This window comes from Emydura macquarii, unplaced genomic scaffold, assembly GCF_026122565.2.
Source record: "Emydura macquarii macquarii isolate MOO-44397 ecotype Brisbane River unplaced genomic scaffold, CSIRO-AGI_Emac_v2 contig_3345, whole genome shotgun sequence".
Taxonomy (NCBI): domain Eukaryota; kingdom Metazoa; phylum Chordata; order Testudines; family Chelidae; genus Emydura; species Emydura macquarii.
Genome location: NW_027133482.1, coordinates 3,700,621 through 3,761,321, shown reverse-complemented (window position 1 = coordinate 3,761,321; position 60,701 = coordinate 3,700,621). Strand labels below are relative to the sequence as shown.

Here is a 60,701-nt window from a genome sequence, read left to right as displayed (position 1 = left end):
AAGGCATGATAACACTAATTAACTTACATTTATGTCCCGTTAGAAAAGTGTTAAGTGGCTTACAAGTTTAGAAGATGGAGTGACCTTGTAGAGAGGAAGGCTGGACTATTGGTTAGGGCACTAGCCTGAGATGCAGGAGATCTGGGTTTGATTCCCTGCTCTGCTGCAAAGTTTGAGACAGCCTGGGCAAGTCATGTAGCTTCTTCGGACCTCAGTTGCCCATCTGTACAATGGAGACAGCACTGTCCACCTCAAAGGGGGTGTTGTCAGGATAAATCTGTTAAAGATTGTGAGGTGTTCAGATACTACAGTGATATGGGGCTTTATGTAGATAAAGAGCAAAATTCACACCTGTTTCAATCTTCAAAGCCGTTCAGGTGCCTTAAACCACATCTTGCGTTAATGTCCTTTCTTTGGGCTGGTATCCAGGCCTTCGTGAGCTGCAGATTAGGCCATGGCAATGAGTTCTATATGGGGCTACATCTTAAAACCATTCGGGAAGGGAAGCTGGTACAAAACAGAGCAACCTGCTTAGTGATCTGGGCATGGTGCTGGGAGTATCATTACACATGCTTTGGGGCCTGCACTGGTTTTCCATTGGTCACCAAGGAGTTTAAGGTGTTGGCTATGCCCTGTAAAGCCCTACATGACCTTGGACCGGCCTACCTAAGGGCTCACCACTCTCTGGGCTGTGATGCCGCAGCTGAAGCCAACAAAACTGTTGGCCCTCGATCCCCCATATGAGAGAGACAGCAGCTGGCAGGGTGTTCTCTATGAGGGGCCTGACTCTTGAACTTGCTTTCTCCCAGCTCCAAAATCGCCTCAACTTGGTGAGCTGGGCACATGCCGGCAGACACCTGTTCTGTAGAGGCTTAGGATGGGTCTCCTTTCCAGAAGTGAAGGAATGAGGTTTTATTTTTGTAGGTGTCTTTCTGGCAGAGCTCCGGTTTGCAGGACGATTTGAATGCTGCTGGGATTATGTTGTCATATTGATGGGGTGTGAGGTAGCTTGAGCCTCCTCTTGGTGTCTATCATTTAAATCTAAATAGTGATAAATTACTGGAAGATGTGTCCATCCCCTGGCTGCTTTGACAAGCTCACCCCATGCCCTTGCACACCTATTAAACATGTCCTTGCCCCTGAGCATTTACACTCGAAGTGACAACAGCTGGATACAGACAGAGGGGAGCAGGAGGAAACAATGAGGTTATTGATCAGTGTGACAGAAGTGATCTCAGCGCACCAGCTGCCTATTTTTAAGGTGTGTGTGTGTGTGTTCTGCAGTAGTCATCATGGCAAAGGAGAGTTTAAAGGAGGAATCTGCAGGACCAAGCGGAGCCATTCCTACTCCTGTTAGCACACTTCTGCAAAGCCGCTTATGGAGTCCGGCGGCCTTCCTTCCGAGTCAAGCTGTAGCTACTTGTGTAAAGCCATCCAAAAATGGAAGGCTGACCCACAGCCTCCGTCTCATGTAGCTGTACCCAGATGGGGATTGAAGGAGACTGTCAGGCTGTCCCTCATGACTGCTACAACCCAGAGCACTGGAACAGTACTGTGGCTGTGGCTGAGAGAGGTCTGCCCTGTGGCAGGAAGAAGCTGGGCTGAACAATGCCAGCCTCTGCCTTTCTTCCTGCCGTGGGTTAATGCACCTCAAGAACGGGGACATTTGACAAAAAGAAAAGGTGGCAAATTCAGAACTGATAAAGGGAAATACTGTTGCACACAATGCCTAATTAGACTGTGGAACTCCCTGCCACAGGATCTTGCTGAGGCAAAGAACTTCACAAGATTCAAAAAGCAACTGATCATTTCTATGGATTATAAAACTCCAGCTATAATAATTATTGTGAACAAACGTTGTGGAAGGGGTATTAAACTTCATGCTTCAGGGATTAAGCCAATCTCTAGTTTTTAGCAATCAGGATGCGATCTAACGTCAGGGTCAGATTATCTCAGGACTACCTCCTGCAGGATTCTTACACCTGTCTCCAACGCATTTGTTGCAGACTGCTGCCAGTGGTCTGCTGCTGGGCGAGGTGGGTGTCAGGTCTGCACCACAACAGCAATACCTGTGTTCTTCGCACAGACTCAAAGGGGCCACTGGGGACATGTGACTGTAAGAAAAACAGGAGTCCTGAAACATGGGTGAGACTTAACAAGGCTGAAGAGCCAAGTGGGGCCTCTTGATTCTAGAGTCAAAGCCTCAGTCAAATGGGTGCTGCAGGCCAGTCTGGTACCTGAGATGTAGGGCTATGAGATCGGGGTTCTGCCCTTGACTACTAACCCTAGGAGGGTCCCTTAACCGCTCTGCCTCATTTTCTCCAGCTACAAAATGGTGGTTGTGGCCAGTGTTACAACCCCACGCAGTATCTTTGGGGACTAGGTTGTATGATGTTGATGAATGCCTTTTGTATCATTGTGGACCAGGGACTGTATGCAATGCCCTGGGGGAAGGCTGGTGGTTAACCACCACTCCATCAAGAGCCAAAACCAAGGGAGGGATCCCTGAACCTGTAAATCATGCTGGAGAGTGCCACCCCCTCACATGGTTTGCATACACCGGCTCAGACTGGGTTTTGCAGAGACACAGGAAACACAGTAAGGGCTTTTGGTATATCGAGGCTGAGTTTGAGGAGGCCTCTTCCTTTTGCCTGGGGCAGGAGGGATGGGGGGTGTCACAGTGCTGGGTGTGGGGCTGCCTGGGGCAGGAGGGATGGGGGGTGTCACAGTGCTGGGTGTGGACTGCCTGGGGCAGGAGAGCGGGGAGGGGGTGGTGACAATGTTGTGCCTGGGGGCTAAGTGAGATGAATGAGGACAATTACTGCAGGCATTATAGAGGTGCAGCACAACAAAACTGGCAGCCCAGGGGAAAAGGGATACGGTGGCTTTAAGTCATTTTGTATCCTCCCGTGGCTGGGCTGATCTGGGAGCCAGAGCCACCCATGGCAAAACTGAGACGCTCCGGGGCAGAGCCTACATGACAGCTGTCTGTCGCTGGATACCTGTTCACAGCAGCAGTGCCGGGAATCTCTGCAGTGCGCCCTCTTCCCACACGTTAAGTCTCAATTTAGCAACTGTGAAATCTCGGGCTGTTTAACAGTGTGACGGCACAGTAAATATAGCCCACGGTCACAGCAACAGTAATACATGCCAGATCAATGGATTTATGCGCTATTTTAGGCTTTGTATTCATTGTTGTATTTTTATTTTTAAAAAGTTTAAATGACAAATATAAATACCACAAGCTCTGCAATGCCCTGACTTGTCTGCTGGGGGTGCCACAAATGTTCAGTGTTTAAATGGGGTCCCGCTGAGACCGAGTGAAAGGTTGGGAACCCCTGTCCTAGACCTGCTCCAACCTGATCTTTACCTGCACTGAGGTGGACTGACCGCAGACTGTACTGACCTGCTCCTGGACCCATCTTAGCACCCACCGGGATGGAAGCATGGCCCTGAAAGCAGCTTAACGTTCAATCAACCAGCGCTGTCCTTGAAATCTAGCAGCCCAGAGGCATAACGAGAGCCCAGCAGCTTGACAAATTCCAATGGGAAATAAGGGGCACCAAGGTCCTTGCTTAGACCTGGACTTTTTAAGCTCTGGCCCATCACACCGGCCATTCTAGTCTCATCTGACTGTAACTTTGGTGAAGAGCGTACCCCTTCCATAGTATGCGTGTGCTCCACAGCCTTTCATGCACTCCTACTCCCAGCGTCCTGGGGGCAGGGCAGGGCTATTAGCGCCACTGTACAGAGGGGGAACTAAAGCACAGAGAGAGAGAGAGGCAGGGACTCACCCAAGGTCACACGGAAGTCTCTGGAGAAGCAGGAGAATCAAAGCTGGGTCTCCTGCGTCCCAGCTTAGCACCCCAGCTGCTGGCTCCTCCAGCCTCTCCAAAGCAGCTCCCCACTCGGAAATCTGAGCCCTGTAAGTCTCCACTGGTGCAGCTCTCGAAGGGCCTCATGGTCACAGGAGAACCCAAGGAATGGCCCAGCACTGGCCTCTGAGAAAGAAAGGAGCAAAGTCACTCCAGGGCATCTCTGTCCACTCCCGCTAGCATCCACAAGCGTGTATAAGACCACATCCATTTAAAGGTACTTATCTCTCCCCCCTTGTCATAGTGTGCTCCACCGTGTATTTATCCTCACAGCACCCCCCCCGGGACAGCAGAGCTACGGTCTCCATCGGTACTATGGGGAGCTGAGAGGCCAGGCATGCCCACCCAAGCTCACACTATAGAAGTCTGTGACAGAGCAGGGACTTGAACTCACATCTTCAGCTAGTTCTCTCTCCACTGGACCAACCTTCCTCTCCAGCTGCTCTGTGGTCAACAGTATCCAAGGATGCGGCTGGCTCCAGAAAAGGGACCATCACCCGTACTTGCTTTCATGTGCAAATTAGCACCATAATCAGGCCTAAAACTGCACTGACTGGGGCCAAGGAATCCAGCCGGGGCTAGAATTGCTTCATCACGACTTCCTTGATAATCTCCCCCCACAGAGAGACATTCTAGGCAGCCCAGACATTCGTGAGACCAGGCGCAAGAACGCTTCCTCACAAGACACGGGCATGTCGGCCTGCTGCGGGGAGCTAATCTCCGGTAATAGCAGGCTCCATACCACAACTCCCAGGCCGTAGCTCACCTTGTGAGGAAGGATTCTGCAAGGCTAAGCAGGGATAATGTACATCTCTTCAGCCACCTTTAACTCCCACACAGCTCCACAACTTAATTCAACTGATCTACGAACCACTCACCTGTCACTGAAATGCTGCCCCCGCTGGGGTGGAGGGTGGCAGCTTTTTAACAGCGCTCAGCAATACCACACACCAATAAGTGCAGGAGAATGCTGTGCCCAGTTGAAACTTCCAGTAAAAAACCAAACCAAACCATTAGACAGTAGTTTGGCGGAGAAAAGCGATGAGGAAATTGTGGCTCACACGTTTGACTATGGCAAAAAATAAAACAACATGGGATCAAACCTTTAATGCCCAGGCCCTCTGATTTAAGCTGCGTCCGAAGGACAATGATGCACCCATTCGTTTAGCCGCTGGTGTAAAATATCTAGCATATCACCCTTGGAGGTGCCTGGCTTCCTAGGGTTCAATCAGATGGTTTCGCTCTGCATCAGTTTCTCTCTGTAGCGTGGGCTGTGCTGGCATCTGAGCTCCATCAGTGAAGCCAGGTGAACCAGCCTGTGCCTTGTGATTGGCAGGTCTTTATAGACCTATCACAGAGTCGCGGGCACACGCGGAGACTTTAGCTAGGCAGGCTGGCTGTTTATCACAACCTCCGCTTCCCCGACCCACACGGAGCCGTGCAGTGAGCCTAGCGTGCACAGAGCACAGCTGCTGTAACCATGCAGCTGGTGAGCGGAGGCCGACTGCCATTGATCTGTCATTAGCCCTGTCAGCTGACCTGGCTATTAGCAGGATGGAGAGAGGCATGGACCCCAAAAGGAATCAATCAGAGGTAACGATGATTCACGGTCACTGCCGGCCTCTGAGCCGGAGACGGTTGACACAGACTGAGCGGAGATGGAGCATTTGCCTTTCAATCCTCCCCTGGCTGGGCCTTCCATGGAGCCCCCCCCACCCCCTGCTCTTCCTGCATCTGCCCACGGGGATTTTAGATGACATGATTCAAGCAAACTCTTGGAGAGACTCGCTAATCAGGCCTTCCAGGGTGCTCGTTAGCATTTAATTGCTTGCACCTGACATCTTGCAGGATTCCCTAGCTGGTGAACACACTGTGATGTGACCTCTATATAGGAATCACACTCCCCCCACCACCGCCATGCAGCCCCCTCTGGGGTGGAACATGGCAGCAGTTTACTAGCACACAGGGCCAATAAACAGGAGCACGGAGTAAAGAACGGTGATGGGGCAGGGTGAATCAGGCAGGTAGCACGTGGCGACTCAAGGATGCATTTAGCTGCACTTGACGGGTTAGTGCAGTTCTGTTCTGGTCTGGTAGAATGAGCCTTAGGATTGCTAATGAACCCAAAGGGTCAGGGTGAGGTAAAGAGGATCTCTGCAGAGGCTAGGACTGGGCAGCTGAATGGTTGGGTGCCATGGTGTGTTATGCTGATCACGTGCTGTTTCCAAGGAAGGGTGCTCTCTGGAGGAGAAAGCAAAGGCCGGCAGGCTGCGAACTCGCATCGCGCAGAGCGGCAGCAACATCCCAAGCTCCCCGGGGAGTCCATGGCCAGGCTCAGTCGTCCCTCCCGGCCAATGAAAGGCGGTGGGGCTGGCCTGCGTGAACTGCCGAGGGGCAGCGTCTCCCAAGCGCCAGTCCAGGGTTAGGAAAAGGTTAATGGCTGTAGCGTTGTGTTACTCCGGCACTCTGCCGGAGCTGCTGGCCCCGGGGAGATATTTATTTTTGCTGCTGCCGTTTGTTTGTCAAGCCTGTCTCGGTTTCCCTTTTCCTGTTTCTAAATCCCCGTAACAGCGTTAGACACCAGCTTAACACAGGGAAGGCTGTGTGTGTGAGAGAGAGAGACACTTACATACCAAGGGGATAGACACACAGCTAAGTTTTTAGATGATACAAAGCTGGGGGGAGTGGTAGATACGCTGGAGGGTAGGGTTAGGATACAGAGTGACCTAGACAAATTGGAGGATTGGGCCAAAAGAAATCTGATGAGGTTCAACAAGGACTTGAGGTACTCAGTGCCTTTTTTGCCTCTGTCTTCACAGACAAGATCAGCTCCCAGACTGCTGCACTGGACGGCACAGAATGGGAAGGAGGTGAACATCCCGCAGTGCTGAAGGAACAGGTCCAAGACTATTTAGAAGGATTGGACATGCACAGGTCCATGGGGCCGGATGCAATGCACCCGAGGGTGCTGAGGGAGTTAGCTGATGTGATTTCAGAGCCATTGGCTATTATCTTTGAAAGCTCGTAGCAATTGGGGGAGGTCCCTGATGACTGGAAAAAAGCAAATCTAGTGCCCATCTTCAAGAAAGGGAGGAAAGAGGATCCGGGGAACTACAGACCGGTCAGCCTCACCTCAATCCCTGGAAAAATCATGGAGCAGGTCCTTAAGGAATCCATTTTAAGGCACTTGGAAGAGAGGAAAGTGATCAGGAACAATCAACACAGATTCACCAAGGGAAAGTCATGCCTGACCAACCTGATCACCTTCTATGAAGAGGTGACTGGCTCTGTGGATGTGGGGAAAGCGGTGGACGTGATATACCTTGACTTTAGCAAAGCTTTTGATACGGTCTCTCACAGTATTCTGATCAGCAAGTTAAAGAAATATGGGTTGGATGAATGGACTATAAAATGGATAGAGAACTGGCTAGAGCATAGGGCTCAACGAGTAGTGACCAATGGCTCCATGTCTAGCTGGCAACCGGTCACAAGCGGAGTGCCCCAGGGGTCGGTCCTGGGGCCAGTTTTGTTCAACATCTTCATTAATGATCTGGAGGATGGGGTAGATTGCACCCTCAGCAAGTTTGCAGATGACACTAAGCTGGGGGGAGTGGTAGATACCCTGGAAGGTAGGGATAGGATACAGAGTGACCTAAACAAACTGGAGGATTGAGCCAAAAGAAATCTGATGAGGTTCAACAAGGACAAGTGAAGAGTCCTGCACTGAGGACAGAAAAATCCCATGCACAGCTATAGACTGGGGACCAACGAGCTAGGCAGCAGTTCTGCAGAAAAGGACCTGGGGGTAACAGTGGATAAGAAGCTGGATATGAGTCAGCAGTGTGCCCTGGTTGCCAAGAAGGCTAATAGCATATTGGGCTGCATTAGTAGGGGCATTGCCAGCAGGTCACGGGAAGTGATTATTCCCCTCTATTCGGCATTGGTGAGGCCACATTTGGAGTATTGTGTCCAGTTTTGGCCCCTCCCCACTACAAAAAGGATGTGGAGAAGTTGGAGAGAGTCCAGCGGAGGGCAACAAAAATGATGAGGGGGCTGGAGCACATGACTTATGAGGAGAGGCTGAGGGAACTAGGCTTGTTTAGTCTGCAAAAGAGAAGAGTGAGGGGGGATTTGATAGCAGCCTTTAACTACCAGAAAGGGGGTTCCAGGGAGGATGGAGCTAGGCTGTTCTCAGTGGTGGCAGATGACAGAACTAGGAGCAATGGTCTCAAGTTGCAGTGGGGGAGGTCTAGGTTGGACATTAGGGAAAAGCTTTTCCCTAGGAGGGTGGGAAGCACTGGAATGGGTTACCTGGGGAGGTGGTGGAATCTCTGTCTTTAGAGGTTTTTGAGGTGCAGCTTGACAAAGCCCTGGCTGGGATGGTTTAGTTGGGGTTGGTCCTGCTGTGAGCAGGGGGTGGGACTAGATGTCCACTTGAGGTCCATTCCAACCCTCATCTGCTAGGATTCTATGAACGGTAGGGTGTCTGTGAGTCACTTACATACCCAGGGGATAGACACTGGCAGGTTGCACAGTGGAGGTGAGGGAGACACTTCTGCTCTGTTGACGTCTCCCAGAACATGGGGTCCCAGCATTTGTGCATTGTCACTGCTGATCTCCCACGATTCCTTGGGGGGGGGGCTGATCCAAGTCTCACCAACGTCCATGGAAGTTAGGAGTCGCAATGCCTCTGAGGATCGGGGCCCACATCCCCAGTCTGCTCCTGTGCTCAGCTGTGCAGCAAGGGGTCTTGGCTAAAACAAAGGCTGAGATTCTAGGCCAAGTCGATGCCGAGATATGACATGAACAAAAGGGGCTTGTCCGCTCCTTGGGGCAGGGACCATCTTTTTGCTCCACGTTTGCGCAGCACCTAACAGAATGGGGCCCTGGTCCATGACAGGGGCTCGTAGGCCCTACCACAATACAAATATGTGAATAATAACAATACCCCTATTTTAATTCATCTCTCTGAAACCGTTTATTTGAGTGCCCTGGAAATTTCCACTGAAATTCTCCTCTGGACAAAGACCAACCTTTTTTATCACCTTTCTCTTGAGCATGTCAAGGAATTAACCGGCTGATGGATCTCGCACAGCGTATACTCACCTGCAGTCAGCGGCAGTTTTACTGGCCAGCTGGTGCTTTGCCATCTAGATGCCCAGCAAGAGAGTCTGTATCTCAAGGGCATTAGCCTGGGCGTCAGCTATTGAAGACAAGAGCATATGATCCTTTCCTAGAAACATGCCATGGGCTGTCGTTGCCCCGCTGGGCTGCTGCTTTTTGACCCACAGGGTGGAAATCAAGAGCTCCTCCCTGCCCTGACTGGAGCGTCAGACACAGAGGCTCAGAGTTCGCTTTGTGGACCCAGCTCATGGCCCTTTCTTAGAGGAAATCCGAGCACTTTGTTCAGGTCCCCGCCCCCTTTTCTTAGCCTTTCCTTCCTTCAGTCCCCGGCTCTTGGTAGTTCTTTAAATTAATCTAGTTCTCCGGCCTGGCACAGACTGAGATTTAGGGTGGTTGAAGTGCTCTGCAGAGCCACAGAATATGTTCATCAGGGGCCGCGGCAAAATCAGCTGCTCCATCCCACCTCACCCACCTGCCTCAACCTCAGTGAGGAAGAGATGTCCCTGGAAATCAGGAGCCCAAGGTCTGCCCTCTGTTATGTGCATGGAGCCTCACCGGTGTCAATGACAACCTGCCTGGGCTTCGATCAGGCCACAATCCGGTCCAGCCAGTCAAACACGTTGTTGTGAATTTCACCCCTTCACTAGTCAGCAGCTCGCGCGTGTTGTTTGTAAAGACCTGCTGGAGCATTCTGCTGCATCGCTGGGGTGTTTGCCAGTGCTTTGCTCTGACCAGTCATTCTTCCTGGCACACGATTGGTCACTTAAAGCACAGGGCCTGGCCGCTGCGCCCCAGACAGGAGCTTAGTCTACAGCATGTGGGTGGGTGTGACTTTTTGGATGCATAATGCCTTGTGTTCAAATTTATGTGCGATTCAGATGTATTTTCATGCGCTCATCCAAGTACATCCAGTAAGGAAAAGCATCTCCCCCCACAAATCAGGGCAGCCTCCCACGTGGTGCGTTTAGTTGCTAAACTAGAGCTGGCCAGTATGTTACGATCTAAGTGCTCTGTCTGTATGGCCCCATCGCTATAGACACTGAGCATCTCCAGCCAGCCGGCTCGCCCCAGCAGGCTGCTGTTAGGTTTTTTTTCATCTCTGGCGTCTTGGCACTTGCTTGCTACTGATCGGTTCAGCTGATCAGTGTAATTCTAGCCCACCCTCCCCATTTATCATGGTGTGTCGTTTAACCACGTTTCTTCTTCTATATCGTCCTTCTTGGGGCTGGAGGAGTCACGGCAGCGTGGCGTCACGGCTTTGGACTTTGCAGGGGCCTGGTTGCTCTTGGAAACCATGCTTTATGCCATGTGACTGCTGACATATCTAGTGCTCAAGGGTTTGTCATAATTCTCAATGACACGTAGCGGTGAGGGCAACTTTGGGCTGAGCGAGTGTCTCGTGCCGCTGGCCAACAAGCCATGGCTTACTCAGTGAGCTGAGCTCGCCAGACCCGCCTGGAATCTGGTGGATTCGTTTCATTGCCCCTTGGCCTTTTGCAGCATAACGAGGCTTTGTCCTGATGGGCTGTACACAATAAGGAATGACCTTAGTCAATGACACTTCCTGGGCGCTGGGTCTCCACACCGCCCCCCCCCCCACCCCTGCTCGTGTTGCAGGTGGAGAAATGAAGCACGGAAGGGCGATGATCCAGATTCTCAAAGGAATTTAGGCACCTAAGGCCTCTTGGTTTGAATGTGGAGCAGGTGCCTAAATCCCTTTGAGGGTCCAGGCTTCAGTCACTTAGCCAAGCTCACCCAGCGAGCCCTGTCTGCATAGGTGGTGAGACCAGCACACCTCGCCCGACCATCCCCGTCCTGTGTCTTAATGGCCAGGCCATCCAGCCTCCTCATTGCCCCGTGCCACCATTTCAAGGCTCTTAATGCTGCTGATAACACGGTAGCCTGGTTTGCCAGACCCAAGCGTAGATCTGGGACGGACTGGAACGCTCCTGCAGGCTGGTGGCTGGGTGTAAAGGGGATGTGCTTCTGGGGGGGGGCGTGTGTCGGGTAGTGAGTTTCAGCTGGCCTGACCAGTTCAGTGTGCCCCAATTCACATACCTCACGGTCTGTATCCAATAGATGCTGCGTAAGGTATCGTTGGAAACCCAATAACACGCTGCGCATAAATAGGCTTGCATGATGTGTGTGTATTCTTGCATGTATGATCAATGCCCAAAGGACTGACCAGATGTGAAGCTATGGGACTAAAAAAAAATGTGTTTGAACTAGACAAATCTGGGATGCGGGTGAACAGGTTTTATTGCAGACAAAGAAAAGGCCAACGCCGCTCTCAAGGTGCAATCACAGAAACTGGCAGTCAGCAGCACGTGGCCGTTCACTGGCGTATCGGAGGCCGCAGAGCCGGCACAATTTGCGCTGTAGACAGCACCAATGGGGAAGAAACCATCATGGAAGCGTCCACATGGCACCTGTCCCCTCAGCGGGCACACGGGACTTGGAGGTCACCTTTCTACCGCTCCCTGGACTCTAAAAGAGAGACACAAACTCAGAACTCCAACTCGTCCTTCACCTACGACGCCCAAGCGACTGTGAGCACCTTGGCCATTGTTGGAGAACCTCGCCCAGTGGGTGGTCGACTGTCACGCTGGACAGAGGTCTTGAACCAAGGCTGTTCATTACAAAACACTGGTCACTTGGAGTTCTGACTTTATCCCTGACACCTGAACTCACGTCAGATCGTGTCTCTTGTTGTTAATAAACTCGTTTGACTTTGAATCTAAACCAACCCAGGGTTTGCCCTGACATGATTAACTCCAGGTAAAGCAACCGGCTGCTGTGTTTTTGTCTCGTCAAAGGGGCCAGGGAACTTAGTGCTCCTCTGAATGGTCCAGGCGAGGGCTGGTTTGGGGGCAATGTGGCTCTGGGGGTGCGTTGGGGTCACGGCTAGTAGTAACTGAGGCTGGTGGCACTCAGCATGTGGCTGTGGAGTGACAAGCAGGCTGCGGGCGTCAGAGCAATTGAAGCAAGGCTGCTTAACACACCGACACTCAGTGCATGCGTCTCTGCTGGCTGGCCACTGAGCGTTTTAAGGCACGCAGGGTTACAGGCTCAGCAGATACCCCGCCTCTCCCTGGTCTGAATCGCACCCCACATCGTGACAGTGCGTAACTGAGTGGAGGGCGCTGAACTACATACAGGCCTGCTGCTGGCATCCGTGCTACAGGCTCTCACCCCAGGTGTCCGCATCAAATTGCTCTTTGGGTAATTACATTTGGCTTGTCTAAAATCCACCCCCCCTGCACGTTCCCGTTTTCACTGCCTGCCCTACACAGCTGTGAGGCTGTAACCCCCTGGGGAGGGTGGGGCAGGGGCCCCACTGTGCCTAAGTTACAGAGGCGCTACGTCTGTTACAGCCCCAGCTAGGGAGCCTTAAATTGTCAGCTCGCGGTGTGACCACCTGTGCTTTCAGCTCCGCAGGCGCCCACTTCAATCCCAGCTTTGTTGGTCAAGACGGTGGCCGTCACGCATTGCTACAACACAGCTTCTGAGCTTGGCCCGCCAGGGGGGCCGCCTTCGCAGGGTGAGCAAAGCGAGCTCTTGGCCGGGTCTCTCCTTTTCGACTCTCAAAGCACTTTGCAAGGGGCCCTGTCTGTTAGCCAGGCAGTAAACTGCCTCGCTGGCTCGTCAGCAGACGGCTGTTGACAATCTAGCAGGGAGATGGACGGGCGCAGGGGAAAAGAAGACAGCTCAGTTTGCAGAATCTTTATTCGACACGGAATCATAAAATAGCTCTTTTACACACATCTTTATTCTTAAAGACACATTGTTTACATTTGGCAAAGTTTAAAAGCAACACCATCAAAGTGCATCTACAGGTGCTAATACTGACCAAAGTGCTATAAACGAGGCTTGCCAGCGGCGCTGGGACAGCCGCTGGGCTAACGGAAAGATGATATGTGCTCAGCTCGTCTGCAACGGGCCGAAACGCAGCCCTCCCCTGGACCTTTCACCTTTCCTGCTTCACCGTTCCCAGGCTCGCAGCTGAGGAAAGGAAACATCCTGGACGCGCTGTGAGCGGGTTTCCCATCTCACCCCCCGTTGCAGGTGCCTGCCCTCTAACCCCGTGGTTCTCCAACTTTTACCTTCTGGAGAATGTTTCATCACATAGATCCTGGTGTGGACCTAACCCTGTACTCCGTGCTCTGTTGGTTCTCCAAAATCTTGGACAGGAACCCAGACCGAAGGTCCAGCTTGCTGTCTCCAGCCGTGACCAGCACCAGCCCCGTCAGAGACGGGCAAGAAACTCTGCAACAGGCCATCGTGGAGTGACCTGTCCATAGAGAAATTTCTTCCTGACCCCCATAGGCTGGGTTAGACTCTGACGCATTCTGCAGAGCATCACAGCGAAGTCTCCACTGACCATAGCTGGAGAACGGAACGCCCTTCCCTTTGTAACCTGCTGACTACCGGTTCATTTCATTTCCCCCTTCTCTTCCTCCCCAAACCCTGTGCTTTCTTCATTTAGAGTTTTTGGGGAATCAGGTTCAGGACCTGAGGAAGGGACATTTGGTTTTCCGAACACTGGCCCATTTCTGCTAAAAATGAAAATATACATATATTTATATAGTTAAAAAAATAGCTTCCAGGATGAACTTCTACTTTGGGAAGGGGGGCACATGGAAGTACAGAATGTGTTTTAAGTCATTTACAATGATTGATTTTTTTCCCCGCAGAAGCACTATAAAGAATTACGTGCTTTAGCGAAATGAATACACTATATATATTTTTTTTTGTGGGGCACATGCCTTCTGATTATCGTAACGTAGGTGGCTGGTGTGACACCTCCCTTTCCTGGATACAGCCTGGCTTCTAGGTAGGGCTGGGAGCACCATCTGCTGAAGGAAACACCTGCCTGTCCAAACACAGCTCTGCCATTCTCTCCTCCCCCCTTGACCAGCTGGACTTGGTTCCACTAACTCCCATCCTGCCACTGGTCTCTGGCTCAGAAAGTTCGGGCCTATTGTTTTCAAATGGACTTTGATTTTCTCGGCGCTCAGCTTCTGTTAGAGGTGGAAAAAATGCACTCGAGCCAGTCCCCTTGCAAGGGCCTCATCCGACAATAAATGGACATGAGACACCCCAGCGACGGGTCTCATCTAAAAACCCAGCTTGGAACACGCTCGGGCTCCAGGGGCAGTTTGGATCCAGCTTTGAACTTCCTGGACATAAACATCATAGTGGGCCACACCCACATGCTTCCGCCTCTTCGGGGAAGTCTGGTGCTAGCGCTACTTTTGCCAGCCTGTGCCCGCCTTTCTGATCTTAGCCACCAGCCCGAGACCTCACAACCCCCAGCAGCTGGGTGCAGAGAGCCATCTCTGGCACCTCTTGCAAGGGGACTGGATCCCAGGGGTGTGTGGCACACGCATGGGCGGGCAGCTCACAAGTGACTGAAGGTTGGATTGTGGGAAAAGCCTGGGATTCCCGCCTGCCAACGGCTCACCCAGCCCCAGGTCTAAGGCGTCCTTTCCCCGCAGGCCTTTGTGAAGTCATCACCTCCTCTGCCAGACCTCCTTCCTCGCTCCCTGCTCCCCGTCAGCATCCGGATTTGGCTCTGTTTCAGAAGCCAGCCCCACCCCTGCCCTAGCCCGTCTGCCCCAGGTTACACGGGATTGGACAGCTGAAGCAGCAGTGAGCCCGGGCCCCGATCCTGCCCCCCTTGCATGGTTCTGAATTTGACCCCGGAATCCTTAACACCCCCCCACGCATGTGGGCCTCGAGCTAAGCAGGACATCAGACGCTGGCCAGAAGCCTGCCCCGCACCCCTCCACCCCCCACCGCTGCCATACAGTTTAAACCCGAATAGAATTTGTCCCCCTCTGTTTAAAACTGCTACCCTGCTTCTCCCCGCCCCCCATAGCCAACCCTCTAAGAAATTGCCTCTTCTAACATGTCCCAACCACACCAGACAACTGGCTGCCTGGGACCCTTGATGGAAGAAGAGCACTGAACAGAGACGTGACCATCTAAGGGACCTGCCGCCTTAGATAATCTCAGCGTCATCCGAAGCAGACAAGCCTCAGCTCAAATAAGGGAACCAAAGTCGAGAAAGCTGGGAACCAGTGGCGGGGGAAAGCTTCTCCTGAAAGCTCCAAAGCAGAGGCACTTGCCGGCTCTGGGTTTTGTCACATGCCTAGAATTCAGCCAGGGTAACAGAAGAGTTCACCAAGATTTCCTTTTAGATGCTCAAAGGCGGGAGCTGACCAGGATCAGGCCGACTGGTCCCCCTTACTGGCCTGCTTCCCTGCTAACTTCCCTGCCGGACAACTAATGGGCCTGGTGCTGCATGATCAGTTGCAGAAGCCTGGCTTATGGTTTTGGGAGGAAACTGGCTGCAATTGTGTTCATACGGATCTGTCCATCCTGTCCGTTTGCTCAAACAGGAGCTTCAGGACAAAACAGGAGCTGTGACGTGCGTAAAGGTCCGGCAATCACCTGCAAACCAAGCCTCAGCTTTCACCACAGCCTCCAGCTAGGAAACCAGATGGATGCTTCTGTGAGATGATCTGTCAGTAGGGGCTTGATTCTTCATCACAGAAGTCAATGTGAGTCTTACCCTGGTCTTCACTGGGAGCCGTATCAGGCCCTAGATTCCTGGGATTGGCCAGGCCACAGATAATTTATCTGGGTGCATCAGACCAGTTGAACATTTTTTTGAACCTGAAAATCAGTTTGGGTTTTGGCTGATGGTTCAGGTTGATTAGCGCATCTCTAAACTGCCATGCACCCAGATACGACTGGACAACAAAATGGCAGGTGACGTTCAATGTTGATAAATGCAAAGTAATGCGCATTGGAAAACATCATCCCAACTATACATGTGAAATGATGGGGTCTAAGTTAGCTGTTACCACTCAAGAAAGAGTTCTTGGAGTCAGTGTGGACAGTTCTCTGAAAACAGCCACTCAATGTGCATTGGCAGTCAAAAAAGCTAACAGGACGTTGGGAATCGATAGGAAAGGGATAGATAATAAGACAGAAAATATCACGTTGTCTCTTTATAAATCCATAGTACGCCCACATCTTGAATCCTGCGTGCAGATCTGGTCACCCCATCTCAAAAAAGGTATATCAGAATCGGAAAAGGTACAGAAAAGGGCAACAAAAATGATTAGGGGTATGGAAAAGCTTCCATATGAGGAGAGATTAATAAGACTGGGACTTTTCAGCTTGGAAAAGAGACGAGTAAGGGGAAGGATATGATAGAGGGCTGTGCGGAGAAAGTAAATAAGGAAGTGTTATTTACTCCTTCTCATAACACAAAAATTAGGGGGCACCAAATGAAATGAATAGGCAGCAGGTGTAACACAAATAAAAGGAAGTATTTCTTCACACAACACACAGTCAACCTGTGGAACTCCTTGCTAGAGGATGTTGTGAAGGCCAAGACTCTAATGGGTTTCAAAAAAGAACTAGAGAAGTTCATGGAGGATCAGTCCATCAATGGCTATTAGCCAGGATGGGCAGGGATTGCTGTTTGTCAGAGGCTGGGAATGGCTGACAGGATGGATCACTGGATGAGCACCTGTTCTACTCATTCTTTCTGAAGCACCTGGCATTGGCCACTGTTGGAAGACCGGATACTAGGCTAGATGGACACTTGGTCTGATACCAGTATGGCCATTTTTATGTTCTTATGATGGAACCTATCAGGAATGAACAATAAATAAAATATAGCCCCATTGTTCAAATGAACAGCTAATACCTGCACGATGCTGAGAAAAACAAAGAAACACAGCTACGAGATCTTTGGGGTAGAGGCCATCTTTTTGTTGTTTGTACAGCACCTAGCACAATGGGATCTTGTTCCATGACACGGGTGCCTAGTAATATAAATAACAGGCTCTGTCAATTGAACAGGCACGCAGGCTAGAAGATTAAGTTTAAAAAGGTGTTATAAAATCTTAAAAACTTTTATCAAATCTGACACCAATAAACCATTTTATGATTTTTTTTTTACATTGTTAAATTGGGACATTAAAATAATCTGTTAAAAACGAGTCCTTGCTTACTTTACTGACGACACCCAAGCGCATTACAAATGAGAAAACGTCCACAACATTTGCCTTTTACCCTTTGCTGGGTTTGTTCACTCAGCTGAAAACCAGAGTGGTCTATTTCTATCAGTTTCATTGACTGGTTCTTTCACACCCTAGCACCGCGTTGCCAGCTGTGGGTCGCCAATGTAGTGGAAGGGGCTGCAGGGGCTGCATCCGCTCAGATCCCAACAAAGCCCTGTTTGCAGCGGAATTCACAAAAACTAACAATAATCATGCAAACATGGCGATTGGTCTGAAATTTTGGACCCAAATCGACCGGGTATGGGGTCCTGGAACAAGCTGGTTGGTTTTAGTTGCTGACTCACCCTGTCAGCTGACGTGGCTCAGTAACATCAGCCTAGAGTTGGGAATGGCTCTCTAGACAAGGACGGTCTACTCCCCCACCAAGTTTGTACAGGGCCTAGCGCAGTGGGGCCTGGGTCATCTTCAGACCCCCTAGGCACTACGTTAATACAAATAATAAATAAAACAACAACAACAGGGAAAAGGAAATAAGACGAAGGCGGTCCGGCAGGAAACCCTGTTTGTGAGCTGCCACACAACTCACGCAGGGGGTGAGTGTGGACACAATGGGGTCTGGGAGGAGAGAGTGAGGTCTCACACCATTTACAGCTTCCTTTAAATCCTCCCCTGCAGGAGCGGGAGCCCAGACCCAACCACAGGGGATAGTGCCGGAAAACAGGACGTGAGCCTGTCTGCAAGAAAGTGGCTTGTCCCGACGAGCTGGAGGTCCCAGGGCCAGCCAACCCCGATTAGTAAAGAGCTACACCTGTGCTGTGCTCACAGCCTGACGGAGGACAGCCGATTCCCCTACAAAGGGCAGCAGGAAGCTGCAGAAGGGGGAATGTTTAGTGATCCAAGATGGCAAGGAGTGAGCAGGTTCTAGCAGAGTCTCCTGCCAGCTGGGACTCAGCCTCCAGCCAGGCAGGGGCCTGGGGGTGGCCAGCAAAGCAGGAAAGGCCCCGGGCAGGGAGGCCTGGAAGGAGGAAGAGAAACCTTTGTTTTGTGTGCACTTACGGCTGGCGTTCTATTTGGCCTTGGTATTTCGGACATCAAAAAGCCTATGTAACGTTTTGTTTGAACAGTCCGAGTGGGGAAACTGAGGCAGGCTGCCTGTAGCGTGACGGTCGGACAGGAGGGAAGCAGACGACGCTGTTACACTTACTATAAATGCAAAGTGAAACGGACCAACCCTGCTTCACTGTTCAGACTGAAGGAACTGCAAAAGGCAAACAGCCCAGACGGCGGAAAAGCCAACGAGGTTTGCACAACGGCACTGTCGCAAATTGAGGAGGGTCTATCAGTAACACAGGCAGGGAATGGGTCAAGTACTGAGTTTTCGTCCGTTTACACTGTATTTCCATCCAACACGCCTCCTTTGTCTTTGGTGCCGAAAGCCGAGTAGTTATTGGAGGACGGGGAGCGGCAAAATTCAGCATGCGCTGAAAACTTAGCACCGACCAAGTGGCCTCTCCAGTTACAGCTTTATTTCCGTCTTGATAAACATGCTGCACGAAAGGAGGAATGTGACTGGCCAAAAGCGTGCGGGTGAGCAGAGGTTATCATCACACAAGGCTGGGTGCGGCTCTCAGCAGGCACGTTGTCCTCATGCCGGACTGAAAGGAAAAGGCTGGACAGCAGGAAACCTTGGGGAGACAAGTTTACAAGCAATCCCCTGCCCTTCTCTAGTGCTCGGAGCGCAGCCCGAGTGGACGGGCCTCCTGACACACCCCACCTTCCCACCACTACCACCTCTCCCTAGGATACCCTGAAAATGGATCTGGACCGCACAGCTTGGGATGGTCTCAGGGCAAAATCATGACTTAAGAAAAGCAGCTTCCTCCACGCCCAGTATGAGTCATACAGTGAGCCTGCGGGCTCCCCAGTTCTTGAGGCTTCTCTGGTTTCATGCCCTGAGTGGATAAGCCACTAGGCTCTGATGAACACTACGGACCATCTGACCTGCCGCCACTTCAATGGATTTGCAGCTGCTGAAATCCTGCCTGCATTTAGCCTTCTATAGCTTAGCTCAGACCCAGGAAACAGAACTCCTCAGCCAGCCGAGAGAACTCCTCTGATTGTCTCAACAGCCAAACGTTTCAGAGTGAAAGAAGCTTGAAATCGAAGGCTGGCTCATGGTGCCACCTTCTCCCGCCCCCTGGAGATCATTCCCACTGCCCCAAAACAATACGATGCTCCGGCTAACCCTAAATGTACAGTTTCCTAATCACCAACCTACCAAATGTCAGAATTAAAAAGATAACGTTGCTTAAACTTGGCTTAAATTAAAAAAGCCCAAAAAACCAAATCACCAAACTTCAGTCATAGTCTCAGAAAAGAATAGTCAACATAAACCTGTCCGATGGGGCAGAGGTGGGTCTGACATAGCTCCGGGGTGAATATTAGCTATAAATTACTCTCTCCGAGACAAAAATATGCCTTTAGATTTTTTTTTAGCAAGCAAAGACCAAGATCTCCTGGAAACCAAAATGAAAAAACTACAGAGCTAATGGCTATAGTAAAGGGACCACGGAAATAAGAAATAGAAGAAAGTCACCCCAGAATCTCACCGGTCTACTGTCCATAAAGTGCTGCTGTAATGTGAATACAGTGTGAGTATCAATTGATGCTCTGTACTCAGATCCCCAGCCCCCACTGCGCAAGGAAATTTAAGAAAGGCAAATGCATCGCCCAATATAGACACCACATGGGGACAAGCAGACGGGAATGGAGGGGGCTGCTCTTTTCCCAAGGGTCTCTGTTTTCACTGGGTCTTCTGACATGGCTCCTGCATGTTAAAATGAAGAGCACAGTGGCAGCTGGTCTGCAAGAGCTTCGTTGGGAAGACATTCGGAGGAGATGGAGGACAAGACTGGTTGGCTCTGCTCACAGACTACGGGCTTTGACCAGATTAAATCCAAATTGTGGGGCTTGATCCAAGATCACTGGAGTCAATGGCATTCCTTCCCCTGACTGAGTTGGGCTTTGGATCAGGTCCGTGGCTGGGAGGGATGAAAGGCCCTGGCTATCTGATGGCGGTTTGCCAACACAACATGGAGTGAGTTTGCTGAGCCTCATCCAGCTCCTGGAGGGACACATGGCCATCTCACATAGACTTACTGCCATCGGCCCCCTGGCTGGAGGTCTCAGCGGAGAGACTGTACAAGGAACTGACCCCAAACTTGGCCCCGAGGTGGGTCCCGCTGGCAGCAGGGTTGTGGCACTCTGCCCCCCCGGCACTATGCCAATCTTGCATGACTGCTGCCTACGCAGTGCCTGTCCTGGGCACAGGACTACACGCTGACAATCGGGCACTTAACTCACTTAAACAAACCAAAACAAAAAATGTAGAACACAGCCGCCGGGGCCATGTCCCGCACCCAGCAAAAGCTCATACGTCTCAGAGCAATGCCATAATGTGTCGTAGGAAGACAGGATCCCAACACAGCAACACCTGGCCTATTAGATTCTGGCCTGCGACCTCTGAGCGTCATTCAAAGAACGAGCTTGGAAAATGAGAATACTGCCCGGCACTTCTGTACAACAGCAGCGTGGAAGTGCACAGAGTAACTGATCGCACGTTGATTAAGCTGATCTTCAGCTCAGCGGCTGGGGTTGGAAGAGAGTTTAAGGGCAGAAGAGGCCTTTAGCTCATCAAGTCTGACCTCCTGAATAACACAGGTCATAGGGTTCCGCCTCATTACCCCTGTATTAGCCAGACAAGATATTGGGCTCATCATCTCTCTGACAGAAAGCCAGCCAATCTTGATTTGAAGACCTCAAGAGATGTAGAAACCACTGCTTTCCTTGGCAGTCTTTCCCAGTGGCTAATCGCCCTCACTGTTAAAGATCTGGGCCTTGTTTCTAATTTGATTTTGTCTGGTTTTATCTTGCAGCCGCTGTTCCGGTTACACCTTTCTCTGTCGACTGAAGAGCCCTTTAGCAATGATGTGCTTTTCGCTTTCATTCCCGTCCTCTACTGTGTAGGGTCTTGTGCATTTTAAGACTTCTGTGCCACTGAAGATTATTCCCCAAACTCATCTACTCATCAAGGGAAAAAAAAAAAAAAGACGATTGCTTTTCTATGGTCTACACATAATTCGGGAGCGCAGCTGGTCTAACGACGGTCTCTGTGCAATTCAGAGCCGGGCCTGATTTTCATGTTAAATATCACGGCACAAAACCAAGGACCAGGGCTAGCTACTGGTGGCAGAATTGGGAACCTCAGGAAGATGTTTAACCCCTTTGCAGAACAGATTGTTCTTGGGGGGGAGGGGAGAGGAAGGGCCTTTTTAGGAAGCGCTATGGCAGAAGTTGAGGAGGGTTTCTGGCAGCTAGAATAACAGGCAGCTCAGGGTTGTAACCCAGTGTAATGATATTTTGTTCCTCAATAGCACTTTTCATCCAGAGATCTCAAAGCGTCATTATCCCCCATTTATGTACGGGGAAACCAAGGCACAGTGTCTTGTATAGCAGTGAAATGCAGGTGCTCAGGAAGGCTGAAGATCGGCAGATTGGCGATTCGCAGTAGCCGCTCCATGTCAAATGGAAAAGATCAGCAAGGAGGATGCTCGTGGCTGAAGCCAGCAACTGCCTCCATCAGCACTGGGCCGGTTTCAGAGGCTTGCTTGGTGCAGACATTATTAGGGAGGAAGATCAATGAACTATGAGGCGCGTGTACCAAGGAATGCCGCTACCTGACTGGTGGCCACAAGGGAGACACCAAATGCTTCAATGGCACGGTAAGATTGCCAGTGACGGATACAGGCTGAATATCTACCCAGACCGCCTTAAAGACCTCGCTAGAGATCATGCTAGGCGGGCTTGATCTGCACTGGGGCCACCTTCCTTTCGGATCTGCCTTGATGATGATACTAAAGCACAGAAGAGTTCAGTGACTTGTCCAAGGCCAACTGCAGAGGAGGGGCCGAGAACCGTCTGATTCCTGGGCCTGCGTGCCCACAGAGCCACATCGCCTCCTTGAGCTTATCCCAATCCCCCTCTGCTGCCTGGACCAGGAACCCGTCCTCGATCCCTGCCCGGCACGGCTTCCAGGCACAAGGCTCAGCAGACGGCCTGCGTGTTGCTGAAGAAAAGGCTGCTTCCCTCTTTGGAGAACGTCGCGGCAGGTTTGCTTCACTTGGCGTCACAGAGGAAATCTCCGGCATTGCAGCGCCGCATTGCCACGCGGGTGTTGGCGGTTCTCTCTGCAGCCAGGCACTGAGATCCTGAGTCTCAGCAGACCGCCCGCCTCAGCCCATTGTGCTGATCTCCCGGCGACCTTCCCCCGAAGCAGGAGGTGGGGTGCAGAGCCCGGGGAAGGAGACATGATGGGGCTGGGTTCCGATGCTCCCGCAAGCGCCTGGACTGAATGGACAGCAGCTGCATGGCCCGAGTCCTTTCCACGAGAAATACGCGACAGGCAGACAGAGCCGGACCCAAACCGCCCTTCCGGCTCAGACATGAACTCCTCAAAAGCGCAGATGGTTTGGCTGGGGCGGCCTAGCTCAGTCTAGACTCGGGTGCTTGTGTGGGCCTGCACCAGAGTTCGGGTGGGTATTTGCATCTGGCATTTTGGGCAGGCCCAGTTCTACACAGAAGCAACCCACGGGGTCCCTCGCGCCACTGACTCCTAGAGCCATCCGTGCCACTGCAGCCAGACCCGGAACGCACCTGTGCGCCCTGGGATGCGGTTTGTGTAGCTCTCCGTGGCACCCTCACCTTCAACAGAGATCTGAGAAGAGATTTACCTTCTCCCCCGTCTTACCACCTCTCACAAACTGCCTCCGATGGAGCTGACAGGGGGACACCTGAACATTGCTCTAAGCCCACGGTAGATCTGACAACGTGCAATAGCTGATCTCCTGGTTGATGAGATCTCAAGAGTTACACGTGTTTTCATGAGAGCATCACGGGATTGAGCATTACTCTGAAAACCCAGCCCATTTCCTCCCAAGAAAAGAGCACGTCTACCCCACCCGTTAGTAAAAGCTACCCATTTCCTGCCAGCTTTCCCCACAGCAGCCCTCCAGAGGATGGAGATTTAATGCTCAACTTTTATTTAATCTATAGTTGCCTGTTACATTAACTATTTGGTGGGTGTATCTAGAATTACAGATGGAGAGGAAGAGACAAAGCAGAGTTCTGAGGGGGAAAAAAGCTATGAAATTTGACCGCAGGGCAGCAGCAGACAGCAGAAAAAGGAAAGAGATGGAGATCACATGGGAAAGGAGTCAGATTTTGCAACAGAAGTCGATAAGAGTCAGCTATTAGCAAGGGAGCAGGAGAGGAGCAGGACATTTAAGTGAGAAATTGCCAAGAGCTAAAGTGAAGATGGTGGGAATAAAAGAAAAAGAAAATTTGCAGGCCTCCAAATCAATCAAATTCACCTTCATTTGGAGTCTTGCCGGCACTGAAGCCATCTCATGACTCAGTTCTGAGCTGGCCATTAACAGCTTTCACTGCCAGATAATAGAACAGCAACAGCGAGACACACATACTCCTCCAGAGTACGTGGGAAATGAGTGCTCCTGCAATAATCCAGAAATGAGATAAACCTGCAGATTTCCCAGAGTTGCCTTCTGTCACCCTGCCCCTTTCAGTATCTGAGGGCAGGGCCAGCCCTAGACCAAATCATGTCCCAGGCAAAGAGCAACTTCAGCCCCTCCCTCCAGTTGTTAAACTTGTGGATACCTTATTTTTTATTGCACTTGTAGCCCATTTCACGACAACTTTGATGCATGATTTGCACGCGTGATTTATTCCTGTCAGATAAGATGAGAACTTTTCTACAAAGGTCCAAAACATTCTAGGAGGTTAGTGAAAAACGAATCCGTAAACGAATCACCCGATTTTCCCTTTACTTCAAACATTCGATTGTCCCTTTCGTCGCTAACAACAAAAACAGCCGCCTAAGCCCGGCGCCCCCCATGCCTGGCACCCCAGGCTGTTGCCTGCCCCTAAATCTGGCCCTATTTGAGGGGCAGGGAGAAGAGAGGAAGGACAGCTGTAAATCCCAGTTTGATTGTTACAGTTTAGGGCAATTGACAAGGATCTGGGTATTGCACAAACCAAGTCTCCCTGTCCCAGTCCTTTAGCTCATTGGCCTCATATTCCTATTCCTCAGCCTCCTTGCATTTCCCAGTCTCAGAGGGTGTTTTTTGCAGGTCCATTTTTAGGGCTGGATTGCAAAAAAATAAAAATAAAAATAGCACATACGCACACGCACACACGCGTGTATACTCCCTTCGTTCCTTTGACCCAGTGGCATCTGCCCCCCATGTGCTTTGACCTCCCTGGCTGTCTGAGCTCTTTGCTACACAAGTTTGGCTACCCTCAGACTTACAGGATTAGGCCACGTCTACACTAGCGAGCTCACAGTGGCACAGCTGAAGCGATGCTGCTGCGCCATTGTCAGATCGCTCGTGCAGCCGCTCTGTGCCGGCGGGAGAGAGCTCCACCCGTTGGCAAAATAAAACCACCTCCGTAAGTGGGGGTGGGAGAAGCTCTCCCGCTGACATAGCGCTGTCCGCACCGGCGTGTCTGTCAGCGTAACTTATGTCACTCGGGGGGTGTTTTTTCACACCCCTGAGCGACACAGGTTATACCAACAGGAGCGGTAGTGCACACGTGGCCTTAGGTATTAACCTCTTACCCACTGCCAGGGAGCTGCTTTAAACCAGTCGATTCCACAGTCCCCCCACGCCTTATTGCTGAAGCTGCAGGTGTCGGGCGTGGAGGAGACACAGCTTTTAGCCAAGCCCGAGATGGCCAGTCTCAGCACTCCGGCACCTGCTTTTCACCTTGGGAACCGGACGTGAATTTCAAATTCCCAGCAACCAGAGACTTGATCCTTAGCAGGAAACTGGAAATCACGTTCCTTGCAGCATCCCCGCTGCTTCTCCGCCCTTCGTCCCAACTGTGTCCCCTCCGTCGAGGGAGCAGGGTGGGCCACATGTTTAGGGAGAAACAAACCAAAACAAAACACAACCATCTGCAGCAGCAGGACACAACCTGCCTTGTACCTTTCCTGCCTTCCTGTAAGTGAAGCCTTGATGTAAGAAGCCAGGCGGCAGGCCCTGCCGTCAGAGAAGTAGGCCCTGCCCCTGTAAATAAGACCCTGTCCCTCACTACAAACAGTCCAGTGCCTGACGACCTGCAGGAATCACAGACTAACCAGGAATCCTCCCTTGGGATATGCGGCCAGAAGGGACTCCCTGCTGCAGGATTGCACCAAGTGGCTTCAAGCTACCTCATGTTACGGGTGTCTGGGCCTCCGCTCCTGGCCCTGCACAACCTGAGAGGCAAGGAAGATGCTGCTTGTGACCAATTTCGCCTGGGGCACGCGGGGGCTGTTTAGCACTTACAGACAGAGCAGGTCTGCCCTGTCCTTCCTGGAACCTTTGCCATGGGAACGTTCCTCAGAGTCCGTGGCACCAGCTGGCAGGCTGCGGGGCAAAGCGTCCCCTCTTCCGCAGCCCCAGGGATTTTGCAGCTGGTGCCAGGTGCCAACGATGGTGGGCAATAAGCCCTGCCTGAAGCTGACTGAGCAGAGACAACTGCCAGCGGGAGTCGAGAGAGTTCATACGAAGGGGTCTGGCTGGCCCGGAGCGGGGCAGAGCCCAGGCAAACAACTAGCCCCCTGCGCACTGCAGGTGGGGAGAGCAGCACGCAAGTACTCTTCCCTAGCAGCACATCGAACCCTGAGTGCATGTGTAATGCCGGCAGACCCCGGCTGTCAGCTGTGGCAGACTCATCAAGCTCTTAGCTGGTCTAGGTGCCACCAGAAGGGGACAGATCACCCCCCCCCCCAAGCAAGCATGGGTTACACATGGAGCCACGCGCCCCCCCAGCTCTCCCCTAGTTCTCAATCCATCAGTGATGCACTGCTCTGCACCCCCCCCCCACACGCGGCTTGTCCGCACAGGGGAGCGAGGAAGAGGGAAGCCAGGGCGTGAATTCGGTCAGTTTGCATCAGCCCCCAAGTTCTGGGCGGTGAAAGTTCCCCTGCCCGCACCTCACGGCTTCCCAAGCCCTTTTATGCTACACGCGGACCCTGCGGCGCCGTGGGCCCATGACCCGACACTCAGATCTGGACTTTCCCAAAGGGGCTCAGCCCCCTTCTTTAGCCACAAGGGAATTTACAGTGCACGGCCCAAAGGGGTACCCACGTCTTTCCAATCCAGCAGCCCTTAGTCCTCGCAGTCAGTGGGGCTTTAACCTGAGGAAGGACTGAAGGGAGGGGCTCACAGTCATTTCTCCTACGCCCCAGTGCAAGCTGCTGGGGAATCACACTTCTGGGACCAGACACAGCCAAGGATAAATACAGAGAGTTGATTACCCGTTGCCTCTAGTCACACTGTACAGGCAACAGTCCCGCGTTATCCACCAGGGTGTAGCAGTCTGCAAATCACTTCCGCATGGCAGGGGCCCGGCAGCGGCCGCACCGACATCTCATTACGCCTGCTGAGTGCTGGGAGGGAGGATCGCCAAGGAAAGGGACGGGAGAGGAGCCCGTTTACTGGTTAGCTGGAGAGTCGGCGGATGGGCGAGCACCGGGACGTTTTACATAGGGAAAAACAAATCAGTTGATGTGATCACTGGCTTTAACAGCCCTGCCCGTGAAGACCGGGCACATCCCATCACTTTACTACGCCCTGCGCCGTTAGCCTGCCATTACACACCCGGATTGCCATGTTGGCCCAGAACATTGCTCTGCTTAGCGCAATACCCTCTTTCTGGCCTGATAAACCTACCCCGAACGCTTCCGAGGAGGAGGGGACCCCCCAGCCCTGGGCCTCCCGCAAACACCCCTGACTGCTTGTGCAATACTGCCCTATGGCGGTGGGGGGAGGAGGGATTTCTTACAGACGCCTGTGGGGGAGTCGGCTTCTTTCCTGACCTAACAACTGGTTTGTGAAATCCCCCAGGGGGGAGCCCTCACAGCGGCAGACTGTGCATGGCAAATAGACTTAGCAAATGATCCTGTAAACCACAGGGAAACAGAGAGCCATGAAGAAAAAATGCATTCCCAGGCTAGGCGGTGAGTAAGGTTAAAACCCGGGGTCGCTTGGCACCTCTGACTGTATCAGGCCACTGACGTAGCTGCCGACAGTCCCCTCCTATGAGCACTTCGGCCGGTGAGTAAAGCTTGGTTTGTGTGTTAAGTCTTGCAAGACCAGGGCTCGTTTTCCTACCCATGCAAATTCACCACGGCACTGGAGCATTAGGACGGACAATGACTGGCAGAGATCGGCCCGAGCACAGCAGTTCACAGCTAAAACTGGGCCGTGTTCTCTTCCCTGGTTTGGGGTGCTCAGATTTGATTCCAGCTGGGGCCCTGTGTAACAACGTAATGGCAGCATCATGTACAGCAAAGTCCCGTTCTTTGACTCTTTCCCAACAGCCTGCCTCTGTGGCAGAGAGTCCCTCAGGTTAACTACAAACCCAGTATCTCTTTAAAGTATTTGTACCAGGCAACTCGGCACGGGACCAGTAATGGTGCTTAGGAACTTAGCTAGAGCGCTTTTCCTCTTCAAAGCACTGCAGACGTCCCTGTAGCCGATCAGAAGTTTTATAACAAGGGTAGCTTAAATTTAATTTTCTATGCTTAAAAGATTGGCTTGTTTTGGGGCGTGGGTTTTTTATTAAAGGATTTCCACAGACCATGAAGGCAGAAGTCTGAAGACAGACTTGAGCCCGTGACCCGCTAGTTCTCTAGGTGGGGGAAGATGGCATACCAAAGTAACAAATTCAAACTACATTGCACTGCCATGACTCACAAAACCCAAGGAGGGGCGGGAGGGAAGAGATGTGTGTCACACACGGACTAACCACACTCCACTGCACCATGATGCACAAGCAGAACATACCAGAAAAAAGGCTGGCCTTTCCAAATCAATACATCACTTTTAAAGAGAATTTTCGACTTTTCCCCCAACTCCACCCAAACCAGAAAGGGAACTTGTCCCAGAACATACCTAACTCTCCAGACACCAGATTAGCAGGCTTCCCAGGTGCTACTGGAAACAGCTTTGAATAGTATTGGAGACTGAAAAATAATTGTGCTAGCAGCAAAAGCCTGGACTAGATACCTTCCGTCTTCAGACATGACTCTCAAATACGATAGTCTTTAAGCATAGTGTGTAGAAACATGCTGAGTATATAATTTTTCTTTAAAATCTTTTTTTTTTTGTTTACAGAAATAAATACTTACTTTGTTTCTTTTAAGGTCATTCCATAGTCTCTGCACAATGTCAGAAGGTGACATCTCAGTTTAAAGTACCTGAAGCCACTGGATTGATGTGTTAAAAGGTAGAAAAATGTGGCTTTTAGAAGGCTGTGTTGTTTTCCTTTCCACTGTATTGTAGCTTCTCTCTTTGTGCTGGTTGTGGCATCCTTTTCCCTCTCAGCCTTGCTTAGAAGTCCTTGCTCGTTTCCCTGTATTCCTTTCCAACCAGAGAAGGCAGTGATAGAACAACAGAGTTCAGCAGTATGGCCAATGTTATCTTTCACGCGAACCGCAGGGACTACAAATCCCAGGATGCAACGGTTCCAATTTGGTGCCCCTAAGGGGCAGGCTGGCACACTGCATGCTGGGATTGGTAATCTCCTCTTGTCACCTGCCTCCCTGGCTCCATTTTATGCACATTAAGGGCAGCTCCCATGCTCCTGGAAAGCTGCCATCAGCATGCAGAGTTTGGGTGTCCCTGATCTAGGGCTATGGGTTACAAAACCAAACCTTAAATAACCCACCCTGCTTTTGGAGAAGACAAATCCAATCCAACGGTGGGCCCCAGCCCCCTAAAAACTGGATCTGGATTTCAAACATCCTTAGTTAATGGGCGCTTCGATTGAGGAGTTAGATTCAGCCCGTTATAAAGGGAGAGCCTATTTGCAAAATGCAGAGCCGGATCTGGTTTTGGATTTCGAAAGCCTGCCTCTGAAGGGCAGGATGTTTGTGTCAGCGTTACCGGGGTGAGGTGGTGTGGGTTTGTCTGGGATTAACTCCTAGATTCCTCCCTCCCAACCCAATTTTCTTCTCACTTGGGAACTTCTGAGATGGAGACCTGGGACTCTCATGACACATCAGTGTGTAGGAAGCTGTCCTGGACCACCCACTGAAAGACAGCCAGTTTGTCCTGCTGGCTCAGAAGGTCTCCGGCCATCTCTTCGTTCCTATGGAGGGGAACCAGAGAAGGTGTCTCTATGGACACCCACGCCGATTGGTCACCTGGCGAAGGGCGGATGGAGAGGGAAGTGCATCTGACGTTTGGAAACGCCAGCACACGCCCCTCCTCCTGAGAGGGGTCCCGCTTCCAGCCGTGCTGTGGGTCACAGTCAGGGATGTCAATCTCAGCGGCTCCGTTTTGCCAATTTGCTCCAAGATCTGGATGGCTACAGCTAAGCCCGGACTGGCCGATCACTTCAGATAACCGGCATCTTGGCACCGTCCATCACGTCCGGCTGGCTATGATCTAGTGCATGCTGGGTGGCTGATTTCTTCTTGATACAGAGTCCCACCTCCACCCCCCAACTCAGCTAGTTTCACTGCTTCCAGAAGGCAGGACAGGGGGAGAGCACCATGGGCATGCGATGGTGCTTTAACCACTGGCTACCCCACACCCTCTCTCGCTGGAGCAGGGAAGCAGGCGTCTGGATCACGGCTCACGCGTTGATTGCAGTTGCGGGGGGTTGTTGCTTTTTAAAGATCAGCGCTGTTGCATCTCCCCGGTGATGGCAGTCCCCCTACATAGGTTTATCCTGTGGCATGGAAACCTGCTGGCTGCTTCCCTCTGGAGGTGGAAGGTAAAGAGTCGTAGACCCTCAAAGAGCCATTTCCTTTGGAGGGAGAGGAGGAGCACGCTCTCCTCCCCAACTTTTGCAAACAAAGAGAATGGGTGTAGCACAAACTGGTGCCCGTGTGTAAAGAACACATGTAGGGCAGCTGTCGCTGTTCAGAGCAGGGGGTTTGTGACCTACAGAACTGTCGGTCTTTGGAGATCACAATTTCAGCCAAAGGGTTTTACTTAAAGCTGGCTGGGGAGAGGTGTGCCGTGGCAGACATCCGTCCGTCCGTCTTATGAGTGGCAACGCTGACTCGTCTCCCACGCACCGGTCCACCTCTCTGCCAATAGCGGGCAATTTACCCCGGAACAGGCGACCATGCGGAAGATGGACACCCTCCCCTGGGGACTAGCCAGGGAACACTTGTGGCATTTGTGGTGGCACAGCTGTTGCCACGTGATTCCCCTGATGAAATGGTTTATTGCCTTTGCAGGAAGGGAGTTTGGATCCCTCCTGGGTGAAGAGGAGACGAGGCTGGATTGGTGTCCTTGGCGAAGGAGTTAGCATCCGTGTTGCCAGCTAGCTTCGCAGAGCGCCCCAAGGGTCACAAGAAGAAGGATCTTTGCATTTTGTGGCTGCGGTGGTTGTGCTGTTGTGGCTGCTGGCTTGAGGGAGGCACTTACCCAGGTTGGAGAAATTAAAAAACAGTGTGAAATATACAGTCATGCTGGGTTTTGGTTCACCTCCGGGGAGCACTGAGCGTGCCCCTCTCCCTAAAATGGAGCTGGGATGGGAGCTGGGATTCAGCCGCATGTCAAGAAAGGCTGGGCAGGGAGCTCCGACTTCCCCGGCACTGCTTGCAGATCCCAGCGGCACGGCCGTCAGTGAATCGCCGGCTTGGGGCCTGGCTTTCCATCGGTCGGAGACTCATCCACTCAGGTGGCAAGGAGGGGGAAGCTGTGCTTGGTTGAGTCTCACGCCACGTCACTGAGACCCCCCCAGCTCCACCTAAAAGAAAGTGGAGCTCAAAGAAAGAAACATTCCCCAGCACAAAGCTCCTTGCCAACGGGGTTCCTCGGTCAGAAAGAGCAGCCAGGCCCTCTCTGGCACGCCAAGAAGCTACCTCTGTAGCACCGGCACGTCCGCGACACACGTCCGCCCCAGTGAGGGAACACGTCACTTCCAGTCACGAAGGCCTGCCTGAGTGGGCGTGTGCTGGCTGGCTCTTCTGTGGCTGTGGGCTCCAATGGGTTTGGTTTCATGGTGTCTGTTGTGCAGGCGGACGCGTGCCCCCGTTCCCTTCGGGGCTAACAACCTCCTTCCACCTTAACGTGTAAAATCTTTGAGAAGCCGGGTCTTTTCCGCAGGGCCTGGAAAAGAAGGGCGGGGAGGGTTAAATGCACAGACAGCAGAGCAAATACATGCATTTGGCTAGAACTAAAGCAGAGCCACTTAGTGAGATGGCGCCCTTCACCGGTAGCTCTCCAAGCATTACAAAGAAAGGGACGTATCGGCACCCCCATTTTACAGATGAGAACCAGGAGGCACAGAAGGGGGGGCGCGACTTGCTCAAGATCACACAGCTTGGTCTCCTGGCTCCTAGATCGGGTCTCTCTCCACAGACACACGCGGCCTCCCATGGAGGGAGATTGATTTCAAAGCGTCCTGTTTGTACGTCACGCTCATTTTGCAGCAGGGAAGAACTCTGATGAGTTTTACCCTTCCCTGACTGATTTATCAAGACGCTGCAAAGTTATCAGGCCAAATTCAGAGCTGCGGCAACTCGACTCACCCCAGTGCAGCTGACACCAGCTCTGACTTTGGCCCCACGGACTTCACTATGTAAGAAATATATTTTCAATGGAAAGAGAATTCACTTAGATCCAATTTTCCCTCCACAGCTTGAAGGAACCTTGTTCTACCCCCGCCTTTTCCACTGCACGGGGGTTCAAGGCCCTGGATGGCATTATAATGACTGGACCCAAGTTCCAGCAATGCAGCTGCATCTCCGTTGACTTCCCAGGCAGAATATTCAACGAGACCATTTGTTTGCAATTGTTACTCTTTGGTATTTGCCTCTATAGCTCATTAGCAATAGAATGTAAATATTCAGACTCCCTAGGGAGAAAGAGAGAATGAAGAAAGAACCTAGAGAGAGAAAGGGAGAGAGAAAACTCCCCCAAGAACACAGTGCTGGAGCCTAGTTCTTCCATGGCAGGGTAGAAATAATTACCCTTGATTTACATAGCTGAACCAGACCCCTGCAATACCAGAGCCAAAAGGTGAAACACCTGCACCTCCAAATAAATCATACCAGGGGAAAATCCTACCAAGCACTGGTGGCTTTGGAGAGAAGCGACTCTCAGGCCCTGCACGGCATTCAAATAGTCTTCCCAAAGATCCACTGGAGAAGGGGGCTGAAAGGTGGAAGGAAAACCTGGTTTGCCTTCCTTGCCAGCCCCTTGCACTGGATCACATCTGGGGGGGAGCACAAAGCGTGGAGAAGAAGCCTGGCTCAGCAGAACATCACCCGCCCCTCATGTGCAATCAGTCATGACTGGCCCAGAGGGACTCGCATCTAATGTCCAGCAAGCTCAGATCCACAACACAGCTCCCTCGCACAAGCGGAGGAAAGACCGGGGTCTGTCGGACGTTTCTTATCCTTAGATTGCCGCAGCTGAACTCACTCCAAGTACACAGCCCAGCTCTCAGTTATACTCGCTTCCCCTTACTCCCCTAAGGTAGCACAAAGGAAGTGGAAATGCCCTCTGGGGCTGGGGTGGGTGAGTTGGGGCCGTTCTGTGCTTCCCACTTCCAGTAAGGAGCCCTTGGGAATCGGAGCACGATTTGGAGCATCCCTGAGGCCATTTCCAACATCCGCAGTCTATCGACTGCGGTGGAGCACAGGAACCCCTGCTCAGAGCTGCCCAGGGACCCAGAGGACCATGCCTGGCTTGCTGCTTTACCTGGAGTTTGTTCACCATCTCCTCAAACATCTTCCTGGCTTCAGAGCTGTTCGGCTCCTTGAAGTAGTCCACAATCCCCACTTGCACCACGATGGACTTGAGGTTCCGGCAGACACCTGGGGCGACAGAGAGACATCCGGGGCGCATGACGTGTGGGGAGCAGTCAGTGCCCGGCGGCCGTGCTGGTCACAGGGAGCTGGTGGGGCCGTTCAATACGGCCAAAGGGAGTTTCGGAGCACAGACCCTATTCACAGTCAGTGGCACCAGTGCTGTCCGAGGGTAGACCGAGCTCATTAAGAAGGAGTCGATCCAACCCATCTGTGCCTCATTAGCAACCTCTGGATGGGGCCTGATAGAGGGCAGCTGGTCTCTCCAAAGAGCCAGAGGGGAACGGGAGGAAGCTGTGGCAGCGTGAAGCTGCGGGTGAGTCAGGGACTTCTCATGTCCAGGAAGGGCTGGGAATGGCCCGGCAAAAGCCGAGAAGAACAGGGTTGAAGCAGGAAGGCTGGGATCCTCTCCTGGGAGAAGCCAGGGGCACAAGATGCCAGGCAGGAAGGCTGGGCAGGGGTTGAGGGGAGATGAGGATCCCTTTCTGGGAGAAGCGCCAGCACTGAGGTTTGCTGTGAATTATATATAAATAAACTAGACCCAGAAGGGGAATGTTTTAAAAACTCTGCATTGGTGGAGTTTATTTAAGGGACCCTGGAGAGAACGCCATCGCTGGGAGTTAAAGCTGGGCACCACTGTGCTGGCAATTGCTACTCACTGTTGAAGTGCAACAGGGCCTTGGGGGTGACAGGCGTGGAGGTCAGCACCAGCATCTCCAGGCCCTTCAGGCCTTCCCGACACACCTCCGCGGCCACCTCCTGGTTGATTTCTGTCACATGGTCGAGTTCCAGCACCTGCAGCCGCATGCAGTTCCGGGCTGGCGAGACGGAGAACAGACAGGGCCAGCTCAGTCAGCGCCCCGGAGAACAGCAGCACTTACCGGGGGGAAACAGCTGGGGTGGGAGGAGGGGAGAATCTGGCCTGAAGCTGCCTGAACATTTTGCGGTTAGGAACACAGGAGTTATGATGAGATGGGAGGCGGGGCCTGTGTGGAGGGGAGGCGGGGCCTGTGTGGAGAGGAGGCGGGGCCTGTGTGACAATCTCTCTCTATAGATGTGGCCCACATTATGAAATGTTTGAGACTTGGAGCCCCCCGAACTAAACGCAGCAAATGGAAATTTTGTGGGAGAACTCTAGGGAGAACTCCGCCAATATGGACACATCGCACGCCGTACCTATCAACCGCCCAGCGGAACGCACCCCGCGCCCCTATCACCTTCTGCCTCTGCTTGGCAGCAGAGCGAGTGTCAGTTTGCATTTACCTAGAGAAGCCAGGCCCTGAATTCCGCAGCCTGCGCCGCCGACGCCCAGCGCTCTTAAATGCGGCCAGCATCGGCCAATCATCTGAAGGCAGCGGTTGCTGAAACGTGTCGGCTGCTGGCTGCAAAAGATGGGGGGGAAAAATGAGAAATGGATCAATTATCCCAGTTACTATAACGTCACCGAAACACACTCCTCTGGGTTTGGGAAGAGAACTCATGACCGTCTGCAGGCTGCCACCACTGGCGCTAAAGAAGTAACACTCTTCACAGCCTGTAGCAATTGGTCTTACACCAGGTCTCCAGTCACTAGAAGACAATGAGTGTGTGCATGCTCAAAGGTTTGGTGTTCGGTCCAGCAGAGGTACTGGGTACTTTAGTGACCCATTTCTAAGCTCTCGTCCAGCTGCCCAGCCACTGAACAAAGTCATTTCCGTGTGTCTTGATCTGGATGTGCCAGAAGTTGGGCAGGGTTAGGGTATGTAACGGTATTGCCTGAAGCGTACTATGGCAAAAGAAAGGGAGGATTCTCAATTGTACGGAAGAGAGGAGGTAAATAACTTGACCTGATTTCTACCTCGCCCGAACGGTGCTGTTATCTAAGTCATGCGCCCATTAGCACTTAGAGATTTTCTCTGTACTCTGTAGAGCAGGGAGGCCTCCAGACTCTTAATGTCGGACAAACACAGACTTTAAAAGTGAGAGAAAATACAGTCATCTATTAAACAGCGCGACTCAACACCCTCCTCTAAACAAACAAGCCCTTCGGGGCTGCTGTTATATAAGCAGTGAAGAGATCTGACGGCGGTTTGAAGTTCAGGATTGCCGTCCCTTTCATCTCGGATGCATCAGGATCCTTAGCATCACTGTTAGATGCAGCTGCGGTTTCCTAAGACTTTTTAGTCTTTATATATCTAGAGAAGGGGCTGAGTTCCCCATCCCAACATCCTCCGAGTTCAGGTCCAGAATTTTGGTTCAGCCCATTGCACAGCGAGGGACCAGCTATGAAGTTTGGATCTTCAAAGTCCAGGGATGCCTGGGTCCCATTTTTGGTCCACAGCCACCTCTAGATTCGAGCTGGTTGGGAATTTTTCGACAAAACGGTTTTTCATTGGAAAAGGCAGATTCTTCCAAGTGGAAGCTTTTAGCAGGAATGGGGCAGTTTTGACAAAAAGGCTTCTCAAGGCCAGGAAGGAATTTCTGGGCAAAACCAGAGGGGGGTGGGGGGGATGGATATGGACACACGTACACCTAGAATAGCCAAAAGCCTGGTGGTTAGGGCACTCTCATGGGGTGTGAGAGATCTGGGCTGTTGTTCTGAAGCAGGCAGAGAGGGACTTGAGCCTGGGTCTCCCGTGGGAGTTTCCTAACCCGTGCGACTGGCTCGTCATCTCGCTTTCATCCTGATGTGGAACGGGAAATTTAAAAAAAATCACGAAAATTTTCCCAGGCCAGGAAACCGATTCCCCACCCAGCTTTCCTCTAGATCAGCAGCTCCCAAACGGTGGGTCATGACCCAAGTGGGGTCGCTTCATCAGCAGACAGGGTCACGGCAATCCTGGGCGTGCTGACGATGCCATTTTACAAAATGGCCTCCTCCGCAGGGCGTGACCTCACACGCACCGTATCCACGGGGTCGCGTCGCACGGAGGATGCTATTTTGCTCTACAAAACAACGCTGTCCGTGCAGCACGACCTCTCACGCGCTGTCTGTGTGTGAGATTATGCAGTCCATAGGATGCTGTTTTGTAAAGCAAACCGGCAGGCTCCTGGCGGTGTGACCTTGCACGTCAAATGCGTGTGAGGTCACACTGCAGGGAGAACACCGTTTTTAAATGGCAACTTCCATGCTGTCTGGGGTAGTGGGAAACAACGCCTCTGAAAATGGGGTCATGCAGGGAAAATGTTTGGGAACCGCTGCTCTAGATCGTTCCTCCACAGAGCACGTGACCCAGCGTTACTCTTACCAAGGGTGAAGCGGTGCCACCTGTAGCGAGATGATGTCCCTGCAGCCTGCTCCCAGCGCCCAGATGACTTCATGGCCCACAGGGTCTGTAGAGCTCCTGGAACAACACAAAGAGCCTGCGTTGATATTTCCCAGCAGAGACACAGCCCAAGAGGTTCTTTGAAATCTTACGGTGACAAAATTTCCCAACGTAGCATCAACTCATCTCCATAGCCCTTGCATCTGGGAGTGGTTTGTGTCTGGAAATCCAGGCCTGGAGGACAGCAAAGGGTTATTATTAATACTCCATATTCTTTCTCGAAAAAACAAACCAACCACCTCTTATTCTTCACGCCGTTTGCAGGAACCAAGTCCTTATCTTTTAATGAGAGACAGAGAGAAAAAACTCACTGGGGAGACCAAAGTAAGTTCCGCCTTACATTTAGCCCGTGAATATGTAACACCACCAGAAGGAAAGAAAAGGAATTGAGCTCTGGCTTGAGTGTATCACAGACAGAGATCCCACATGCAGGCGTGGAGCAGGGACGGCGTGGGGAGACACCGTGCAAACTTCACCATTGTGAACAGCACACTGTTCCCTTCTGGCCGGATTTACTACACACACACTGCGTGCAAGGTCATGCTGGCAGGGGTCAGGTCCCCGCTGTTCCCGGAAGTGCCAGAATGTCCAATAGTCCAGGAACGTGTGAGTACATGACAGCGAGAACCAGCTCATTAGCACTAATTAACACCCTTGCCGGTAGTCTCAAAAAGCCCCGGTTGCATGGGGATTTGGGGAATGTATAATTTATGAATTGTGTGTGAGATTATGAATTCTCTGTATGTATCTTCACCAAGCTGCAAACGACATTGTGGGAATTGTTGCCTTTTTACCTCCATATTGGCCTGAAATTCCCACGGGTACGGGGCTGACAAGGGAGAGTCGTCAACCTTGACGACAGAACTCTGAGCATACGATAATTTCGCTAAAGAGGGGCCTGAACTGGGAGACCCGTCCAGCCAAGTTGGAGGCTGGGGGTTTGGCCGGTGGAAATTCCCCCCGCAGGATGAAGCGACAGGTGATGACGAAGGCAGGAGACTGTAAAAGGAGTCGCAGAGGGAAGCAGGGGGGGAGACGCAGGCAGTTTGGGAAGGAGCTGATCTATTCAGGATCTTGGTCTTCAGCCATTTTCACCAGCTGTAGCTGAGGGGAGCTTCGGAGTGGACTGACGAGGCAGGGGAACTTTGCCTCGCCAGGTACAGACTCCCAAGGGGCGGGTGAGCAAGAGGGGGGTCGCTGCACGCTGGATGTGTGTTGTGTCCTACGAGATCTGGGCGCTCTCCGTATTTCTCGTGCTTAAGTAAAGAGCAAGGGTGGGTTGGCATCTTGTGCCTGCATGTTGCATGCCTCATGCCCCTGGACTTTGGCTGAGGTGGGGTTTAAGCTCGGGGGGGGGGGTCCGAGGAGTCAACACTGGACCTAGGGGCTGGGCAAGGGTACCAGGAGGTCTAAACTCCCAGCAGTGAGTGGTGGAGAAAGAGTGTCTGCCTGGGGACACCAAGCCTGGGGCAGTGACTGGACTCTGTTCAGACCCTGGAGCAGGGGTTCCCAACCTTTTACTCAGTGTCACCCCATTTAAACACTGAACATTTGTGGCACCCCCAGCAGACAAGTCAGGGCATTGCAGAGCTTGTGGTATTTATATCTGTCATTTAAACCCTTTTAAAATAAAAATACAACATTGAATACGAAGCCTAAAACAGCGCATAAATCCATTGATCTGGCATTTATTGCTGTTGCTGTGACTGTGGGTTATATTTACTGTGCCGTCACACTGTTAAACCGCCCGAGATTTCACGGTTGCTAAACTGAGACTTGAAGTATGGGAAGGGGGCGCACTGCAGAGATTCCCGGCACTGCTGCTGTGAACAGGTAGCCAGCGACAGACGGCTGTCATGTAGGCTCTGCCCCGGCGCTGTCTCAGTTTTGCCATGTGTGGCTCTGGCTCCCAGATCAGCCCAGCCACCGGAGGATACAAAATGACTTAAAGCCACCGTATCCCTTTTCCCCTGGGCTGCCAGTTTTGTTGTGCTGCACCTCTATAGTGCCTGCAGTAATTGTCCTTGTTCATCTCACTTAGCCCCCATGCACAACATTGTCACCACCCCCCTCCCTGCTCTGCTGCCCCAGGCAGTCCCACACCCAGCACTGTGACACCCCCCATCTCTCCTGCCCCAGGCTGCCCCACACCCAGCACTGTGACACCCCCCATCTCTCCTGCCCCCCTCCGCACTGTGCCTCCCTCCTGCCCCAGCAGTGCCTCCCCCCATTCCAAGGTTGCCGCCCCCAAGCCAGGCCCTGCTGGGTGTCACGATGCACCCAGGACTCATCGCGGCGGGGAGAACACAAAGCGAATGGGGAGGAGTGAGGCCGCCTGCCCGGGACCCCTCCCGCGCTGCCCGGCCGGGAGCTGTTGAGGTCTTTGCAACACCATTTCTTATCGTTAAGGCCCCAAGGTTGGGACCTGCGCCTCTGGAGGTTTAAAACACACACGATCCAGAAGCTGCGGTTTGGGGAGTGGCCACGAAGGGGCGCTTGGCTGGACCTGGGGCAGTTGTGAGGACTCTGGGGGAGGGATAAACGGGCCTGGGATGCTCAACTCCTGCTGACTCCCCAGGACAGCTGAGTGCCGCATTGCCCTTTGTACGCGCTCTCCCCCACCAATCTCCCTCCAATTCCCCCTCGCTCGTAGGAGTGGTGGGGCTTGAAGCACATTGCCAGGACAGTGATAGGAAGTTTGCATAGTGCCTCCCCACGCCGTCCCTGCTCAGCGCCTGGACGCGGGATCTCTCCGTCTCTGAAACACTCACACCTGGGCTAAATTCCAACTCATTGCCCGTAGACGGCGATGGCTTCTCGCCACCAGCCACCCGGACCAGATTCAAACCGGCAGCCTGCCATGGTGTTCGCACCAACCCCCTGTGCCACACAGCCCCACCGAGAAAGGGGAGCCCCGGATGACGCAGCCCGGGCTTCTCATTTGGAGTGACCCAGTTCTAAACTTTCAAGCGGACCTAAAAATAAGCGCCTGGTGTTATCTTGAGCGCTCGCACGTCTCCCACAAAGCCGCCTGCCAAGAGTCCCTTCCGCGTTCGGTTCATCCTTAATTAAAACATGAGTCAGGGTGACAGGCGAGCAAGGTGCCAAGTGAATATGCGGAAGCCATTCAGAGCAAGGAAGGACACATCAGCAGATAAATTCAGCTCCAGGCCGTCCTCTCAGATCCCACCTTCTGGTTCCAGGCACTGAGTCAAACTGGAATGCTTTTTGCACAATGGGAGTGGCGGGTCTGGAAGAGGATCTGGAGGGAATTCAACCAGCGCGGCCGCCCCAGCCGGATGGAGGTAAGACATCGCCCTCATCAGCTGCAGTTTGGTGTCTTACGACCGAGAGGCAGTGTGGTCTGGCGGGTGAGGCTAGAGGACTGGAAAACCCAGAAGTTCTCGGCTGTCCTGGCAAGTGGCAGTGAGATAGCACAGGATGGGGGGGGATTACCCCACAGAACACACGTGGCCATCTCCATCGTAGGCCGGGACCCGGGCACTCATCGGGGCTTCTATTCCCTGGTCCGGAGAGATGCCGTCACCTAGGCCAGACGAGGAAAGAACGAGGTGACATCAGCCGCTCCAGGGCTGCGTCCTGAGCTCGGAACCCAAGGCGCCTGCTCCACGCCGCGTCAATTGCCTTTCTCATCGTACGCCTCCGATTTCTCACCCTCCTGACCTTCTGTCTAATAAGAGCCCAGCTAAGCCAGCGGGGGGCAGATCTAACCTCACAATTTGCCGTGACCAGCGCGGCAGAGTAAAAGCTACACCTGAGCAGCCGGATCCCAAGAAACACCCTACAGACTGCTCAGACGAAAGCGAAGGAACCTGCCGGGCATATGCCAAAGCCAGAGTCCAGAGACCGTGCGCTCTGTGCTGTGCTTAGTTTGCCAGCAACTGAACTGCAGCCCAGAGAAAAAAAAAGCTGCATTTTCCTCTCTTCCCTTTTCACACCCCTCTGACTTACGAGGAAACGGCATCGGATCCACCAACACAGCCCGAGAGCTGCCACTCAGAACTAGCGTCCTTTGCCTCTCCCCCAACCGGAGAGCTGATACCATTCGCGAGATGGTCAGGCTGGGAGGGTTTTTCCCTTTCAAGTATCGGGAGACGAAGGAAGGACAACCCAGTGGTTCATGTGTCAGCCGGGTGCTCAGAAGACTTGGGGCTGATTGCTGGCTCTGCCACAGGCTTCCTGTGGGACCTTGGGCAAATCACTTCCTCCCTCTGTGAAATGTCACTACCGTACCCCATCAGGAGTGTTGTGAAGAGAAACCCACTAACGGCTGTGCTGGGCTCAGGAGCTATGACGATGGGGCCATGTAGGTGCCGGATCTAGAGAGAAGCAAGTTCGTTAAAAGGGAGATCAATTGACTATTGAATGCTTTGACTGCCTTTTGAAACCCTCCTCTTATTCTTTCTGCGGGTTCAGCGGGTGTTTAAACTAATTCCTCGTTTCCTGAGAACAAGCCAACCCCGAGCGCTGGCAGCTGGACCCTGAACCTCAATTCCTTTTCATGCTGGGGCAGAAACAGGTAATACCAAAGGCCCTGGTTTTCCAGGGCTGGTCCCTGATTTCTGGGAGAGCGACGACTTTTCTCATCATCAGACCCTCGTAGGGTTAATTTAAAAGAATCCTTAACTCACCCCCAATCAATCCTCCTGACACGCCCCGGGCCCCAGCCAGGAGTAAGAAGCAACTAAGGGCAGCCTGCCTGTAAACAGCGGTAAACAGCGCCTCTCAAAGGCAATCCCCTGGGCTGACTCCAACCTGCTCCAATTACAGCGTCCGTCGTGTTGTCCCCACAGAGGGACAATCGCGCGCTGCCAACCGCTCCCCCTGGCCACCCTGCGAAAGAGGAAGGCCCGTGCCAGCTTGCGCAGAAAGCCCCTCTCTTAACTTGTCACTTCTCCAGCCAGGCTCTGGGCGGGCAGAGACGGAACGGCGCTAACACGGGCCGCGCCAGGAGGAAGAGCAGCAGAGGGGCTGGGTGGCTGGTGACAGCACTAGGGGTTTCTACCTTGATTCCTGACTGGGGCAACCTTCTCATCCTCACGCGTGCCGCCCCACATCCTGCCAGCTCAGTGCGGCTTGTGTCGCCCCTTGGTCTCCTTCCCTCGCATCTCCCCACCAGCGCCGGGCGCAATCTCCCCATCCCCTGCAACCTCCTCCTCCAGACCCTGCGGCCAGGCCAGGGCACCGGGTCGGCTCCGCGCCCTCAGACCCGAGCAGATTCACCCACAGCGCTACGAGCACTCGTTCCTAGACTAGCCAGCGGTGCAGGTAGCTACTCGTTTCTCCATCTCCTGCTGCGATAGCCCTTGCTTCGTCCTTTCCCCGCCATTGGTGATCATCCCCAGCTAGGTTTGCGTGTCAGTTTGGCGGACGGGAGCCTGCCATTATTATATCACCTTGTCTGTAAATTGCCAGGCAACCTTATGGCGGCCAGAGAAACCAACCACCATCATCGTCAACTCGCCCCGTAAGAAACACTGGAGCTACGCAGAGCCTCAGGCAGCCCCGGGCTAATGTCACCATACCCCTGGGTAGGGTTTTGGGGCTCCTCAACACGGGGTCCCTGCCCTCGTCCGCTTTCTGCTCGCTGGCAGGTGAACGCACTGCAGCCAGCTACATGGGCCAAAACCAGAGACGTCAGGCTGGAGGGACCTCGAGAAGTCAGGATGGCAGGACGAGGTCAACCTAGGCCATCCCTGCGGCGTTTGTTCTTAACCTCCCGCCACGGGGATTCCACAGCTTCCCTTGGAAGCCGGTTCCAGAGCGTAACTACCCTGCGAGTTCGGACATTTTTTCTAATATCCGACCTAAATCTCCCGTGCTGCAGATGAAGCCCGTTGCCTCTTGTCCTGCCTTCCGTGGACAGGGAGAACAAATGATCTCCACCCACGCCACCGGAACATCCAGCCCCAGCAGGCCCTGCGAGGCAGCCTGGATAGCCATGTCTGCACGGAGGCCAGGGGACTGGCTGGCACGCCGTGTCCGCCCTCCTGGGGCTCTCTCTCCAGGTCAGGGACAATGCGCGCATGGGTGAGGCGTGCCCAGCTCTTGCCCATCCTGCACCTGCTCTGTGGAGGAAGAAAAGGCCGGAGAGCCTTGGGCTGTCTAGACGGCATGCCCGCCGTGTGAAGGATGCCATCCGTGGCTCTCCTACTGACCCGAGCCAGACATCCTCGATACCACCAAACCCTCAGCTTGCCCTGCCACCGCAGAGTCTCTTTGGAGGCTCATTGCTTGCTTCGCTAGGAAGAGAGAGGAACAAGACTCGGAGAGCAAGTAAGAGATGGCCTGGCTGGGAGAGGTGGGGCCGCACAGGGGGTGAGTGCCGGCTAATCGAGGGCACTGGAGCCCCCTACCACCGACCAGCGCAGGGTAGGGTGGTTTGCATCCCCAGACGTCGAGGGCTGGGTCCAGGTGTCAGGGCAGTGGGTCCCCCGGGACCCAGCCTGACACAGTTGCCAAGGAGACGGTCCCACTGCCGCTCAGACGGGGCCCAGCCAGTGCCGGGGATTCTGCAGGCCTCAGGGGGCCACCGGTGGTCTGGGCAGGCTCCGCTCTTCCCAGCGCTTGGCTACCTCAACCCCCTTCCAGGCAGGAGCAACTGGACACGCACCAAACCGCAGCCTGGGGACTCAGCCACCCCAGCCCAAGCACCCCGGCCCTTCCCACGTGGTGCTCAGCGAGGCAACCCTGCTCCCTGCAGCGCGTGCCCCGCGGCCGGGTCCGGCACGTACCGGTAGGTGACGGCTTGAAGCGCCCGGCAGTAGCAGCTGGCCAGCCAGAGAGAGCGATCTGTCAGGACGTTGGGGCAGTGCGAAATCTGCAGGATGAGCAAGTTACCGCCCGTCGCCTTCAGCAAGGACTCCAGCCCAGCTTCCAGGCATCCCCTGAGGAGAAGGAAGCAGCGGGGAAGGGGAAAGAGAGACCTCAGCTGCGCTCGCTGCTATCCTTGCTCTCAACGCTGGGCAGGGAGTCCCGGGGCAGGGTTCAAGGTGGGAAACGTAGCCCTGGAAGCCCAGCGGCCAGGCCACTGAGCAGCAGCTGGCAGCAAAAGTGGGAGGCGAAGGCCATCTTCTCTTCCTCAGCCTCGCGCTTTGCGTCTGGCTAGGGTGGCGGGGTGGGGGGCTTAGGCCAGGCAAGAGTACCCGGGGGCTCCCCCTCCTTACCCCATCCATCTGACCCAGACTCGCGGCTTATCCCAAGGGCCGATCCAGATCCCACAGGAAGGGTCTAAAACCCCCGGGATTAGCCCGGGTGACGGCTTTGCTTCCTCTTCCGTCCCCTGCCTGACTGCAGGCTGTTTCCCCTCTCTCCTCACCTCTGCCGCTCCTCTTCCCTCTTCCCAAGACATCCTCAAGGCAGGACGCTAGCCCCCTCACCTCAGCTGGGGACAACCACCGCTGAGGGTCCACGGCACAGCTCCCACTGACTTCCTATCCACGGGTCTCAGACCTCTGCCAAACCGAGGCCCCCGGTCCCGCCTCCACCATCCTGGCCTCTCCCCGGCCGGTTCTGTACCCTTCAAACCCAGCTTCGTTCGAACAAATCCCCGTCTCCTGCCAGTGGGGTTTCCGCCCTGCCGGCGATGGAGGATTAACGGGGGAACCCGAGTATTTTTGATGAGTAGGGATTGAGTATCTGACGGCCGCCAAAGCACTAAAGGGAGGGGGTTCTCCAGCCCGCTCGTTCCATACCAGGATCTGAAAGGGGATTCCCAGGGAACTGGGTCCCACGGAGGTACTGATATGGGAACAGGGGGTCCGGTCTGGAAGAGACCCCGCCGCACTATGACCAGCACTGAGCAGTCCCAGGGGCAGGAACCAAGTGACTGATAGATGGGGCTCTTCCAGGCAGGAGCCTTCGAGGGCAGGAAGTTATTAACGTTCTACCAGTGGAGCTTGAAACGGAAACGCCAGAGCTATGGCAGCGGCGATGTCTCCGTGTAACAACAGAGATGCGGGTATTAAAATGTCAGCGGTGCCGGCCGCCTTCTTCCCCCTGGGTTGGCAGACGGGAGCCGTATCGAAAGGGCTGGATCAGCTACAGAGGGGGAAAGGGAATGTCTCACCGTGTGCTTTTCATGTACTCCTCCTTGCTCTCTTTCTTCCCTCTCGGCCGCGGCTTGAGGTTCTGCAGCGTGAGGGAGTGCGTCTGGGTGCACCACTGCGACAGCATGCCCAGGAACTGCAGGGGAAAGCCAGGTCTCCCGTTAGAAAGAGACACGCACCGGGATGGGAGAACCTGCAACCAGAAGAGATGGAGCCTGCCTCTCCCCAGGCCCCTGTTCATCCCCCCCCCCCGCTTGGAGATGGCGGGGCCAGAGCATCGCACACCCACACTCACGCACAGGATAGGTCTACGCTGCAAAGAAACACCCATGGCGCTGAGTCGGGGAGCTCTCCGGTTGCAGGGCTAAAAAATAGCAGTGTAGATGTCCCCAGCTGGGCTCTGAAACCTGGCCAGGGGGCGAGATTCAGCCAGACCGTCTGCACTGCGGTTCTTAACCCTGTAGCCCGAACTCGACTGGCCCAGGTTCTGAGACACGGTGCCGTGGGTTTTTATTTGCAGCATGGACGTGCCCACAGAGGCAGAGGTGCACACGCACGCACCTAGCCCCTTACCTTAGACGACACCCTGGCGTTCTCCAGCAGAACCCGCGTCCACACAGCCGGGTGGCGCGCCACGAACTTCCAGTCCTTGCAGACCTCGGCGGCCCGCAGCAGGGTCTTGGTGTCGAGGTAGGTGAAGATGCAGAAGAGGGCAGCTCGCATCTTGAGGATCTCCGGGCTAATCACCTCATTGGAGCGGGACGGGCTGCCTCTCTCAGGCCGGGCGGCCTTCCTGCTGCCCTCCTCAGACCTGGCTGTGTGAGAAACACAATCAGCTGCGGGGTGCTGGGGGGGGGGGGAAGAGACACGACAAAATAATAATAATCCCGCCTCTACCTTCCCTCAGAACGTTTTATGAACAGTAACAGACGCCTCTGTCAGGCAGCATCATTATCCCCGTTTGAACCAGGGGGAAACTGAGGCACAAAGTGGTGCTTTGACTTGATGAAGGTCATAGAATAATGGAACCAAGGAGTCCTGACTCTTAGTAAGCCCTGCCTTCCCCACAAATGGGACCAGGACATCCCAATCTGAGCCACCCCTGCCCTCAGGAATGGAACCCAGGAGTCCACCTCCATCTCTCCCTCTACCCAGCTGGGTGTGTCAGCTGGGCCCCGGGCTGCCCCACCAATGTGCCTCGACCTCGGCCCAGAGCATCTCCTCCCGTGGGGGAGAGGCTAGCTCATTTCCCAGGCTCACCCCAGGACTCTGCCAGTGAGTAGCGAAGGTGCGGGCAGTTCTTGCAGTGCAGACACCTGTCGCCTGGAGCTGAAGTGAGAGCCCTCCCCGGCCCCCTACACCTCATCTCACTCAAGCCACAAGCAAACCGAGCTGGGGTTCAGATCTGTGGTGTGGGTGTGAAATGCTCCCTCTCCTGTTATCGACCCCCCCGGGCCGACGTCCTCCTCTTCCCTCCCGGCGAGGGCCTGGCCAGTGCAGCTACTGCACCAAACGCATCACTCGCTGATGGGAGACACCGTGTGATTTCATAGGCACAAGGGAGCAGAATAAAGGGCCAAACCCAGACCTGGTGTAATCGGTCACAACTCCAGTGGCTTAAACAGAGTGGCACCTGTTTACATGGGCTCTGAATTTAGCCTCCAGTCTCCACATTAACTCCGATGGCCTGGACCCCCTCCAGCTTCCCCTAACACACTGTAGATGTGCAAGAAAAAACCTTCCTGATGCCCCTGCTTCTGGGGTTTTAGATGCACCATCGCCATGGTGACTCTCTGGTAGAATGGTGTTCAAAAATCCCAGGCTCTGATTTATAATGCTAACAAACTTACATTCATGGAGGGAGCCTCTCTCACCCGGGGGAATCCTGTACATGCCCTATAGATCATTTCACTCCACCCTGAAATGCAGCCAGCTCTGGGTGGAGCACAGCAGCTGCTTAGCAGCATGCCACTACAGGCCAGGGCATCCTGTGTAACACAGCAGGTCAGCCTAGAGATCGGGACGGGCCCTTCTGGCCTGAATGTCTATGAAGACGTGAAGGATGATGTGAAATTGCAGGGGGAGGGGGTGGTGTGGAATGGGGACTGAAGGAGGCAGAACATAATTATGGGGATTCGTGCTACTTTTTGTGGAAAGCATCAGGGGTCCTTTCACAATCACAAAAGGTTAGGAACATGGGCATGGCCAGCCTGGACCCAGCCCAAGGTCTATCTAACCCCCTAGCTCAACAGCACCGGCTGCTTCAGAGGAAGATGTAACACCCCACACTAGCAGATGTGGGATAATCTGCCCCAGGAAAGGTCTCATCCTGGGTCTCCAGTAGCTGGAGAGCAGTGTAAGCCCTGCAGCAGAAGGTCTAATATCTCGTCCAACATATTTCTCATTAGTTATGAGAGATCTAGACGTTTCCAATAGCCATATCCCTCTTTGAAACTTGCTGAATTCTCGGCTTTCTATAAATCAGCGCTCTTCTGTCCTAGCCCATGGATTATTTTAGAGACTTTTAGCACATCTCCTCCTATTCATCTCCTTTCTCGAGTAACGGTTCCATATTTTTCCAGGCCCTCGATCATTCCTGTCACCCTTCTCTGACCCCCGTCCACCCCCCCCCCCAATACTGCAGTGGCCTGTGAGAGATGGGTGCCCTGCAGACAGGTGAGGCTCCCCCATTCATTTATAGAAAGGCGCTAGAACATTTTCCATGTTATTCTCCGCCCCACTCCTGCTTCATCCTGCACCTCGCTCGTGATTTCTGGCTGGGCAGAAGTTTCCACTGAGCTGTGATGAGCTGTGGCGCTCAGGTCCCGGACCGGAGCGGGTGCAGTCCATGGGGTGGCTTAACGTACATCACTTCGCACCTCGGTTTTCCATCTCCCCCAAACATCACCAGGCTGGGGGTGGGGGCAGGTTCAGCACTGCTTCCAAGGGAATAGCGCCACCAACTGACCGGTCGCCCCCATGGCCGGGCTTTCCCAGCCAAGTGCGGCTCAGGGTCGACCCTATTCCCCGGGTAGCCACAACCTCCAGTGCGATGGGTCCCCCCCACCCGGGTGTCAGGAGGGAGACTCACCCGTCAGCCTGCTGCTGTTCAGGGGCCGCGCCGAGCCCGCCTCCGGCTGGATTCGGGGCTCCTGCTCCCACACCTCCGCCTCCGACTCGGTCGTCCGGGAGCCCACGTCCGAGACGTCCCCTTCTTCCCCCTCGGTGCTGTTGCGATATGGCCTGCGGTGCCAGTTCTGGATGGCCTGCCGGCGCAGCCCCGAGCTGCGGGCCCCTGCGGGCCGCTCGAAGCCGCCGTCCACGCCCCGGCTCTGCCCGCCGGGGTAGGGCTGCCCGTCGGGGCTCTCCTCCGGCGGGTACAGCTCGGCGCCGTCGCTGTCGTAGCAGCCCGAGCTCTGGGAGACGGCCTTTGCCCGCCTGGAGGCCCTGCGGGGACACACAGCCATGAGCCGGGCAGGGTTCCCCACCTGGGAGCGGGGAGCTGGATCCAGAGCAGAGCTCCAGCAGGGTCGCCACGCACCCCGACCCTGAAATCCCTGCTCACAGGCCGAGCAAAGAGCCCCCTGTTTATTTCAGGCCCATACCCCATAGATGAGGATGCTAGGGGACAGCTCATCTAGACCAGGCCGGGCTAGCAGGGCCCCAGTCAGACGCTGTCCAGGGTGCTGATGCTGATACTACAGCCAGACACGGCTGACATCCATGCATCGGGTCTGGTATCTGACAGCTCAACCCCTACGTTCCCAAGGGGCACCCCCAGCCCTGGAGAACTGGCGGGGGCAGACCTCCGACACCCGCACTGTTGGAGCAGAGGGGGAGACGCAACTTCCCCGAGTTCATAGGTCAGTTTGTCTAACATTCCCTGACGTGGCGCTGTGGAGGCCTACGAGGCAGCCGTCCCTGAGCAGCGGGAGGCAAGGAGGCCAGCCGATTAGCTGTAGATAAGTCAGCCTCGGGGCCAGCCTGGGAGACGCGGACCTGGTTTAACCAGGACACCCAATTGAGGTCGCATTCAATAAACAGGGGCTGGGCTGCATTTGATTCCTCCAGCCCTTTATAGAACAGTCCCCCCCTCACCCTGTCCCATAAGACACGTCTACACCACGGTCCCGGGGTGTGAATGCAGCCCAGCTTTCATCTAGCTAGCCCGGGTCCTGGAGCAGGGAAGCTATGGCAGCCAGTACAGCTGGCTCCGGTCTGTCGACACGAGCCGTAGTCACGTCCTGTGGCTACATTGCAGACAGACCCAGAGGCGGTGGCTGGGGCATCTAGGCATCCTTGTCCAGAAATCAGCCATTCACCAAACAGGAGCGAGCGGGCACCCGGCCAGTCCAGAGTTGAGAGGGGGCGTATCGCGAGGAGGCAGAGTCTGGGAGCAAGGGTGGAACTCTCCTTAACAGACCCATGAGTACGACGTCCAAACTTAAAGGGCTGGTGGGCCAAACTCATCTCTGGTGCAATGCCACTAAATCAAGGGAGTTACGCCGGGGATGCACCGACCTCCGTGTGGCAGAAAGCGGCACCACCAGAGATTTTAATGTACGGGAGAGTTTGCAGGGAACCGGTCCCGTCCCAGCCACTTGCATGTTAATGGGATCCGGATATCAGCAGCAGCACGCCGCTTACGAGCAATGCTTTGTGGAAGAAAGGCCCCCGCTTTGTGGCGCTGCAGTTGGGGAAGGAAGCGCGGAGCCCCAATTCTCAGAGAGAGCAGGGAGAGGTACCGGGCAGCTCTGTGGGGCCCTAGCGCCCCTGCTTCGTGTAGAAAGCCCTGACATCTGGGATGCAGCCCACCCGTTGGACACAACCCAGCGCTTCCTTCTCCGGCTGCAGCCTCGCAAACCTGCCTTCCTCTTATCGGCAGCCATTGGATAACGGCAGCTTTTTGCTGGTCCCCGAGGGGTTGGTATTAAGAGGAATCCACTGTATCTAAAAAGGTGCGACGGGACAGTCAGTCCTAGTGGCAACCCTAGAGCAAGAGCCAGCGAACTGAGCATCCTGCCTGGATTCCTGTTCTCCCTCCCACAACTGACACCTGGAACAATGGGAAGCTGCTCTCCCCAGGTACCAGTAGGTCACGCACCTAATACAGCTGAGAGCTGGGATCTCAGATTGAGCAGACCCGGCTGGGATGCATGTGGAAAAGTCCACGCTTCCAGCTACACCGGCACATTAAACCTCCTAGAGACACCATCCTAATTCAGACACAACTTCAGCCTCACATCCACGTCAAATGCACCTTCACTGCTTGCAAACACACTAGAAGAAGGGGCCGGATGTCAAAACATCCCTGTCCCGTTCTAGTAAAGATTTCTGACATCCCCGTCTTACACCTTGGTGCTTCCCACAAGATCAAAGCAAGACAGGGGAAGAATAAACCCATCCACCTAGACCGGTTCCTTCAGAGCTCCGACGTCAAAGCATTTAAACAACTCGGCACAGCAAACAGCTTGAGAGCAGGTTGTTATAGACACTCCCAGCCGTGACATCACCACCCTCCACACGCCAGTGGATTGGGCAGACATGCAGCCAGCCAGGTCCAAGTTTGAAAGAAAAGGAAAGGCAGATCAAAAGGGAAAACTGCCACCCATCACGCTACTCCGATTGGCTCGGAAGAAAGGAAGGCACAGCGTGTGCCAGGAAGCCGGGAAGCCGAATTTCAGGCTGCCACAGAAGACAGTGTCTGGGTCGACGTTCGCCAGCAGCCTGCAGAGAACTCCAGGCTCCTTCCACACCCTGGACCACCAGCAAAATACACTCAGCTAGCCCCACCCTCTGCTGGAGAGGATGCGTGCCAGGAGCTGCCCAAAGCAAGGTTCTGGGACTGCCCACAGACCCTCGCACCGGGGGTGCACACACATGAATGTCGCAGACTCTGACCGAGCCCAGCCTGTTTCCGGCAGAGAGATGCTCCCCCATGTCTGCAACGGAGATGGGAAAAGGATGCTGGGGAAAGACCAAGGCCCTGGTGTGTGGCTCTTGCTTACCCAGTGCTAGAGGATGATCTCTGATTGGAAACGACATAGGAGCTGTGGACGGCTGCCCCGGGGCCAGCATGTCTGTCCCTCTGGGGGAAAAGGAAAGAAGAAAAGGAGAGTAGACACTGAAATCCTTTCAAATGCCTTCCACAAGGGAAAACCCAGCTGGCTAACATCTCCCCCAGGGGATAACTCAGCTGACGGCGCGTGGGTACGCCGTGCACTGAGACATGAGATTGGTGTAGCTGACCTGGATGCAATGCAGCATCTCCAGCACAATAGCTCCTACGCCAGCTGCGCCATATGGCCAAACAGGGTCGGTTCCAGCCCAGGCACAACTCTCAACACAACTGGGAGCTTGTCCCAGTCCAAGGACGGAGGATGAGAACCACAAAAAACATCTCATTTATACAGCGCCTTGCACGTTACAGGCTGGGCTTGACATGCCCTTGAAATGCAGCCACTTCTGGGGTGGAACATGCATGCCATTTTGAACCAACAGCACTACACAGGAAGGGGGAATGAAGAGTAAACAGGCAAATTAAAAACCCACCCGATTTTTTTTTTTCTTAAGGCTGGAGATTGTGACCCAGTTTGGAAACTGGGGGTGGAGCCTGGGGCTAAGACCCCGGCACTAGCAAGAGTACTAGGGGAGCTTTTAATCCTAGATCCATCGGGACGGAAGGGACCTCAAGAGGGCATCCAGCCCACTGTGCCAGTCTCCTGAAGTAGCACCGTTGTCCCAACATGCTGGGACAGTGGCTCAGCACCGACTCAGTGGCCCCTAGCAAACCACCAACTTCCAGAAGCAGCAACGCTATCCTGGGTGGTCTCCCATCCCAGCACTGATCCCATTCACTGTTGCTTAGCTTGTGATACAAGCAGCCCCTACTACCCAATAGCTGGAACATGCACCCGGGAGGGCCCTGGGTTCCCATAGGGCACGGCAAGCTATCAACGCAATCAGCACACTGCAAAGAGGAGATACCGGTCTGCTGGCGCTTTTGGCGCCGGGCACGCTGCACCTCCCCAGGCTGCCGTTGGGCGTAGTGCTGCAGCTGCTGCTTATGATTTGGAGCTGCTTCTCCGCCCGATCGGCCCGGTCCAGGAGCTCCTCGATGAACTGCTGGAGCCGCACCTTGGCGTTGGCCTCGCGGGCTGCCGTCTCCTTGAGGAACTGGTCTATCTGGACGACCTCCCTGGTGCAGGAGAGAGAGGGAGACGCGAAGGTGAAAACACAGTAAACGCCGCCCTCCCCTGGGCGGATCCCATAGCTCGGGGAGTCAGGGGAGTATCACCAGCCCTGTTTTAACAACTGGGAAACTGAGGCACAAAAGTTAGCGGTCTGACTTCCAGAGGTGCCAAGCCCCCTGCAGCTTCCCATCCTCCATCTGTCTCCCTCTTGCTGCAGCCACAGCCCATCACCCGCCACCTAACCCTGCCCATGATCCCACCCCCACCCAATCTCCTCCCACCCCAACCTCCCTCGAGCTTTTCCCCGCAGAGCCTTGCACCAGTTCCAGCTCCTTGCAGTCCGGATGGGAGAGGAGAAGGGGAGGGGAAGGGGCTAGTATTCCGAAGTACGTTTCCAAAGGGTTTAAGCTGCACATCGCCAGTGCAGGAGTCACCCAACTCCCTGGATTCTTCGACTCGGAAGCTAAGAGATGCAGAGAACTCAGGGCTCCCATGGGCGTGAATGGCAACCACAGGTGCTCAGCGCTTGAAATGAACCAGGCCACCTCTTTGTCCGTCTGTGGCGCGGCAGCCCACCGGCCTCGGTAGAGTCCTCTCCCTCTCTGCTCAGTAGCAGGCAATCTCACAGCCAGGCACGACGAAAGGCACCCAACAGAGACTGCTCTCTACTCATTCATTTAAGGGGCCAGTTCTACGGACAGCCATTCATCCTCCCAAAGGCCAGCCTAGCCAGGACCGGGTGCGTGGCACCGAGAAGATCCTGACTAGCTTTACCTTCCGGGCCTGGTGTAGACAGGCAGGGAACACGGGGCATGTGGAAAACCCCTACATCTTAAACTGGAAGCAACGCTGCCCTGCCAATGACCCTTAACCATCCCTCTACGTGGTTTATCATCTATTGAAGAGATGCTAAATACCTTCGGAGAGATTCATACAGAATATTACAACCCCTATTTTAGAGAAGGGAAACCAAGGCATGAAGAGGTGAAATCACCGGGCAGCAAGTCTCCGGTAATGCAGAAATCCTGGCACCTAGCCCTGTGTTTTAGCCATTAGCCTACCCAGGAAACCTGTGATGGAGCCAGAAGTGGGATCCAGAGCTCCTGACAGCCTGGGTTACTCGGGTGGGGTCATCTCTGCCCACTGAGATGTGCGATGGGATCCTTTGCACGGTGGATATGCCCAGCCATTAGTTAGTCAAGTGCTGAGGACTCTCGACATGCCTATAAGATCAGTTCTCCACGCCTCGCTTCCCCACAAGCCCTTCTTGTCAAAAAAGGGGCTTTTGTCCCCAGCTCACCGTATGTGCATCCAAAAGCTCCCTGTGATATACCCCCTCCCCGTCAATCTGGATGGCTCCCCTGTTCCCGGCGCCACCTGTTGAAGCTAGAGGATTTTCTGTGCCCACTTCTCAACCCCAGCCCCGACATGCTCCCTCTCCCCCAGCTGGCCTGGGAAAGCACAGCCGGGGGCAGAGACCAGGCCAGCTGGGAATTCCAAAGAGATCAAACTATTTCTGGCACAGAATGCGTCTCGCTGTTCCAGGACCATGGTCAGAGCCAGGAACAGCTGAGTGGGCTGCACAGGGGAAGGGAGATCTCAGAGTTAAAGGTTTTTTTTTTTTGCTGAATTAAGGTGTCCTCACTGCTCAGTTCCCAAGCCTGGAGGCTGAGGCCCCTTATCTAGTACACAAGGAACAGCTGCAGTGCAAACGACTTCTCCAAGCAGTGAGGATGGGCCTGACCTCATTCATGCAGGAGCCATTCAGATAGATGAGAGCTCAGTCTCCAGGGCCCAATTTACTCCTTAATCTCTCTGCTTTGATTCCCCATAAGGGGCCCATTGCCACAGGACCAGTTGGGTTGGGGAATTTTGCCATATGGACTGAGATACTCCAAATTCTTTCCACATAATGACCTCCCACCGAGTGCATCTCCATGGGCAGACTGCAACTCCAGGAACCACCTCAAAAACCTCCCTGACAAACTGATCGCTAGATTTCCATCGAGTGCAGAAATCGCTTCTCCCACCACTGCCATGCGGCCACGCACTGGGTGGAACACAGCAGCTATTCAACAAAGCACTAAAGAGAAGAGTGGACTCAGACTCCTAGACTTTAAGGCCAGAAGGGACCATCATGATCATCTAGTCTGACCTCCTGCACGTCGCAGGTGACAGAACCTCGCCCATGCACTCCTATAACAGACCCCAGCCTCTGTCTGAGTTACTGACGTCCTCAAATCATAATTTAAAGACTTCATGCTACAGAGACTCCACCATGTCCTCTACTTTAAACCTGGAAGTGACCCATGCCCTATGCCGCGGAGGAAGATAAAAAACCCCTCTGATCTCTGCCAATCTGATCCGGGGGGGAGAATTCCTTCCCAACCCCAAATATGGCGATCAGTTGGACCCAAAGCACATGGACAAGACCCAACAGCCAGACACCCGGGAAAGAATTCTCTGTAGTCACTCAAAGCCCTCCCCATCTAGTGTCCCATCACCGGCCGTTGGAGCTATTTGCTCCTAGAGACGCTGTTTGGCTACATGCCATTGTAGGCTGTCCCATCAGACCATCCCCTCTATAAACTTATGAAGCTCAGTCTTGAAGCCAGTTGGGTGTTTTGCCCCCACGGCTCCCCTTGGGAGGCTGTTCCAGAACTTCACTCCTCCGATGGTTACAAACCTTCATCTAACTTCAAGTCTAAATTTCCTGGTGGCCAGTTTATATCCATTTGTTCCTGCGTCCACACGGATGCTCATCCGCAGACAGGTGATCAGTTTGAGACACTACCCTTGGTTTCATTACTAAAAGGGTTGACATTGGAATCAAAACAGAGACAAACAACAGAACAAAGAATTATTTAAACAAGTCTGTCTCCAGGGAGTAACAGGCAATTTACAGCTTTCATTATGGCCTTTCGATTCAAATGGACTCGGAAGTTATTGGTTCCACGGCAGGTTTCAAGTATAATAAAACAATGATGCCGTCTATTTCCGTCTGCTGCAGCATCCAACGCTGCCGTGTCTCAGGGTTTGAGCTCCAGCCCAGCCAAACCAGCTGGAGTTTCTCCCTTGATCCCGATCGGCTGTGGATTGCACGCTCGGTCAGGACACCACACTCCGCTGCTGAGCAGATGCACATTGCACTCTCGCGTCGCAACCCAGGCCCCGCCGCATCGAAACGAAAGCATCGCCTCCCCTCAGCGCAACCTCCTGCAGGCAGCCTCGCGTCGTGACCCGAACAGCCGCGTCGGGATGGAAGCAGCAGCCTGCCACGGCATGCATCTCGTCACACGGCCAGCAGCAAGTGCGTCGTGAGGCGAGCACCGCCACGCCACAGCCCCACGCATCAGCGCATCGTTGCGTGGCGCTGCTAATAGCTTCCCGCCACCACTGCCCCTCACTGCCTGATGAATGGGCTCCAGAGGACGTGCCCGGGGAGGGAGACTGGGAACCAAACCTGGCCTTTGAAAGGAAATTTACAATACAATCACAAAGCCCAGAAAGAGACGAGCTTCATCTCAGGGTCTGAGTCAGTAACCAGCACAAGGGCCTCTGCGTGCATAGATCACTATAAAATATACACCTGTCACCCATGCGCCGCACTGCAGATTCCTTGAAAAACCTGCCTGGGAGGGGAACATTTTGTGATAGGAAAAGCACCAGAAGAAACAGCATGAAAAGACGGTCGCACCCTCTATAGCAAAACGGTTTTTTGTTCCCCTCAGAATAAATACCTCCCTGGAGTCATCACGCCAGACTAGCTGCAGAGCCCTGGAGAGGAGCCTGCAGCTCAGATTGGAACTGGACTGGCTGCATGGGAGTTACGCTACACAGGCGTGTAACCCTATTGTATTTAATGGGACCCCTTAGATATGCATTTGCAGGATCAGTGGCGTGGCGAGCAGTGAGGATGTGCCACACACACCAAGATTATTCGTAGTATTATTGATCGTTTAATCTGCAATAGCACCTAGGAGCCCCAGTCGTGGACCAGGACCCCGTGCGCTAGGCACAGTGCAAACACAAACCAAAAAGATGGTCTCTGCCCCCAAAAACTTACAGTCTAAGGACAAGAGCAAAGTCCCACAGGTTTGCATTTGGGGGCTGATGGGGGGAATAGAGGAGAGGAAGAGGGTGCAGGGATGTCATAAATAAGGTGCATCAGGTGATTATTATTATTTGTCTTCCCACCAAAACAAAGACCAGGGCCCCTTTGTGCAAGGTGCTGTACAAACCGCAGAGAAAGAGGGTCCCTGCCCCCAAAGAGCTTGCAATGGCTCCGAGAAAGAAGTAGGCAAAGAACCAGTGAACTCAATGGGATCGGATTAATGATCTGAGGTTAAAACAGTATTCACAGTACACCCGGAGCGTAAATGGAAAAGGAGGTGGGGGGAGGGGCTGGCCAGCATATACACACACAGCGGCTGGCAGAGAAAAAAAAAGTGGAAAAGGTTAACTCTAGCCAAAGGGGTTAATGGGAGGATGAAGGGCATTCACAACCATGCCAGGGAGAAACAAGGGCTTGGGAGAACCCAGCCACCGGTAAATGAGGAGGAGGTTGAAATTAACGACTTGAAACTGGCTAAGAAGTTGAACCCTTTTTCTAAATGCGTCGTTCCCAAGAAAGAAGTAGGAGCAATTGGGAAGAATATTGATATCAGTCAGGTAAGGAAATATTTGGAAAATGGGCTCACCTAGTAACTTTTGGTCCAGATGCCATGCATCTTGGAGAACTAACTGAGGAACTCACTGCACTGCTGTGACAATCACAGGGGGAAAATCCTGGGCGACTGGGACAAGACGACAGGAAAAGCAAACATAGCGTTGACATTCAAACAGTGGAAGAAGAGAGACCTTGGTGGTTACTGCCTCGTCTGTCTACATTTATCCCTACTGAAGTGACTGAACAAATAATCACAGTAAAAACAGTTCCTGAGTACGCAGCATAAACAGACGAGTGAGCCATAAGTAGCATTGCGCGGTTACAAGGAATAAATCAAGCCCAACAACCTTGATTGCTTTTTTTTTTTTTTTTTTGATAGCATTGCAAATTTATCGGAGGACAGGAATGTCATCGATGTCATATAGTGGGATTTTAGTCAAACATTTTATACCTTGGCTCATGAAATCTTACTTAAAATGTAATTAATTTAAGCTGGCAGGGAGCTGAACGCTATTGCATGGATGGAAAATTGGCTGGAAGGCCATAAACAAAGAGTAATGATATATGGCAATATAGCAAATTAAGGGAGGGATGTGAGAGTAGGGTACAGTAGGGGCTGATATCCCATCTTATTTGACATCTCCATTTATGATGTGGAAGAGAGAGTAGATGTCACATTAGTTAAATCCACAGATGATCCTAATAGAGAGGCATTGTGACATCTGTAAGGTCAAAGAACTAACACAAAAGGACCTACCAGGCTAAATCCTCTGCTAGCATAAATCAATTTAGGTCCTCTGAAGTCAATGAAATTACACTGATTTACACGAGTTGAGGATCTGGCCCCTGGAGAGGCTGGAGACATGGACAGAAAATACAAGGGAACGCATCTGGGGGAAAATAATCCAAAGGACAGACCTTTGTTAGGAGGGTGAAATCTAGAAAGCAGCCATGCTGAAAAAGCCCTCAGATGGGGAGAGGAAAGCAGAACAGACTTGAGTTTGCGATGCAGTCCAGCAACACCAACACAAATGGGAGACTCCTGGGCTCTGTGCACAGAGACATCTCCTTTCAGCACAGGGACGTCGTTACAGATAGCTGGAAATTTTTTGCCTGCCTTTGTTTTTCAACGAAAACTGCCTTTTGGAAGAAATGGACATAGTGCAAGACAATTTCTAGCTCTGGCAAGTGTGTTCAGGTTTTCACGGAAAACGTTTCAGATTCCAACAACTGACAATCAAAAGGGAATCGGGTTTGGCTTTTTTGAGTTTTCTGGTTTTCTCTGAAACACCCACGTTTTTCCACCAAAATTCTGATGCCACCAAATGTGTTTCCTGAGAACATAGGACTGGAAGGCGCCTCCTGGATCATCAAGTCCAGTCCATGTTTCCACAGGCAACCCCATCATATCATCCAGTTCAGAAACTTACCAAACTCCATCTTAAAATGCTGTTAGGTTTTTTTGCTCCGCACCTCCCCTCCCCTACCCACTCCTATTGGGAGACTGTTCCAGAACCTCCCTCCTCTGATGTCTAGAAACACTTTTCTGATTTCCAGTCTTAATCTACTCAGAGCCAATTTATTCCCATTTGTTCTTGTGCCACCCTTCTCCTTTAGCTGAAATAGCTTTTCTCCCTCCCTGCTATTTATCCCCCTGCATTTCATTTTCTTCTACATTTTTCACAAGAAATCATAGAATCCTAGAAGATGAGGTTGGAAGGGGCCTCAGGAGGTATCTAATCCAACCCCCTGCTCAAAGCAGGACCAACCCCAGCTCAAACACATTTCCCAACTAGATGGAATATTCCTTCTCTGAAGGGGCGCTGTGACTGCCTCTGGAATATTATATTCCAGGGTAGGCGTCCTGGTGCCCAGACCGGGGGGAGTACAGAGAAGTGCAACCAAAACAGTCCAGAGGCTGGAGGGATTGATTGAAGGAAAGAGATGAAACTGATCTAGTGTGGCTAAGCAATGACGAAGGGCAGGGGACTACGTAGCCCAGGACTTGCAAGACTCGAAACAACTAGAATGGGGAATATAGGGCGGTGTGAGGGCTATGACCAGGAGTTATGGGAGGGAAAAAGAAAGCTTCAATCAAGGAAGTCCTCCTTGTCAGGGAGATGGATCGAGCTGTGAAATAGCCTCGGAAAGCAATGGAAGCCACTTTGCTTGGGACATTTGATGACTAAAGTGGACTGAACGCCAGAGAAGCTCCTGTAGGGACCAGCTCTGCACGGGCAGTCAAGTATGGGTTGGGCGATCTCTTCGGTCTTTTGCATCTCTGATGCCTGTGCATCAGCTCCGCAGCTGGTTTAAACGGGCATAAAAAGAGGAATGGACATGTGTGTGGATCACAAAGTATCCACGGTTATAATGGTGAATGCAAACAAACAGTCTGGAAGGGATATTAAAGCATTTAGTTTGGCAAAGCATCTCTCTAACTGATAAAGCTCTCGTATGGCACCACTGATTGTCGGTGCTGATGGGCACAAGTTGAGGAGCTCGCTCACACGCTCACACACACACACACACACACACACACACACACACACACACACACACCACCCCCTGCCGAGAAGCCAGGGCAGAAACTCACTGTTGTTTGCGGGTCAGCTCCTGCTCCTTCTGCACCAGGTCCTGCTTGAGGGAAGCCAGCATCTCCACGCTGACGTCCACCTGGCGGGACAGCTCCGTCGCCCGGCCCTCCAGCTCCTGCTTCTCCCGGCTCAGCCTCACGCTCTCCTGCTTGGCCTTCTCCAGCTCCGAGCTCTTCCTGTCCAGCTCCACCTGGAGCCGGCCCACCTGCGAGGCGATCTTCTGCTCCACCTCTTCCGTCAGCTTCTCCAGCCGCTTGTCCACCTCCAGCTTCTCGAAGGCCCGGATCTTCAGCCGGGTCAGCCCTTCCTCGTAGGCGGCGTCCACGGCGGCGGCGGCAGCGGCGGCGGCGGCGGCGGGAGGGGTGGTGGCCGAGGTCATGGCCTTGCGGGTGAAGATCTCAGTCAGCGGGATCTCGATCTCGTGCACGTAGCGGGACGCGGAGGAGGACGAGGGCTCCAGCTCCTCGACCGAGATGAGGTCGCAGGAGAAGCGCTGCTCCTTGCCCTGGAAGGAGGTGCTCTCGAAGATGTCCCGGCGGGTGGCTGGCGTCAGCAGGCCGGTGTCGGACGCCAAGGGGAAGACGGTGGCATCGCAGATGCTGTTGGTCTTGGAGAGGACGTAGAGGGTCTCATAGGTGTGGTTGTACTCCAGGTGGGCCCGCAGAGACGAGAGACTCCGGAAACGCTTGTGCTCCCCACAGCGCGGACAGCGGTAGGGCAGGTCCAGCGAGGCCATCCCTCAGCCAGAGCCGCTCCGCCTGCCGCGCACCCCTCGGCAGGAAGCCAGCGGGGCCCCTGTCATGGTGCAGGCCAGGGGGCGGCGTGGGCACAGGGAGGGGTGCCGGGGCTGGGAGGCAGAGGGCACCGTGGGGCAGGGCACCAGCTGCACAAGAGCATCTCCGGTTAGGGGCTGGGAGGCAGACGTGGCGAGCGGGCAGCACCCCTCTCCTGGCCCGGGGAGCCCGAGGGAGGTCCGTGCACCATCGGCCGGCGCTGGGTCCGGGCGCTGAAAGAGAAAACAACAGCTGCAGTTCATGGGTAGTGCTGCTTTCCCCTTCCCTTCCCCCAATCACTCCCCTCCCCAGCGCCTCTCCTTCACCCCATAGCCAACACTTCTTGTTCCCTTCCCTCCCCCTGGGACTCCTTAGCTCCCTCCACCCCCTTCCCCCAAACACCTGTTCCTCCTGTTCCCTTCCCTCAGTAGCTCTCTCCTTCCCCAGCTCCTCCCTGAACACGTGAAGAGACGGCCCTCTTTCCCCCGGGCTGGAGGTTTTAAAGACCCCGCCTCAGTCTGCCAACGTCTGGCTGAGATGGTTTTCTAGAAGATCGGCTCTAGCTGAACCTGGAATCAGTCCCTGGCCTGCAGGAGGTCAGACCAGTCTGTTCTGTCACAATAGTCTGTTCTGGCTTCGAGTTTAGCCAGCCAAAGGCTCGCTCCCTGCCTGTGGCCATCAAATCTCGCCCTTGCACCCTCGCCACTGGGCGGCCGCGATGCCGCTGACAGAGGGCAATGACTTCGGGTTCAGATTTAGCAACGGCGGCTCAACCCCCACGGGAAGCCAACCTCCTGCTCCCATGTATGTGAGACTCAGGATAGGAACGAACGGAGGGGATGAAAAAAGTGGAAAGCCCGTGATAACAGCACGCTGGGGAGGCGGGGTTGCGGGGGGCTGTCTCAGGGTGGGCTCTAGCTCCACCAGATTCAACGTGAAGGATGAATTTGATCTAAGGTGATCCACGACCTCCAATGGATCTCAGTCTCTGGAGATCTGCAATGGAAACCCCCAAGAGAACGTGTTGGGTGACCATAGAGTAACCTCTGTCGCCCGGCACATAACCAGCACACAAGGTGGTACAGCTGTCATGGGTCAAAATGGAGATGTATTGACCTCGTGAGGTCTCTTCCAACCCTAATCTTCTATGATAGAG

General features: G+C 53.6%; 1 protein-coding gene across 1 annotated transcript; it reads right to left on the bottom strand.

The window, feature by feature from the left end:
- Window positions 1-31,173: 31,173 nt before the first annotated feature.
- Window positions 31,174-59,508, bottom strand: FBXO41 (F-box protein 41). Its single transcript, XM_067533599.1, has 12 exons — window positions 58,772-59,508; window positions 51,301-51,511; window positions 50,322-50,401; window positions 47,405-47,760; window positions 44,887-45,128; window positions 44,334-44,449; window positions 43,000-43,152; window positions 36,167-36,262; window positions 34,203-34,321; window positions 33,599-33,757; window positions 32,833-32,948; window positions 31,174-31,236 (listed from the first exon to the last, which is right to left on the bottom strand). Exons 1-12 carry the CDS (start codon window positions 59,506-59,508, stop codon window positions 31,174-31,176), a joined length of 2,448 nt encoding a protein of 815 aa, XP_067389700.1.
- Between the last annotated feature and the right edge of the window lie 1,193 nt (window positions 59,509-60,701).

Coding starts and splice junctions, on each gene's coding strand:
- FBXO41 (XM_067533599.1), bottom strand. CDS start 59,508: ATGGCCTCGCTGGACCTGCCCTACCGCTGTCCGCGCTGTGGGGAGCAC. Junction 36,263..42,999: donor CTTCAAGCCGTCACCTACCG/GTACGTGCCGGA, acceptor GTGTTGTTCCAG/GAGCTCTACAGACCCTGTGG. Junction 31,237..32,832: donor AGATGGTGAACAAACTCCAG/GTAAAGCAGCAA, acceptor CTTCTTTTCCAG/GCCCTGCGGAAAAGACCCGG.